Source organism: Peromyscus eremicus, chromosome 1 (assembly GCF_949786415.1).
Source record: "Peromyscus eremicus chromosome 1, PerEre_H2_v1, whole genome shotgun sequence".
Taxonomy (NCBI): domain Eukaryota; kingdom Metazoa; phylum Chordata; class Mammalia; order Rodentia; family Cricetidae; genus Peromyscus; species Peromyscus eremicus.
The window spans coordinates 55,304,573-55,370,417 of record NC_081416.1 but is presented as its reverse complement, the minus strand read 5'-3'; the positions used below and the strand labels follow the sequence as shown (position 1 = coordinate 55,370,417).

The 65,845-nt window shown below is 48.5% G+C and overlaps 4 protein-coding genes, 1 long non-coding RNA gene and 1 other non-coding gene across 7 annotated transcripts; 4 read left to right on the top strand and 2 right to left on the bottom strand.

The window, feature by feature from the left end:
• The first annotated feature begins 27,792 nt into the window (after positions 1-27,792).
• Positions 27,793-35,189, top strand: Slc29a2 (solute carrier family 29 member 2). Its single transcript, XM_059263067.1, has 12 exons — positions 27,793-28,548; positions 28,798-28,879; positions 30,070-30,230; positions 30,390-30,529; positions 31,120-31,254; positions 31,469-31,566; positions 32,105-32,189; positions 32,977-33,119; positions 33,315-33,420; positions 33,504-33,589; positions 34,334-34,533; positions 35,051-35,189. The coding sequence occupies exons 1-12, from the start codon at positions 28,520-28,522 to the stop codon at positions 35,160-35,162; spliced, it is 1,377 nt and encodes a 458-aa protein (XP_059119050.1). The 5' UTR covers positions 27,793-28,519; the 3' UTR covers positions 35,163-35,189.
• Positions 35,190-46,721: 11,532 nt separating this feature from the next.
• On the bottom strand, positions 46,722-46,803 carry Trnas-gcu (transfer RNA serine (anticodon GCU)). The gene has a single exon. It is a non-coding gene; the product is annotated as a tRNA-Ser (tRNA).
• A 398-nt stretch (positions 46,804-47,201) lies between these two features.
• On the top strand, positions 47,202-49,527 carry B4gat1 (beta-1,4-glucuronyltransferase 1). The gene is made up of 2 exons (XM_059263039.1): positions 47,202-48,443; positions 48,676-49,527. The coding sequence occupies exons 1-2, from the start codon at positions 47,388-47,390 to the stop codon at positions 48,865-48,867; spliced, it is 1,248 nt and encodes a 415-aa protein (XP_059119022.1). The 5' UTR covers positions 47,202-47,387; the 3' UTR covers positions 48,868-49,527.
• A 198-nt stretch (positions 49,528-49,725) lies between these two features.
• Brms1 (BRMS1 transcriptional repressor and anoikis regulator) lies at positions 49,726-58,564 on the top strand. 2 transcript variants are annotated; one of them, XM_059263055.1, is made up of 10 exons: positions 49,726-49,885; positions 54,118-54,263; positions 54,439-54,529; positions 54,670-54,797; positions 54,941-55,020; positions 55,100-55,196; positions 55,773-55,865; positions 57,145-57,209; positions 57,675-57,714; positions 58,076-58,564. In XM_059263055.1, exons 2-10 carry the CDS (start codon positions 54,125-54,127, stop codon positions 58,081-58,083), a joined length of 741 nt encoding a protein of 246 aa, XP_059119038.1. In that variant the 5' UTR covers positions 49,726-49,885; positions 54,118-54,124; the 3' UTR covers positions 58,084-58,564. The 2 variants fall into 2 exon arrangements, with proteins under 2 accessions (XP_059119038.1, XP_059119031.1); XM_059263048.1 differs by lacking the exon at positions 49,726-49,885 and adding an exon at positions 50,073-50,826.
• LOC131911099 (uncharacterized) lies at positions 56,911-58,908 on the bottom strand. Its single transcript, XR_009379285.1, has 3 exons — positions 58,554-58,908; positions 57,464-57,543; positions 56,911-56,975 (listed from the first exon to the last, which is right to left on the bottom strand). It is a non-coding gene; the product is annotated as an uncharacterized LOC131911099 (long non-coding RNA).
• An 87-nt stretch (positions 58,909-58,995) lies between these two features.
• Positions 58,996-65,395, top strand: Rin1 (Ras and Rab interactor 1). The gene is made up of 10 exons (XM_059249014.1): positions 58,996-59,551; positions 59,684-59,864; positions 59,961-60,075; positions 60,164-60,236; positions 60,347-60,438; positions 60,566-61,306; positions 61,517-61,822; positions 62,107-62,238; positions 62,358-62,509; positions 63,351-65,395. Exons 1-10 carry the CDS (start codon positions 59,397-59,399, stop codon positions 63,798-63,800), a joined length of 2,397 nt encoding a protein of 798 aa, XP_059104997.1. The 5' UTR covers positions 58,996-59,396; the 3' UTR covers positions 63,801-65,395.
• Positions 65,396-65,845: the final 450 nt, after the last annotated feature.

Here is a 65,845-nt window from a genome sequence, read left to right as displayed (position 1 = left end):
AACTCTGCAAAATAAGACACATCCAGTTGCCAAATTTCATTTCTTTGAGTACTCATAGGACTACTTCCTGCAGGTAGTGGAGTTTGGTTATACAAAGAACAAGTAGGACATTTCCTTATAATTTCGTCAGCTTGTTACCAAGTGACAGAATAATTTTTCTTTAAACCCCTGCTGAAGCATAATTCTAATTAATCTTATCAATTAAAATCAGGAGTCAGACCAGGCGGTGGTGGCACATGCCTTTAATCCCAGCACTCAGGAGGCAGAGCCAGGCAGATCTTTGTGAGTTTGAGGCCAGCCTAGTCTACAGAGCAAGATCCAAGACAGGCACCAAGGTTACACAGAGAAACCCTGTCTTGAAAAAACAAAAACAAAAACAAAAAACAAAAAAAATCAAGAGTCGGATATCAGGGTAAAACCCAGAAAGAGCAGAGAAGCAGGGGAGCAGCCACCAGTGGCTTCTTACCTCTTCCGTTCCTCTGACCAAAAAGGCCGAGAACCTTTCTCCACCCTGCCTTACCACTTCCTGCTTCCTCTCGGTACAGACCTCCAGACCTCTGTGGTTAACTAGTGGCTAATTCTGCCCTCTGACTCCAAGCAAGCTTTGTCAGAACACAAACAAAATATCACACAATATTTCCCCCATTTTGTCTAAATAAAAAGAGAAGGTTTTAACTGGCATAGAAAAACTATATACAGCCAGGCAGTGGTGGCTCACATCTTTAATCCCAGCACTTGGGAAGCAGAGGCAGGCTGATCTCTGTGAGTTCCAGGACATCCTGGTCTACAGAGCAAGTTCCAGGACAGACTCCAAAGCTACACAGAGAAACCTTGTCTCAAAAAACAAAACAAGGGCTGGAGAGATGGCTCAGAGGTTAAGAGCACTGGCTGTTCTTCCAGAGGTCCTGAGTTCAATTCCCAGCAACCACATGGTGGCTCACAACCACCTGTAATGAGATCTGGTGCCCTCTTCTGGCCTGCAAGGACACATGCAGAGAGAAGACTATATCCATAATTAATAAATGAAATCTTTAAAAAAAAAAGTGGAAAAAAAACAAAACAAAAAGAAAGAAAGAAAAACAATATATAATAAGTACAATAACTATATACAAATATATAAGGCAATAATTACATTAATAATGTCTAGTCCATAGCATTTGATGAATTCAGAGAAAAATACTCCATTATCTATCCTATCTTGGTGAGTTGAAATTTGTACCTAATTCACTTTATATCCTAACTTGCATTACCAACCCAAAGCTATCTTTTTATAGCTCCCAACCTTATATACTTGACACCTCTTTTGTGAGTTTCTTTTCTGAATTTGTTAACAAGGAAATTATAACTATAACTATCTAGTCTTCATCTCCATTAGAGACCTGAGAAGGATATATTACCTGAATAAACAGGAAGTGCAGGGCAAACAACTTCCAAAACTAAGAAATGGCAGAAACAGAATGGCCTCTGTACCATTAGGGCATCCATATTTGGCCTGCAGGCTTATAATATCTGACAGACTTTTCTGTGAAGCAGGAATTTTGAAGGACTGTCCTACCTTGTCTTGGCAAGTTTCAGTATTCACTTTCTTTTTTGTCCTGCTTGTCCAATTTGGACAGCATACTGTCAGCAGTTGAGGCAAGGGCACTTTCTTGCCCAGTGGCTAACTTTTGCCACCACAAAAAAAAGTAAACTCCATATGGAGTTCCTTCAATGCCCATCATCTTCAATGCCCAGCATCATTGGTGCTGCCAGGAGCAGACATGTCTCATAAAAACATGTCTCATGTTGTCATTAAAAAAAAACCTTATGGGGAGCTGGAGAGATGGCTCAGAGGTTGAGAGCACTGGCTATTCTTCCAGAGGTCCTGAGTTCAATTCCCAGCAACCACATGGTGGCTCACAACCATCCGTAATGAGATCTGGTGCCCTTTTCTGGCCTGCAGGCATACATGCAGGTAGAACACTATACATAATAAATAAATAAAATCTTTAAAAAAAAAAAGAACCTTATGTTATTAAAATATCTTAAATGCCATATTGTGTAGGTCTGTGAAGTGTTTGAAGACCATCTGTCTATCTAAAATATATCTGTGTTTGACCTTGAAAACATATTTAACATGACTACAAGTTTGATTGTTATAGGTGACTAACTACTAACCTGCATTTCTTTATTATCCTAAATAGTTTGTAATAATAACTTTCAAGGATTAGAAATTTACATTACATTGTTAAATGAGCTGCATAGGTACAATACCTTGAAAAAGAGTAGAAACATAATATACATATGTTCTAACAAAAATACCTTAAATTTGTATCAATATACAAAAATACCTTAAACAAGAGTAGAAACATACAGTATAACAAAAATACTTTAAATTTGTATCAATAAACATTCATATCAATTTAAAATATTTAAAACCACTAGTTGCTTTTTTGGTTTAAAAGTAGATTCAATAATTTACCCTTTTATCCTATTATTTCTACATCCCCATCTTTTTTTTTTTTCAGAACAAAATCTCTGAATCTAATCTCCTTTGCTCAGCCTTTTTCCTGACCATTATCAATAACAACTTGTAACCAACAGCCCTAAATGATGATAAATATCCATAACCCATTGAACAACCAAAAACTACCCACCCCACCTCTTGGGAATATGGGCATTGTGTTCTTAAAATTACTTCTTTTTGTCTGGTGGTAATGGCACCTTTAGAGGACTCTGAAAAAAATGGGATAATGGTCAAGTCCTGGGAGAACTAGCTGTATCATTTGTTGTCCAGTCTCTGTAATGGAAAGTTCAGGGTTTGTCTCAAGTCCTGGCTGGAGTAGTCTATGAGGCTGGACCATCTCAGCTAGCCACCTAAAATTGTCCTGAGCAGTTTGTAGTCCAAACCCAATCTTTGGGTGGTGTTTGTCAGCTTAGTGGCATTACCATAGTCCCAGTGGAATCATGGTTGTGGGGCCCCATTCTCCTTTTGAAGACTTCAAAGGTCACTGTTAGGCCTGGTCATGGTTCACTGCGGAAAACATAAACATTTTAAATGTCATATGCAGCAGATCTCAAAGAGGTTAAAGGACCATAATTTGTTATGTACAGAGTACAAAAACTTAATTCCTATTTACCTGACTGAGATTCAAACCCAAAATCATGTACAGGAAGCTAGATGAAGTCTTTTTCTAGAATTAGTACTCTATATGACCATTAATATCATGACAAAAAGTTTGAAATATATATTAATTTTATACATTTTGAGATAATATTTATACCTTAAGAAAAGTTTTAAAGAGTCAAAATAAAACCAAAGGATTATGAGATTAGTGACAATAGAATAGTCCCTTAATTTTGGTTTTCTTCTGTCCCACATCAGGTGGCTCTTCTGACATGAGACAGAGATTTTGGATTTTCCTTTAACAAGGATGCTTGGGTTTAAAGGAGAGAACCACGCTACAACTCCAAAGCCCACTTTAATTTTTAATTGAATTGGGACTATAAAAAGACCATTTGTGCCGGGCGATGGTGGCGCACGCCTTTAATCCCAGCACTCGGGAGGCAGAGCCAGGCGGATCTCTGTGAGTTCGAGGCCAGCCTGGTCTCCAAAGTGAGATCCAGGACAGGCTCCAAAACTACACAGAGAAACCCTGTCTCAAAAAAAAAAAAAAAAAAAAAAAAAGACCATTTGTATAATGTGTCTGTACAGAATAGCAGAAACAAACATTTGGGAAGATTTATGAAATTTTATCCTGTTGGAGATGTGATATACCAATAGGCCAATTTACTCTTTTTCTTGGGACATTTTCTCTGCATGATTCATCTCTTCAGATGTCTCATTTGTCTGGGGTCTTCAGATTCCTTAGTTAGATGCCTTCATTCTCCTGGAAAGACAAAAACAAAACCCTGCCCCAATCCTAACTTTGGGGAGTCTGGGGCTTGTGGACATTGCTGTAGAGAGGCTGCAACAGGAAAATCCCAGACTTGCTCAGAGGGTTTAGAGAAGAGAGGGAAAACCTAGCTGGTGGTGGGGTGACTCCACCAGGTGCAGCTCCTGTGTGCAGCTCCAGCTGGGATTAAAGGCGTGTGCCACCACCTCCTGGCCATCTAAAACTTTTGTCTTTTTGTTGTTGTGGGGTTTTTTTGTTTTTTTGTTTTGTTTTGTTTTTTTGTTTTTTGAGACAGGGTTTCTCTGTGTAGCTTTGCGCCTTTCCTGGAACTCACTATGAAGCCCAGGCTGGCCTCGAACTCACAGAGATCCGTCTGCCTCTGCCTCCTGAGTGCTGGCATTAAAGGCGTGTGCCACCACTGCCCAGTTTATGTCTTTTTGTAAACTATAAAATTCATGTAAGCTTCAGAGAATCGAAGGAATCATAAGATTTGGATCCACTTCTCACAGGTCAAAAGGACTCCAGATAAGTACAGCCTAAGTTTCTCCACCTGTCTATTCCTGAGGATGGTATTTTTCTTTTTCCTGGTCTTGGGACCCCTTGCCTTCCTCAATTACTAGGATTAATGGGATTGAAATTTCCAAATGTAAAATTTTAAGTTTGTAAACTTTAACTTCTATCCCTAGTCTATATCTGTCTCAGCAGATTTCCACTTGACTGACAGACACATCCAAGCATCAGCTGCTGACTACAACCTTCTCCTTGGACATGCTGAAAGCTGATGTGAACCAGTCCAGCCAATGTGAATGCTCCCTGTCTCTTCAGCTGAGTCAGCAAACCAGGTATTTCTGATGAATGCCCCATTGCCTGAATTCCCTCCTTGCCTTTGACTAGCATTCCAGTCTTCCTGGGCCCTGACAACAACATCCTAGTCTCAGTAGGAAGTAGTTACAGAAGAGAGTGTCACTCCTTGTTCCCAACAGGCTGGAATGTTAGATCAAAAGGAAACTCCCTGACACAGGCCACAGAATAGCTACCTATAGAGCCTATTGGCATATTAGGAAAGGTATCTGTTAAAACCAAGTAGGCCCAGATCTATCAACAGCAAGATTCATTAGCTGAAATAGTTCTATGGGTAATGATCGGTCACTCAACCTGGTCTATGTAAGGTTGTACAGAGGTTATTGTATAACTTCAAGAGAAAATTGTTGTTTCTATACAAACTACTCAGAAATCATTAGAAATAATCTGGCTGTACTAAAAAAAAAAAATTGAAGAAAAGAAAAGGAGACCTGAGATGAAGTAAATAACTGGTCCCCATTCTCATTTCCAGGTTCCTTCTGGATAGTAATTCTAATGTAAGCCATCAGAAGGCCTTTGGCCCTGCTGCTTCTGCTAATTGCTGTTGGCTCTTGCATCATTGATGGCTTAACTAAATGATAATTCCTGTCTGGGTACCATTAAGCTGATGGTTATTAGATCCCAGTATAAACAGGTACCCATCACAGAGTCAAGGATTTGACTCAGGACACAGCTCAGTGGGGGAATGTGAGAGCCAAAGTTACAGTTCAAGTTTTAATTACTATGCCTAACAGATCAATGAAGCAAAAATGTCTCTGATCTGCAAGCCTCTTGCTCAAGGACAGATCCTCAAATGCTGGGGACTATTGTTTATGGGCGATAACAAGCCACATGTTTTTCGCTCCCCTAAACATGTTTGTTTGACCCATCTGCACCAGATGTGCTTGATCACATGTGGGCAGGATGTTTACAGGCAGGAAATATGTCAGGATATACGCTTGCCCAGACTGGATGTAGGCTGGAGGTAAATCAGGATGTATGCTTGCCCCTGATTGGACTTGATGGGAAATGCAATGAACTATGGGTTTTCCTTCTTAAGCTGTTGCAAACCATGACTCAGGGCCATTTTCTAGGAACCTGGGTATGGACCTAGCCAGAGCCCACCCATCTGGCCAGTATTTAATTAAAGCTTGCTTCAAATTTGGCTGTAAACTGTGGTAGTGGCCTTATTCTCCATTGGTGGGATTAACAGTAAAGAGCTCAGAACCCTGACTGGCACCAAGGAAGTGCCCAGTGAACAGCTATTTTTAAGCCCCTAAAAGAAAAACAAAAGTAACAAAGTAACAAACTGTTGGTGTTTGTTTCTGACTCTTTTGGGGGGGCCTGCCACCAGCTCCCAAATAAATCACACACAGGAAGCTTATTCTTACTTACGAGTGCCTGGCCTTGGCTTAGTTTCTAGCCAGCTTTCTTGAACTTAAATTACCCTGTCTACCTTTTGCCTCTGGGATTTTCCTGTTCTCTTGTTCTGTATCTTACTCTTACTCCATGACTGGCTGTGTAGCTGGATGACTGGCCCTTGGAGTCCTCCTCCTTCTCTGGCTCCTTGCTCTTTCCTCTCCCAGATTTCTCCTTCTAATCTCTGCCTGCCAGCCCCTCCTATCCTTTCTCCTGCCGCGCTATTGGCCATTCAGTTCTTCATTAGACCATCAGGTGTTTTAGACAGGCACAGTAACACAGCTTCACAGAGTTAAACAAATGCAACATAAGCAAAAGAAACACACCTTAGCCAGGCGGTGGTGGCGCACGCCTTTAATCCCAGCACTCGGGAGGCAGAGGCAGGCAGATCTCTGTGAGTTCGAGGCCAGCCTAGACTACCAAGTGAGTCCCAGGAAGGGCGCAAAGCTACACAGAGAAACCCTGTCTCGAAAAACAAAAAACAAAAAACAAAAAAAAAAGAAGAAAAAGAAATACACCTTAAAATAACATTCTACAGCAAACTGCCAAGGTTCCACCCACAGCCCTGGGGCTGCCCACCTGCCAGCACATAGCTTTCAAAATATACCTTTAGACACTAGGAGGATAGATGTGTGTCACCCAGCACATCATAAAAATCACAGATGGACAACACCAGGAGGGAACCCCAATCTAAGCTGCAGACTTTGGGTAACACTGACTGACGGAGCAGTGCAAGTTCACCGATCAAAACCAAGGCACCACTATGCACAGGAAGACTGCTGTGGGCAGTGCTCACACTCGGGGTGAGAAGTGTGTGGGGATTCTTTGTATGTTTCCATTCTGTTGTGAACCCCAAGTTCTACAGAAACGGAAAGCTTGGGCTGGGAAGAGGACTCCGTGGTTAAAGCATTTGCTATGCAAACGTGAAGCTGAAGTCGGGGTCCCCAGCACCCACATAAACACTGTGTGGATGTGGCAGCCCACATGTAACTCAAGCCCTCAGAAGGCAGAGAAGGGATCCCTGGGGCAAGCTGGCTAGTGAGACTAGCTAAATTGGTGAGTTCTGGGTTTGACTGAGAGACCCTAACTCAAAGAATAAGGAGAGTTATTGAGAAAGAGTCCTGACTTCAACCTTGAACCTCCACACACACGGGCATATGCATGCATGCATCCCCACACATACATGTACACTCACACATATGTATATGAGAAAAAAAAAAGCAAAGCTTCCTAATTCTGAAAACAAGCTAACTGCTAGGGAAAGAGACCAGTTCTGAGAGAATGAAGGAAATTACACAGGCATGAGGCTTATTTTTATTTTCACAGATTTTTATTTTATGTGTATGAATGTTTTCTCTGCAAAACAGGACGGAAGAAGAAGGCATTGGTCCCACTGGAAGTGGAATCGATGGAAGACTTGAGCTGTCTGCTGCGGATGCCGGAAAAGGAATGAACCTTGATCCTCTGGAAGAGCAGCAGGTGCTCTTTCTTCTTTCTTTTTTTCAAGACAGGGTTTCTCTGTGTAGCCCTGGTTTTCCTGAAACTCCTTCTGTAGACCAGGCTGGCCTCGAACTCAGAGTTCTGCCTGCCTCTGCCTCCTGAGTGCTGGGATTAAAGGCGTGTGCTACAAGTTCTCTACCTCCATCATTCCAGCCCCACAGGCATGGGATTTTTGGAGGAATTGACCAGAGTTCAGTTCTCAGTACCCTCATCAGGCAGTTCACAACCATTCATAACTCCAGTTTCATGGGATCTGTCAGTGTTCTATTACTGTGAAGAGACACCATGACCAAGGCAACTCTTATAAAAGGAAGCATTTAATTGGGGCTCGCTTACAGTTTCAGAGGTTTAGTCCATTGTCATCATGGTGAGAAGCATGGTAGCATGCAGGCAGACATGGTGCTGGAGAAGTAGCTAAAAGTTATACAGTTTGATCCACAGGTAGCAGGAAAAGAAAGACACTGGGCCTGGTTTGGGCTTTTGAAATCTCAAAGCCCACCCCAAGTGACACACTTTCTCCAACAAGGCCACACCTATTCCAACAAGGTCATACCTGCTGTGGGATAGTCTTTCTGTATGCTGTGAATATGTGTTGCTACCATTCGTTAATAAAGAAGCTGCTCTGGCCTATTGTAAGAGAGGTTAGAGCCAGGCAGGGAAATCCAAGCAAAGATACAGGATGAAGAAGGGTGGAGTCAGAGCAGATGCCATTCAACCTCCCAAGGAGTAAGACGCCAGCAGGCCTGTAATGCCATGGCCACATGGCAATATATAGTTTAATAAAAATGGGTTAATTTAAGATGTAATAGCTAGCAATAAACCTGAGCCATAGATGAAACAGTTTGTTATTAATATTAAGCCTCTGTATGTTTTATAAGCTGTTGCAGGCTGGGCGAGACACAGAAAAGTCTTCAGTCTATACACACCTCCTAATCCTTCTCAAGTAGTGCCACATCCTGATGACTAAGAATTCAAATATGCCAGGCGGTGGTGGCACACCCCTTTAATCCCAGCACTCAGAAGGCAGAGCCAAGCGGATCTCTGTGAGTTTGAGGCCAGCCTGGTCTACAGAGTGAGATCCAGGACAGGCACCAAAGCTACACAGAGAAACCCTATCTCAAAATACCAAAAAAAAAAAAAAAAAAAAAAAAAAAAAGAATTCAAATATATGAGCACATGGAGGGGCATTCTTTTTCAAATCACCACAGGATCTGACACCTTCTCTGGTCTCCATAGGCAATGCATACACATGTACACATACATACATGTAGCATGAGTCTTAAAAGTTCTTATTAATAAAATCAAACCCGAGGCCAGTTATTGGGGTCAATGCTGGTAGATCAGAGAGACAGAACAAGCCACAGCTATCTCACCTTGCCAATTCCTCAGCTGGTCCTGTTTCCTCAGACTGGAAGCTTCTGTGTCCTCATCCCAATGGCTCTCAGCTGAACTCTCCTAGAAGCCTGAATGCTTAACCAGCCAAATGCTTAACCAGGCAAATGCTTCACCAGCCTAATGCTCCTAGTTTCTGGTCCTCAACGCCTTATAAACCTTTCTGCTTTCTACCACCACTCCCTGGGATTAAAGGCTGCTTTCTGGAATTAAAGGCGTGAGTCACCATGCCTGGCTGTTTCCAATGTGGCCTTGAACTCACAGAGATCCAGAGGGATTTCTGTCTCTGGAATGCTAGGATTAAAGGCATGTGCTACCACTGCGTAACCTCTATGTTTCATATTGTGGCTTTTCTGTTCTCTGACCCCAGATAAGTTTATTAGGATACACAATATTTTGGGGAACACAATACCATCACATTGTGATGCAAAAAATTTAGAACAACAAGGTAAAATCAGAGGTTTTGTGATCTCCCAAGATCAAATACTTGGTGAGGGATGTTTCGCTGACAGGAATGTACAAGCCACTTATGATGAGCATACAATAGCCCTATGCCGTACAGCAGCTCTAAATGCTTGGGAAAAAATTCCAGAACCTGGAAAACCAACTGAGGTATACACAAAGATATTTCAGGGACCTCACGAACCCTTCACCGATTTTTTACAAAGGCTGAACACAGCTATAACAAAAGCTGTATCAGATAAAGAATTAAGAAAAGTATTAACTGAGTCCTTGGCATTCGACAATGCTAATGCAGAATGCAGAAGAATACTTACACCATTAAAGATCAGATCAGCTCCTTTGGAAGAATGGATTCAGTATACTAATGGTGTTGAGTCTTGTAACTACAGTAATGAGGCTTGGATAGGAGAGACAAATCCCAGAAGTGAAAGGAATATTACTTCTAGGAGTACCCCACGTACAGTTTTTACTTATATGACCTGGTGTACCAGGACAACTGAATAAATCAATGCCTAATGTAAAAACCGATACTGCAATGGATGATAAAACAGCTCTGATAGGTGGATCACAGTTTACAAAGAACACTATAAAACAAATATTTTGGCAGACTTCCGTAAATGAACAAAGACCAAAGCTTAGAATTCGAATTAATGGCCTGGTTCTGGAGGGCCTGGTAGACACAGGTGCAGATGTGACTATAATTACACCAAAATCATGGCATCCGAATTGGCCTCTTCAAGAGGTAGATGTCCAACTTTTAGGGATTGGCACCCTATCTCAGATAAAACAGAGTTCGAGATGGGTTGAATGCATAGGGCCAGAAGGACAGAGAGGAAGGCTGAAGCTATATGTAGCAAATGTAGCAGTAAATCTTTGGGGCCAAGATCTGTTACAACAGTGGAATACCCAGATTAAAATTCCTACACTTTCAGAAAAGGAATACAGACCAATGCATGTTTCTAGGAACAATATCATGACATGCTATAAAAATCAGTCACCAGGGGTTGGGGATTTAGCTCAGTGGTAGAGTGCTTGCCTAGCAAGCGCAAGACCCTGGGTTCAGTCCTCAGCTCTGGAAAAAAAAAAAAAGACAAAACAAAAATCAGTCACCAACCATTCAGGCTGTTCACAAACAGAGCACGACTGCTGTTGAACTCTCAGAAGTACCAACTGCTTTACCTTTAAAATGGCTAACTAATAAACCTGTCTGGGTTGGACAATGGCCTTTGACAAAAGAGAAGCTACAAGCTTTAGAACAGCTGGTTCAAGAGCAGTTAAATGCTCAACACATTGAAGAATCTACCAGCCCTTGGAATTCTCCTGTATTTGTTATTAAAAAAAAGTCTGGTAATTGGAGAATGCTGACAGATCTGAGAGCTATTAATAAAGTAATTCAGCCAATGGGCTCCCTACAGACTGGGATGCCCTTGCCCTCTCTGCTACCTAAAGAATGGCCTATAATAGTTATTGACTTAAAAAACTGTTTCTTTACCATATCCTTACAAGGAAATGATAGAGAAAAATTCGCCTTCACAGTACCTAATTATAACAATTCTCAGCCAGTCAAGAGATATCAATGGGAGGTCCTCCCACAGGGAATGTTAAACAGCCCTACTTTGTGCCAATACTTTGTGCAGAAACCATTGGAGATAATTCGTGTAAAGTTTCCACAATCTATAATTTATCACTATATGGATGATATCCTATTAGCTGATCCAAAGTTAGACACATTAGAAAGCATGTTTGAAGAAGTAAAAAAAGTTTTGCCTCGCTGGGGACTGCAAATTGCTCCTGAAAAAATACAAAGAGGAGATTCTATTAATTACTTAGGATATAAGATAGAGCTACAAAAAATTAGACCACAAAAGGTACAACTAAGGAGAGATCGATTGAAGACTCTTAATGATTTTCAAAAGTTATTAGGAAGCATTTCCAACTTACTGGGTATCATGGGAATACCCAAAGATGGACTACAAAATTTGGCTAATACTCTAGAAGGGAACAAAGAATTAAATAGTCCAAGAGAATTATCAGCCGAAGCTGAGAAGGAATTGTCTCTAGTAGAAAAGACAATTCGAGAAGCACATGTGGATCGTGTGGATCCAGAACTTAAATGCATTCTTGTCATATTCCCCTCCAGACATTCCCCAACAGGTATTTTGATGCAGAGGGAAGATATTATATTGGAATGGATATTCCTACCACGTAAACCAAATAAGAAATTAAAGACTTATATAGAAAAGATCTTTGATTTGATTCAAAAAGGTAAACTAAGACTTCGCCAGTTGACAGGAATGGACCCAGCAGAAATTGTAGTATGCCCGGTCCCGCGGGCCAGGTTATTTGATGAGACTCGAGGAGGCACCTCCTGAAAGATCAATGGGGGCGAGAGAGAAAGGAGACCAGGCGCGTAAAGGAAGACAGAGACATTCTGAGTTGCGTCGAGGTCTCCCTTATTGACTGGGTGTTGAGGCTTATAAACAGGGCTTCAGGCAGGGTGGGGGAACAGGGAAAGCACGGAGAGAAGAATGGAAAATTCCTAAGGGAGGGTGAGGTCGCTTTGGTCCCAGGCCCCTGCAGCTGGTTGATTAGCAGGTATTCCAGGAAGTTGTACAGCCCGTGGTTAGGCCAGGAACTTCCTGCCTTTGTAAGGTTTGATAAAGTAAGGACACCACTGTCCGGAATCGGTCCCCAACAGTTCCCCCTCTTTTCTCAAAAATGGACCAAGTCCATATGATCGGGGTGGTCCGAGAGAGTCCCTGTCTTAGGCTACACAGGGGGCTTCCCACGCTCGGCAGCATGCCGTGTTGAGCCGGTCTCGGGCGACCTCTGTATGCTGTTGTCTCCGGCGTGGGCCCTGTACTATTCCCGTCATTGAGTACCCTCTAGCAGGACCGTGGGGACGTTAGGGCCTTAGGACACTGAATCTGAGTCCTTGATGGGGCTCCTGGCCGGCCTCCTCGGAATCTACTCGGTGATAATGAATTGAGACGTGTCCTGGTAAGGCCGAATCAATCTGATTTTTGATAAACTGAGTCAACCGCTGAAAGGCCCAGGGACCAAAGGTCAAACCACCCATGCTGATTTTCAAACTCCCTCTTTCTTTGAGCCAGCCTTTCCCTTAATTTTTCCATCGATTCCCTGACAATACCAGTATGGTCGGCATAAAAGCAGCATTCTCCCTTCAAGGCTGCACATAATCCCCCCTCCTTTAAAAAATAGTAAATCCAGACCTCTTATGTTTTGTAACACAACCTCAGAGAGCGAGGTTAAAGATTTCTCCAGAGCAGAAATGGATCTTTCTATGGCCTCTAGGTCAGTAGTCATAGCCATTTGTAACTGCATAAGGTGGTTGCTCTGCACGAGAGCAGTAGTTCCTGTACCAATTCCTGCAGTGATGCCCCAATACCTAACAAGAGGGCAATAGTCATAGACACAGGTTCTCGAGTGTATCTGCCTCTCTGCTCAAAGAATTCCATATCAGAGACTAATTGGACCACAACATAAGAGTTTTCCCATTATCAATGGCAAAGCGAGCTTCCCCTTATTTAGTTTTTGCCATCTGCAAGTGTGTCATGGGTTCAGAGGTGGATATTGGAATTCTAGCATCCTCAGTTTAGTGGTACCCAGACATGAATCATCATTTAGTTAAGACATCAGTGATATAAGAGCCAACAGTAATTAGCAGAAGCACAGGGCCAAAAGCCTTGTGATGGCTGACAGAGTTCCTTATCCTCAAGCAACTTGGAACTTTATCTCAGGTTCCCTATGACAAGAAATTCCCTTTTGAGCTAACATTCCAGGGTGGGGGGGAAACAGGGTCGATGTTTTCTCTCTTCTATAATTACTTCCTGCTGACATTGGGACGTTGTTATCAAGGCCCTGGAAAGCCAGAATGTTAGTCAAAGACAAGAGGGAACGTTTTATTGACCAGCTGAAGAGATGGTATGCATATCGGCTGAATTGGTCCATATCAGCTTTCAGCAAGTTCAGGGCTCATAGTCATTTGCAGTAGGTTGTGACCAGCAAATGATGCTTGGATGTATCTGTCAGCCAAGTGGAAACCTGTTGAGACAGATATAAACTAGGAACAGGAGTTAAAACTTATGAACTTATTTGGAACTTTTAGACCCATAGTCTTAGTAATTGTAGTATTATCAATTTGCCCTGAAATCCATAGTGTCTTTTTCATCTAGAGAACCAAATATAGATTGGACTGAAATTTCCTTGGCCCAATGAAAAGCATCTGTAAGTCTATATTTAGAACCTGTTTATCTTTTTTAAAGAGACTTATTAACTTTAATTAATTAATCCATTGATCAATCAATTACTAAGCTGAGAAAGCTATAGCTAGTCCAGTCATCAATGTCATCAAAGATCTGAGAAGGATAAACTTTACCTGAGTGCAGACTTTTAAGTCTATTTAAAAAAACAACATAGACTATTTATTACCCAGACTGTCATCATCCCAGGCTCCTATAGTCTTCATAGTGTTGGCAGGACAGGTGTCAGGACAGCATTGTCCACAATTCAGGTGGCATCTTCTTGTCGTTGTTTCATATCTTCTTTGGAGACCTTGGGAGTCATTGCTAGGAGCTGGGGAGCTCGGAGTCTCTGTTTGCTATAGTAAGCTTTTTATCAAATAATGTAAATGCCATATTCATCAGATCTTTGACAGGTTTTGAGGACCATTATCTATTAAATGTATCTGAGCCAAACAAATCTAGGCCTAATCTTGAAAATATCTCTAAGTTTGGTAACAATAACCAGGCCAATTTGTTCTCCTATAGATATATTAGTCAAATATACCTCTCAGTTTTTTATTTATATAGAACAGTTTATGTTTTAAACTAGTATCTGAATAGCCAGATGACTAGTATTAACTTGTATTTCTTAACACAAAGGACATGCAAACTCAGACATTCAAAACCAAACATACATGTGGCCACATTTTTCATTCATACCTGTAGAGTAGACAGACATTTTTACAACTATGACCCTTTGGAGTCTCAATGTAACAGCAGAATAGCAAGACAAAGAAATCTGAAACATGTTTCATTTTTTTTATATATATATATCTCAAGTCATTTTTTATAAAAACATTATATTTTATCTTAACCAGCAATAATTTGAAACCAAGTCTCTTAAATGATGGCAAGTATTTGTAACCCACTGAACTCAAATGACCAAAACCCATGTAAATTTTTATTTTTCCTGTGGAAACAAAAGCATAATTTTCCCAGTATCTTGAACTGGTAATTTAACATTTCTTTTTAAGCAATATCAGGACAGAGAAGGGTTAACAAGAGAAGTGGCTGGCCGGCAGAAGAGACCTTGAAGTTATCACAGTAAAGGAAGGGAGGGTCAGATTCTCTCTTTAGTGTTCACACAGTTTTTGTCAATTGCAGGCAGTCCCCATTGCCCTGTCCAGAGCTCCCATCTTTGCCCACCTGTACCGAGAGCACGCACCCCCACCCTCGTGAGAGCAGCCAGCTGGCTGCAGTCCTGATAGCAAGAGAGCTACGGAGGGAGGGAGGTGGCCTTTGCTATGCCTCTCTCTCCTCCTCTTCCTCTAGGAAAATAAGGGAGGTTAGCAGACAGAAACAAATAACATTTACACAGACAATCCAAGAACTGGAACATCAGCACTGAGATGATGGCCTCATTCACAGCCAGCAAGCCCCTCCTGCAGTATGCAAGCCCCACCTGGCAGGAGCTACCTGTTTATCTCACTTCAATCGGGGAGTGGGGGTGGGGAACTCAGTTCCCTCTATTGTGGCTCACACATCCTTCCAGTGGGCTAGGCAAAGGTCTAGTAGAGAAGAAGGGAACTGTCCCATAGCGTCCGTCACAGTCAAGTCAACAATGAGAACAATTAATACATTACACACAAGACCAAGGGCACACGAAAAAACTTTGCCCCAACAAAACAACCAACAAAGCTCCAAGAACAATGACAGCCTGATGTGCTCTGGGGGGAGACTCTCCAGGCTCAATCACACCAAAAACAATCCAGAGTCGAGGACCTCTGTCCTTAATCAAACAGACATCAGGGGCTTCCACATCCCTGTCAGTCAGACATGCACCTTTTTTTTGTTTTGTTTTGTTTTGTTCATACATTTTATTATTCTGTGACAGTTCTCTCTCTACATAGCTTCTATTCTGCTCTCATGTCTAGCTCCTTTCTTGACTGATTTCTCTATATTTATCTACCTCTAGGTTCTATCTTAATTCCTTCATATAATTCTGACCCTTCTAGGTTCTCATCTATCTAGTTCTTTCCCCTATCAGCTCCTCTCCCATCTCCTTCTCTTTCATCTGGCTCTTTCTCATCTTTTATCTCATTCCTCTAGTCCTCTCTTTTAGCCCTTCGATCTAGTTCTTTCCCATCTCAGTTTGTTCCTCTCAAGTTCTTACCCATCTAGTTCTTCCATTCTCTTTTTTCTTCTCCTTTCTGTGCCCTGGAAGTCCCGATATATAAAAGGGAGGGTCCAAGCTAAACTATGTAAAGCTATTACTTGACATCCACCTCTCCTAGGCGGTGTCTCCTTGTGGAATTTACCTTAAGTCAGGAGACTTGTATGTGGGTGGTTATCACTGTTAGTCCTCGGAAATTGGGTGACCACCTGGGCGGTGTCTCCTTGTGGAATTTACCTTAAGTCAGGAGACTCGCCTGTGGGTGGTTATCACTGTTAGTCCTCGGAAGTTGGGTGACCACCTGGGTGGTGTCTCCTTGTGTCCTTGAAAATGGCTAGGGGAGATATCTGATTCCAGAGAAAGCCTTTCCTGGGGCTGTTCTCCAAATGCCTGGAATGTGTATGTCTAGAAAGTGATCAGTGCACATTGTTAGCCCTTCTTAGGGAAAAATCAATTGGGAAAACTATGAAGGCACACATGATTTTTATAACAGAATACAGCTGATATATAACAAGCCAAGTAACACCAAAAACTCCTTAGGATTTGGCTTCCTCTGGAGGAATTCCCTGATTCCTCCAGGTAGTGACTTTGCCATAACCAGCTGAGTTTTTATGATATATTCCTACGGCCTGCAGCAGTTCCCCTTTTTTCATTTAGTTAAAAAAAATTTTTTTTTTTTTAAGAGAAGGAGAGAGTAAAGTAACAATGATCACAACAAAACATACAAAAAAACCCACAAAATGGCTCTGACAAATTCCCAGGACAAAATACAAGGTGGCACTTCCTCCCATTGTGGGGGAAGATACCCAAAGATGCTCCTAAACCAAATCGTCACCTCTGAGGTGGCCTTAGGGCTCTGGGACGTCTCCCTTTGCCGCCAGGTTCACTGTCCGGACACGTCTGCCCCAGTGAGAGCCTGCAAAGTACAAATCGATCGACCGGTACAAAACAAAAGTAACATGACAGAGACACAGACAGGACAGAGAGCGCTCTTACTGGTAGATGTCAATAAACCTCTGGACCCTTGGGTGTCAGGCAGGGGGAGTTTGAGAGAAAATCCTCTGCAAGGGCTAGTAAATGTGAAACACGCCCATCTCCCTCTGCTTCCTTTAGAACATCTCTAATCACACCATTAAAAACTAAAAAAGGCATCCGGGACATTTTCCCCATCTCTGATTAATTTGTTAATATCTTTTCCAACCTCGTTCCAAGTCAGAGGGTGAATTCCTGGTCCATTAATCACTAACCAGGGACATTTCTCCTCTGCATATTGGAAGAATTTTATCAAATCCTTTTTCTTAACTCTTATTCCTCTCTCCCTAAGATTACCTTTTCATCTCCTTTAGAAAAACAGCCTCGGGCTGGAGAGATGGCTCAGAGGTTAAGAGCACCGACTGCTCTTCCAGAGGTCCTGAGTTCAATTCCCAGCAACCACATGGTGGCTCACAACCATCTGTAATGAGATCTGGCGCCCTCTTCTGTATACATAATAATAAAAAATAAATCTATAAAAAAAAAAAGAGTGCTTTTTCTCTAAAAAAAAAAAAAAAAAAAAAAAGAAAAACAGCCTCTTTAGATAAATTTTTGCCCATGATCGATGGGACGACATACTTACCTCAAGACTCTCCCGCGTTGCACGAGTGATGCAGTCCGGGCGTCTCTACCCTGATCCTCTCGGGGCCCCTTCCGTTGTCCGTCGTCCGGCAGGTCACCGTGCCTCGAGCCCCACGTTCGGGCGCCACTTGCCCGGTCCCGCGGGCCAGGTTATTTGATGAGACTCGAGGAGGCACCTCCTGAAAGATCAATGGGGGTGAGAGAGAAAGGAGACCAGGCGCGTAAAGGAAGACAGAGACATTCTGAGTTGCGTCGAGGTCTCCCTTATTGACTGGGTGTTGAGGCTTATAAACAGGGCTTCAGGCAGGGTGGGGGAACAGGGAAAGCACGGAGAGAAGAATGGAAAATTCCTAAGGGAGGGTGAGGTCGCTTTGGTCCCAGGCCCCTGCAGCTGGTTGATTAGCAGGTATTCCAGGAAGTTGTACAGCCCGTGGTTAGGCCAGGAACTTCCTGCCTTTGTAAGATTTGATAAAGTAAGGACACCACTGTCCGGAATCGGTCCCCAACAGTAGTACCTTTAACTAATGAAGAAATTTCATCACTATGGAAAGATAATGAATAATGGCAGAGAGCCTGCAGTAACTTTTTGGGAGAGATTAACAACCACTATCCCAAAAGCAAGAGAATAGAATTCATAAAGAAGACCAAATGGGTCCTCCCTCACATTGTACGACAAAAGCCAATTTCTGGAGTCCTCACATTCTATACTGATGCAAATAAATCAGGGAAAGCAGGATATAAATCAGGAGACTTAAGTAAAGTAGTACAAAGTCCATACAGCTCTGTACAAAAGGCAGAACTGTATGCCATTCTTATGGTACTGATGGACTTCACAGAACCCCTCAATATAGTCACTGACTCTCAATATGCATAGAGAGTTGTTTTACATATTGAAACTGCTGAATTTATTCCTGATAATACAGAATTAACTTCATTATTCATACAATTGCAGGAAATCATCAGAAAAAGGGAACATCCTATATATATAAAACATATCAGATCCCATACAAGTCTGCCAGGACCTCTAGCACAAGGTAATGATGAGATTGATCAGTTACTAATAGGTAATGTGCCAGAAGCTTCAGAATTTCATAAGAAATACCATGTAAATAGCAAAGGTTTGAAGAAGGATTTCTCCATCACTTGGCAACAGGCTAAGGATATTGTGAAAAAATGTCCTACTTGTTCCATCTATAACCAAACTCCATTACCTGCAGGGAGCAATCCAAAATGTATACAAAGAAATGAAATTTGGCAGATGGATGTGTTTCATTTTGCAGAATTTTGAAGATTAAAGTATGTACATCATACCATTGACACCTATTCAGGATTTCAATGGGCAACTCCTATGAGTTCTGAAAAGGCTGATTCTGTGATTACACACCTATTAGAAGTTATGGCCATCATGGGAATACCTGTACAAATTAAGACAGACAATGCCCCAGAATATGTATCCAATAAAATGAGACAATTCTTTGCTTATTACAATATAAAGCATGTTACAGGTATACCACACAATCCCACAGGCCAAGCAGTCATAGAAAGATCCAATCGAACTTTAAAGGATATGCTAAATAAACAGCAACAGGTAACAATGACTCCTAGAAATAGATTGCATAGTGCTTTATTAACCTTGAATTTTCTCAATGCTGATGAGAAAGGAACAACAGCTGCGGAGAGACATTGGACGACAGACAAAACTCCTGAGCTAAACCAACTGGTTTATTTCAAGGATGTGCTGACCTCAGAATGGAAACCTGGATATGTTCTACATTGGGGAAGGGGTTTTGCCTTTGTTTCTGCAGGAGAAGAAAAGCTATGGATACCAACAAAATTAATAAAAATTCGATTCGAACAGGAAAAACCCCTTGATGAGGAGAAGTAAAAGATCATCCACCAATGTGACATCTCTACAAGTTGTAAGAAAAATTTAACAATCAAAGGTTGGGGTAGGGTTCTGTTTTTGTCTTTCCAGGATACCCATTCCAGGGAAATACCCATCTTCCAAAAATCATAAGGCCTTGGATATCCGGATGTTTACAGCAGAAAGAAAGAATCTATTGGAACCAATCTACACATGGTAAAATCTCATTGTCTAACATCTATATCTCTATCAATCTAAAAAAGTTGTGGTTCCAATTCAATTATAAGCCAAGCTGGCTTTGGAGATGGAATTGGCTCACTCCTTCTCTAAACCCAAGCACATTGCTAAAAGAAAAGTTTGAGAGATTCTTCAGTCCCATATCAGAAGAGCCCTCTGGTGTGGGACAGAAGGAAACCAATAAAAAGGGACCATTGTCTTCTAGATTCTAATTCTCTCCATGCTTACTCTTGATTTATCAGAATCCTTTCTTACATGCTATGTCCTCTTTAAATCCAAATCTTCCATTTTGATAACAAATAAGTTTTTCTAATAGCAATCTCAGAAGTCTCCAGAAGGAAGATGGGGCCCCAACAACAACTCTACCCAATCCAGAATGATGCCATGGTAATCATCATCATACTACACCTCTTACCAGAATTTCAGACAATCTTACCCATTACTCTAAGACTTGCTGCAGAACCTACAGTTAGTCTAACTGAGATTTAACTATCTGAGCTTTCTCACAGTACCCAACAGAGATAACATCACCCGCTAAATAGCAGGAAGCAATTCTAAGAAAACGACGCCCCTTCTCCCTTAGGTTTCATAATTCTCAGGGTTATGGATGATGGTTATAGGGTTGGGGGTGGAAGAAAATATTAAACTCAGTATTCTAAAAAAAAAAAAAAGAGAGAGAGAGAAAAAAAAGGGAAAAGAAGAAATGTAATGGATAGGTATAAGATATTATGGTAGATTATTGTGTATACTAGTAAACAAATTTAGTAAACTAGCAGCCTTAAATAATTTGCACTCTAATTTGCACTGTTATGGATTCTTAAATGTTGATACAAATGTAAACTATTTTTATATTCCTGTTTAAGATAATTTGTATATTGATACAAATACAGAACTATATTTGTTATAATGTACATATATTTCTACTCTTATTTGAAATATTTGTATATTGATACAAATGTAAATTTATATCTGTCATACTTTATGTATGTTCTACTTCTGTTTAGGATATTCGGCATATTGATATATATTTAAGATTATTGTCATATTGCATATCACACTACATACTCCTACCTCTGTTATAAATATTGATATATATTTAAGATTATTGTCATATTGCATATCACACTATATACTCCTACCTCTGTTATAACATCTTGTGTATTGTCACAATTTTGAAGTCATCGTTCTTGACCATACACTTGCTTATAGACTGTCTACCTTGTTTACGTGAAGCCTTAGTCCTTAGGTTATTTCGGTAGATAAGACTTACAGATTTGCCGGGCGGTGGTGGCGCACGCCTTTAATCCCAGCACTCGGGAGGCAGAGCCAGGCGGATCTCTGTGAGTTCGAGGCCAGCCTGGACTACCAAGTGAGTTCCAGGAAAGGCGCAAAGCTACACAGAGAAACTCTGTCTCGAAAAACCAAAAAAAAAAAAAAAAAAAAAAAAAGACTTACAGATTTATAGTCACCTATGCTTGTCATCTCTATAGTTATGCTAGTTAGGTTATCCAGATTTACAGATACATAGATCAGATGGACAGGTAATCTTCAAACACTTCATAGACCTAGAGAAAATGGCATTTAAATAACTTAGAATTCTGTTGACATGAGACACAATTGCTCCTGGCTGCACCAATTTGATCCCGAGAGAATGTTGGGCTTCTAAGACATTTCCATTTGGAAGTTTGTCTTCTTGGCACAAAATGGCCTACTGGGCAAAGAACTGCCCTTGCCTCGACGGCTGACAGTACAAATGCAATGCTATCCTTTCTGGATAAGCGGGACACAAGGAAAGCGACCACTGTACTCTGCCAAGACAGGGTAAGATGGTCTTTCAGAATTCCTGCTTCGGAAAACGGTCTGTCAGATACTTTAGGCCTTTAGCCAATTTGAATGCACCAACAATGCTGAGAAACATTATGTGACTGTCCAGGCTGCCAGCTGTCTCGGTCTACTCTTGCAAGATTCCCGAAAATTGCTTGCATCCATCTACCATTTCTCAGGTACCATTATATTCCTTCTCAGGTCTTTGATGGGATTGAAGTCTAGCAGTTATAGTTACAACTAAGGAGATAGAACACATTAAGTATTAGATTCAGGTTCTTTAGGATAGGACACCTTTTGGAATGATCTTTGTAACATGCCATTTACCTATGCTCTATACTTTTCTGGATTTTAGTATGTGTTTCTTGCTTGATATTGTTTGCATTGGTTGTAGTTCCATCTTATCTAGGTCATTATCCCTCATTATTCTTGGACAATATTTGATAACCATTCCTTTGTATATAGTCTTGTATTAGGTTAGAACCTTCTTATTTAGACAAAAAGGGGGAGATGTAGTCGGTAGCCATTCCAGCTTTGATCTGGAAGTTCCAACCCCCATTGAGACTTCGGCAACTGTCACGCCTACAAGGCGGGGCCAAGGGAGGCGCCTGGAGACCTGAGATCTGGATGGGTGGCCACTCACTCGGTTCTGGGACCTTGGACGGTGAAGGTGGGCCAAGCAGAGCTCGAGAGAACACCGCTGGACTGCGATACACCTTCCCCAGACCCCGCGACCTACCTATCCCTTAACCTGTAAGTTACGCCATTAAATAAATCTTCTTTTAACTACGTGGAGTGGCCTTAATAATTTCACCAATACATACACACAGGCAAAACATTCATACACATAAAATATAAATAAAATCTTTAAAAAAGAAGGTATTACCAAGTGCAGCCTAGACCTATTCTGATAATCCAAGAAGATCATGAGTTCAAGACTAACCTGGACCACATTGTGAATTCTAGGCCAGCTTGGGCTAGAGTGACATCCTGTCTTTTTTGGGTGTTTGTTTGTTTGTTTTGGGAGTGGTTTTCGAGACAGGGTTTCTTTGTGTATCCTTGGCTGTTCTGGAACTAGCTCTGTAGTCCAGGCTAGACTGAAATTCACAGAGATCCTCCACCTGCCTCTGCTCCCCAAGTGCTGGGATTAAAGATGTATGCCGCCACTGCCCAGTGAGATTCTGTCTTAAAAAAAAAAAAAACCGGGCTGGAGATATGGCTCAGAGGTTAAGAGCACTGACTGCTCTTCCAGAGGTCCTGAGTTCAATTCCCAGCACCCACATGGTGGCTCACAACCATCTGTAATGAGATCTGGTACCCTCTTCTGTATACATAATAAATAAATAAATCTTAAAAAAAAAAAGGGACAACTTTTAAAAAAAAGAAAACATGCAAGCTGGGCAGTGGTGGTGCATGCCTTTAATCCCAGCACTTGTGAGGCGGAGGCAGGTGGATCTCAGTGAGTTTGAGGCCAGCCTGGTCTACAAAGTGAGATCCGGGACAGCCAGGACTGTTACACAGAGAAACTCTGTCTTGAAAAAACCAAAAACAAAAACAAACAAAAAAAAATGCAAAAGAACAAGCAAGCAGAATGTACGACAATGAACTGTAAGGTAAATTAGTTCTTCAGTTAACAATGTGTCACAGGGCTCATTCACTGTCATTGATGAACCTCATTAATGCAGGATTTAAAAAACGGAAGTTGCAGCTGATATGTATAACTCGTCCTATTTGCTCAAGAATTCTGTAAATCTAAAACTGTACTAAATATAAAACCACCTATTTATTATTATTAATATTATTATTATTATTATTGGTTTTTCAAGACAGGGTTTCTCTATGTAGCTTTGGCTGTCCTAGAACTGACTTTATAGACCAGCCTGGCCTTGAACTCACAGAGATCTACCTGCCTCTGCCTCCCCAGTGCTGGGATTAAAGGCGTGCGCCGCCGCCGCCGCCGCCGCCGCCGCCGCCGCCGCCGCCGCCGCCGCCGCCGCCGCCGCCGCCACCACCACTCGGCTCAACTATTTATTTTTAAAAACCCTGCTGATAGTTTTCTGAGCCTGGGCTGTTGTGGGAGCCTGTTCTCAGGTTCCTCGTGGCTTTACTCAGCAGGTCCGCATAGAGAGGATGATTGGGACCACGGGCCTGAGTGCAGGTGTCTGAGATGGTTTGCACTTGGCTGTGCTGGGGGAGGTCTTTTGCTCCACCCCTTGGCATTTCTATAAATGCCTTAAGGCAGAGACAGTCAGGGCCCCTTGGAATAGGTTCCAGGCCCTCTGGAGGCTATCCTTTATTTTCTATGTTTATCTCCACAATCTAAATCCTTCTATCTAATATTTCCTGCCGCTTGAACTCAAGAAAACTCTGGGGAACTGTGGGGTTGGTGGGTAATGCCCCGAAGGCTGTAAGTCCACTTAACATGCTGACACAATGTATTATTTGTAAGGTTTCAGTATACACAGCATTTTCCAGTACCTCAGGCACTAAGTGTCTGCAGAGGGACAGCTGCACTGTCATTTGGCATTTTGCCAAGCCTTGGTCACCATTTCAGAATAGCACATTACTGAAACACACTAGTGGCCCTTAAGAGTCAGCTTTGGGGCCTCTGTTGAGTGTGTGTAACTGTGATTTTATAGAGGGGCTGAGCATGTGACTCTTCCTGTGTTTGAGCACTAATCTATTCCCATAGTTATTATTTTATTACTAAGTTCTTTTCTTTCTTGCCTTCTATAACACCCTTAGGATATCACGGTGCCATCAAAATGCTTCGTGCCTGGGCTTCTTTACACATACAATTTCACCACAGAATAGAAACAAAATATTGGCTGTTAATTACAAGGATCCCCCAGTCTGAGCTGAGAACCTGAAGTGAAATCCAACCCCAGGGAGACTCTGCCTTCTCCTAGCCAAAGGGATCTATTTGTATGTCCCACAGTGCGCCCGCACTCCTGTCCTGGAACAGGCTGTTCTTTCTCTGAAAGGCCTCATCCTCTTCCACCCCAGCCCAAACAAACAAAGTGCACTGCTCCCTAGACCTCCATTCGCCACTTTCGCCTTCGGGACTGTGCCAGGGCTATGTCCCCAACCCCTGTCCCACTATCAAGTAGGAAAACAGCATCTGCAGCAAACCTTAGCCAGCGGGTTAGGGACTCCGGCCCACGTGGGGTGGGCCTGCAAGGCCTCAGGCAAGCGGCTTTTTCGTGAATTCGTGCCCCACAATTTGGATACCCGATGTTGTTCGAATCTTAGATGGTCTTTTAATAAAAAACCCAGAGCCAGATATCAGGGTGAAAGTTGAAAGATCAGAGAAGCAGAGCAGTCAGCCACTAGTTCTTACCTCAATGAAATCCTCAGCCTAAAGAGAGTGAGTTCCTGTTTCCTCACGCCTTGTATACCTTTCTCTGCCCTGCCATATTACTTCCTGGGATTAAAGGCGTGTGTGCTTCCCAAGCAAAGGTATGAGATCTCAAGTGATAGGATTAAAGGTATGTGTCACCGCTGTCTGGCTCTGTCCTCTGATCCTTAGGCAAGTTTATTAGGGTACACAGTATATCACCACAAGTATCAACAATAATTATTAAAATAAGTATGAGTAAAAGGTGCATATGTAACCAGGCGGTGATGGTGCATGCCTTTAATCCCAGCACTCAGGAGGCAGAGGCAGGTGGATCTCTGAGTCCGAGGCCAGCCTGGATTACAGAGCTGGAGTTCCAGGACAGCCAGGACTGTTACATAGAGAAACTCTCCCTCTCTCTCTCTCCTCTCTCCTCCCCCGCCTCCAAAAAAGTAGATATGTAAAATTGCCAGGAGATGCCCTGAGGCCAGTTCTGGGTGCAGAGAGGATTAAGGGGCTTTGAAAACATGTTGGAAACTGAATTCAGACTCTCTCTGCATATTGGAAGGCTCAAAAGAAAGCCAAAGAGTAACTGTCTTTTCCCATGTAATTGAATGCTGTCTCTCTTCTGCCTAAAGTCTCCGGCTAGGGCTATGGATGCAGCTCAGGGGTAAGAGTGTTTGCCTGGCCAGGTGGTGGTGGTGGCGGCAGCGGCGGCGGCAGCGGCGGCGGCGGCGGCACACGCCTCTGATCCCAGCACTCGGGAGGCAGAGCCAGGCTCTCTGTGAGTTAGAGGCCAGCCTGGTCTACAGAGCAAGTTCCAGGAAAGGAACAAAGTTACACAGAAAAACCTGTCTTGGAAAAAAAAAGTGTTTGCCTGACATGCACAGGTTCTGGGTTCAGTTCCTAGCATCACAGAGAGTCAACTGCAGACCACCATGATCCAATCCTTTATTAACCACCTTCAATGAACCAAGCAGGGGCAGAAGCACAGTCTGCCTGATGCATAGGAAAAACCACCTGAAAATAATTTCTTTTTCCTTTTGGTTTTTCTTTTCTTTCTCTTTTTCACTTTTTTTTTTTAAGATTTATTTATTTATTATGTATACAGCATGTATGAGTGCATGCCAGAAGAGGGCACCAGATTGTTGGACCCCAAAGTTTAGGGTCTCAAGTGGGCACCCCAAGAACCCAGACTCCAGTCCAGTTGATGCAACAGCATGAGGAATTTATTGGCTTCTGTACAGATGGGCAAACTCTGCTCCCAAGAGCAAGAGCCGCATCTTACTGCAGCCCCATAAGGGCTTTTAAAGGAAAAACCCACAAAACCCATAAGATTACAATTCCCATACAATTTCATGGCCTGATCACAGGGTGATCACAGAGGGGGTACAGTTACGTAAACCTCAAGGGGGGTATCAGGGCGGGAGTGGAGCTTACACACAGGTCACGGTGATCCTTCCTGGAACACCTGCAACTATCCCAGTCACAGTTGAGCACATCTCTTTTTTTTTTTTTTTTTTTTTTTGGTTTTTCGAGACAGGGTTTCTCTGTGTAGCTTTGCGCCTTTCCTGGAACTCACTTGGTAGTCCAGGCTGGCCTCGAACTCACAGAGATCCGCCTGGCTCTGCCTCCCGAGTGCTGGGATTAAAGGCGTGCGCCACCACCGCCCGGCGAGCACATCTCTTAACAGATTGAGTAGTGGCTGAGTCAGTTTGCCTTGGGAACTAGATTTTTAGTTTCTCATTTCCTGGTGCTTGAAGTTTCTCTCTTCCTGAGGCTTGGGGGTGTAAGCCTGAAGGGCTAGGGCCTTTCACAGATCTCATTACAGATGGTTGTGAGCCACCATGTGGTTGCTGGGAATTGAACTCAGGACCTCTGGAAAAGCAGTCAGTGCTCTTAACCTCTGAGCCATCTCTCCAGCCCACTTTTTCACTTTTTCTGAGACAGGGTTTTTCCATGTAGTTTTGGTGCCTGTCCTGGATCTCGCTCTGTAGACCAAGCTGGCCTTGGACTCCCAGAGATCCGCCTGGCTCTGCCTCCTGAGTGCTGGGATTAAAAGTGTGTGTCACTGCCGGGCGGTGGTGGCGCACGCCTTTAATCCCAGCACTCGGGAGGCAGAGCCAGGCGGATCTCTGTGAGTTCGAGGCCAGCCTGGGCTACCAAGTGAGTTCCAGGAAAGGCGCAAAGCTACACAGAGAAACCCTGTCTCGAAAAAACCAAAAAAAAAAAAAAAAAAAAAAAAGTGTGTGTCACCACCGCCTGGCTTTCTTTTGTTTTTTTGAGGCAGGGTTTCTCTGTGTGGCCTTGGCTGTCCTGGAACTCACAGAGATCTGCCTCTGCCTCCCAAGTGCTGGAATTAAAGGTATGCACCACCACTGCTCAGCTAATAACTATATCCTTTAAAACACATACATACACAGACACACATTACATTTATTCATGGGGGTGGTACAGGTGTGCCACCGTGCTTGTGTGGAGGTCAGAGGGCAATTTGCAGGAGTCACTTCGGTCCTTCCATTACAGGGTCCTCAGGCTTGAACTCAGATTATCAGGCTTGGCAGGAACACCCTTACCCTTCAGAGCTGTCTTGACAGCCCAGATAAATATACTTTTTAAAAATATATATAAATAGGGGCTGGTCTTCCAGGGGTCCTGAGTTCAATCCCAGCAACCACATGGTGGCTCATAACCATCTGTAATGAGATCTGGCGCCCTCTCCTGGCCTGCAGGAATATATGCAGACAGAACACTCTATACATAACTATAAATAAATCTTAAAATTATATATATATATATTCTTAACTTAGGAAAACAGTAAGTCTCACTTCCTCATCCTAGAGAAACCACACCCATGCATAAATTATAAGACTCTAATTTGCAATCTCATCGAAGTTTTCACTGGGTGGGGGTAATAGTGGAAGGTGAATGCACCGTGGCAGCGGAGGGGACTGCTGGGGAGGGAGCTGAGCATCACTTCCTGGGCCTCAGTTCCCTCCAGAGCCTTTGTTCAAGCCCAGCTGGACCCAGGTACTTCAGGAAAAGGGCCCGTCTGTCTTTCATGTCCGTCTGCAAAGACACCTGGCCAACTCCTCGACCTCTGGGGAACCTTCCTCGGAGCATCTCGCCGGGAACCTCTACGACAGTAGGTGACACCAGCTTCTCCCACCTGGCCGGCCAGGCTTGCTCGCTAAGCTGCCGACTGGGTAGCAGCAAGCTCAGAGGGCTCCAGACTTTAAGGGGTGCAAGCGAGGCTTCACCTCGGAGAGTGCCAAGAGGAAGAACCTGCAGCCAGTTCGGCGGTACCCAGCCACCGACGGACCCCCTCCATCTGGCACTGTCCTTGTCACTCTCCCCAGATTCCTGACAGATGCCCACAGAGAGGACCGGAGCCTGTGGGGAGGGGCGGCGGTAAGACCCAGCAGCACAGGTGCAAGCAGCGGGAAAGCGGATCCCAAACCCTAAGCACAGCGGCCTACCGGGCGGAGTCTGCAAAGCCAGCGCTAAGGGGGAGGGGTGCATGGTCCTTTGTCCCCGCCCCGGGGGCGGAGCCGAGGTTCGAGCCTGCAAAGCGTGGTCCTCGCGGTAGCCCAGCCTGGACCCTTACACTCCCTACGGCGCCCCGACCTTGGGATTCCGGAAGACCAGCCCCCGTCGCTGTCCTTCGACCTCACAGCCCCGCATAGGCTCAGGTGCAGCCGCCCCCCACCGGGCCTGGCGCACTGGGCTGCGGCAGCCATGGCGCGGGAAGACTCCCCTCGGGACAGGTGAGGTGGGAACCCCATGTGGTGCGTACCGGGGCACCCGTAGCCATAGGCCTGTGAATTGCCGCCGGTCTGGATGCTTCTAGACTCCAAGACCAACGGGAACTACAATTCCCATCAGCCGATTCCTTTGGCTGCTTGAATGGGAGTGATGGGGGTTGTAGTCCATTCTACCGAGGGGCGGCCTCGGAGTCGGCTAGGGCGGCCCAGGCGTGCGTCCTCGGGGTGACCTTCTGATTAATCCCCCCACAGCTACCACCTAGTCGGGATCAGCTTCTTCATCCTGGGACTGGGCACCCTCCTCCCCTGGAACTTCTTCATTACCGCTATCCCGGTGAGACACGCGGCCAGTGAGCAATCGCATGGCCACAGACGTCCATACCTCCAGCCGCCTTGGACTGCGGTTCCCGAGCCGCTTTCCTCACCACGCCTTCTATGTCTCCCCTGTCAGCGAAGCACCGAGCCTCACAGAAGGAGCCGCCTTCTGGCTAGGCAAACTTTTAGGAATGTCCAGATCTCCGAGGGGCAGGGCCATCTACACAGGGAGTCTAACCAGCAAAGGAGCTACCAGCCCATGTTCTTTGTCGTTATTTCTGGCCAGTCGCTCCAAAAGCGGATTTTCCAATCCTTTAACTTTCTTTGCAATGATATGAATTGCATTTATTCAACTAATATTTAGTGTGCAGCTACTGTGGACCAGGCATTGCATGCATTTTTTTTTTATAGAACAAAAATGTGTAGCTTGCGTTTTCTTTGGGACATGGTTATTCAAACATATTTAGTGGGATAGCTTTCCAGGTGCCTGTGGAGTGCCTGTGTCAGTGCTGACCCTGGATACCCAAAGATGAGTCAGCTACTGAACTTGAGAGCCATAGGGCCAGAGTTATTAATAACGTAACATGACATTCCATTCCAGCCTGAAGCAGAGTGTTAAAGGTTTGCTCGCAGGAGAAATAACTTCTGCTTCATAGAAGAGATTTGTAGATTGGGAACTGAGCAGGCAGAGGATGGGGAGAGGGAATTCAGAGTGCAGGCTAATAAGAGCCTATTTAGAAAAGTGTCTAGAGCCTGGAGCTTAGGGTGGCACAGAAGGAAGACATGAAAGGGAGTCTGGGATCAGATTCGGGAGTCCTAAAATGTGAGATCTGCCTTGCAGGCTGTGGGGAGCTAAACAGAAGAGTGGTGGGATATGTTTGCCAGAGAGGATGTAGTTGCTTAGCACCTAAGCTGGGGCCTAGCACACAGTAGGTGTTTAATAAATACCCATGGGATGATTAAACATAGAGGCTGTTGTGGGTGTGGGAGTGGAGCTGGAGCCAGGACACTGAAGCGGAGATGTGACCCAGACATGTAGCAAGGCCTTGGACTCAGTCCCAGAATTCGGCCATTTAATTCAGTGCATAGCCATCCTGCTCCACTTGTGTGCCAGGTGCTGGGGACAGTGCAAAGCCAGGCCCCAAGACTTCAGCCCGAGTGTGGAAGGGGAAAGTGGTTCCTGACTCTACACTGTCTCCCATCTGGCAGTACTTCCAGGGGCGGTTGGCAGGGGCCAACAGCACAGCTGAGACCCTGAGCACCAACCACACCGGTCCCACAGACAATTACAACTTCAACAACTGGGTGACGCTGCTCTCCCAGCTGCCTCTCCTGCTCTTCACGCTCCTCAACTCCTTCCTGTATCAGTGGTAAGAGCCAGTTGTTGGACCCCAGCCTCCTTGTGGGGACAGCCTTAGCGGCCAGGAGCACCTCCTACTGCCTGTCTTCTCCTGTCCCATGTCCCATGTCTCTGCCCCATGCTCTCTTGCCCTGCCTGGCCATCTGATGTCTTCTGCCCTTCTGAGCAGCATCCCTGAGGCGGTGCGTATTCTGGGCAGCCTGCTGGCCATACTGCTGCTCTTTGCCCTGACGGCAGCATTGGTGAAGGTGGACTTGAGCCCTGGGCTGTTCTTTTCCATCACCATGGCATCCGTCTGGTTCATCAACTGTAAGTACATCTGCCTTTCTGCTCCCCTTCCCCCCCTCCCACTTCTTCCTTGTGCTGGAGCAGCTCAACAGATCTGTGAAGGAAGACAATGCCATTATCATCCAAATCCCCCCAAAAACAAACTGATCCCTGAGAGAGGGAAGTCGCTTGTCTCAGACGCATAGTGACCTAGGAGCAGGCCGTAGTCAGAAGTCCCACAGACCTATGGTTATCTCAAAAGAGAAATAGGCCGGGTGTGGTGGCGTGCATGCCTTTAATCCTAGCACTTGGAAGTCAGAGGCAGGTAGGTCTCTGTGAGTTCAAGACCAGCCTGGTCTACAGAGTGACTTCCTGGCTATCGAAATCTACATAGTGAGACCCTGTCTTAAATAAATAAATAAATAAATAAATAAATAAATAAATAAATAAATAAATAAATAAATAAAAAGAGAGAGAGAGATGGGGGATATTCTAGCAGAGTGCCCTAAATCCCCAGGAAACCCACGCCTGCCTAGCCTGGACCAGAGTTTCCCATGCCCCTAGTGGACACTTCCTCTCAGATGCCTCCAAGGCTGCCTCGGAGTATTGGTTCCTTCTCTGTCTCTCCACAGCCTTCTGTGCAGTGCTTCAAGGTAGCCTCTTCGGGCAGCTGGGCACCATGCCTTCCACCTACAGCACCCTCTTCCTCAGTGGCCAGGGCCTGGCTGGGATCTTCGCGGCCCTTGCTATGCTCATGTCCATGGCCAGTGAGTCCACCTGGTGGCTGGAGGGCTGGGTAGCCTCTACAGTTTGGGGAAGAAGGGATGGGACACAGGAGGAAGAGGCCAGGGTTCTGGGGTGGAGACAGAGGAACAGGGCTCTTGGGCTTTTTACTAAGGGAGAATGACCGGGCAACACTACAGGAAACCATGTGGGACTGTGGCACTTGCATCTCCTCTGCAGCTGAAGTTTCTGTCACAGGTGGTGTGGATGCCCAGACCTCTGCCCTTGGGTACTTCATCACACCCTGTGTGGGCATCCTCCTCTCCATTGTGTGTTACCTTAGCCTGCCTCACCTGGTAAGCCTGACGTTCGGCTAGACACCCCCACCTTAGGGAATTTTGGACAAAGCCCTGGGAGAGTCCCAAGGAGAGAGATGAGACCTCAGTTAATGCTGATCCCCCCAAAGGAGGTGTTGATTGGAGTAAAGTCTTAGGTAGGATTTCTGTTGCTGTGAAGAGACACCATGACCACCGCAACTCTTATAAAGGAAAACATTTAATTGGGGTGGCTTACAGTTTCAAAGGTTTAATCCATTATTATCATGGTGGAACATGGTAGCACACAGGCAGACATGGTGCTGGAGAAGGAGCTGAGAGTTCTACATCTTGATCCGCAGGCATAAAGAAAGTGAACTGGGACACTGGGTATAACTTAAACATAGGAGACCTCAAAGCCCATACCCAGAGTGACACTTCTTCCAGCAAGACCACACTTCCTAATAGTACCACTCCCTTTAGGGGCCATTTTCTTTCAAACCACCACAGGGACCCAGCCTCCCAGCCAAGGGGTTACAGACAGGCCTTGGGTAGGCCTGACGTCCTGATTCTTCTGCAGGAGTTTGCCCGCTACTACCTGTCCAAGAAGCTGTCCCAGGCCCCAGTTCAGGAGCTAGAGACCAAAGCTGAGCTCCTCCAAGCTGGTAAATCCCAGAACCTTGCAGGGGAGGTGGGAGAGAGAGCAAGTCCAAGTAGACTCCTGGGAACTAGTCCCTTCTGTCCCCGTGACAGCCCCATCTCTTTGAGCCTCGTGTGAGCAGAGGCAGGTCACGAGGGGAAGCCATCCCTGCTACCCTGTGGGTCTGCTTCCTCTTGAGCAAAAGGGAGGAGCCGCAGAGAGCATTCTGGATCCACAGTCTCTAGGCTCTACAGCCTTGGGCAGATCAGTGAATTGCTCCCTTTCTTTCTTGTTACTGTTGTTTTTTGGCAACAGGGTCTTTCTGTGTAGGCCATGCTGGCCACAGACTCAGACTGTCTGCCTCTGCTTCCTGGGTGCTGAGACTAAAGACATTTGCCGCCATGCCCAGCTTAGCCTCCATTCCTTCATTGCAAAGAACAATGAGAGAACCCATCCAAAATGCTTAACTCATGGCCTGGCACATGGGCAGGATAGCAAGTCAGAGGCCTAGGTAATAGAGAGTTCTAGGCCAGCCTGGGCTAGAAAAAGATCCTATCTTCAAAAACAAACAAAACAAAAAACATGTAAGTGCTGGGGTGTAATTCAGTGACACGTCTAACGGCCCATGAAACCATGGGCCAATCCCCAACACTGCAATAAATAAACAAATAAATTAGTAAGCAGGCTGGTAATGCCATTAATCCCCTTCTCCTGCACTTTGGCTGAAAGAGACACTTTTTTCACCACTGGGATTTCCTTGTTTTTGGAAATTTGAGCCATGGGCCTGATCCTCAGCCTTCCCTCTCCCCTAGATGAGAAGAATGGGATTCCCATCAGCCCCCAGAAGGCAGACCCAGCTCTGGATCTTGACCTTGAGAAGGAGCCGGAGTCAGAGCTGGATCTGGACGAGCCACAGAAGCCAGGAAAACCTTCTGTCTTTGTTGTTTTCCGGAAGGTTCGTTGTCTTCCGGAAGGTTCAGCTAAGAGATGGCTCCTAACCGTTTTCCCAGGGACATTTTCCCCAGCCCCGGGCTTCAGTGCTTCCCTCCTAATGTCACTGGGTCACAGTGGCTTGGGGGTGCAGTGGGTAGGGCTGTGGCAGCAGGGTTGGGACTACCCTGCCCACTCACACCCTGCCTCCGGCTCCCAGATCTGGCTGACGGCGCTGTGCCTTGTGTTGGTCTTCACAGTCACCCTGTCCGTCTTTCCTGCCATCACAGCCATGGTGACCAGCTCCACCAGCCCCGGGAAGTGGAGTGAGTGTTGGGGTGAAGAGGGGCTTGGGGAGTGAGGGGAAAGGACAGATGGGGATTGGGGTGACTGGCTCGCTCTTCCCTAGGTCAGTTCTTCAACCCCATCTGCTGCTTTCTGCTCTTCAACATCATGGATTGGCTGGGCCGGAGCCTGACTTCCTACTTCCTATGGGTGAGCTTGTCGGGGCTGACCCAGCCAGAGGGTTAGGAAGTACCAGGACCGAAGGGTCCACAGGAACATAGAAAGGTGACCTTCAGTAGTCCCCCTGACCTGACATTGGAACAGCCCCCTCACTGGCAGCAGGTGACTGGCCCCTGGAATGAGTTCCTCCAAAGCAGAAGTCCCACGCCCCCAGCCCCAGCCCGGCACTCTGCTTCGTGAAGATTTTTGTAGCTGCTGAGAAATTGGATGTGATTCTTAGTTAGGGGATTTCTGTCAGCGGGGCATTGTGTCCTTATGTGAAAGCTCCCTGGGAAAGTAACAAATACAGTAGTAGCAGCCTAAGTGGGGACATAACCTAGAGACCCAGCCTCCCACTTGCTTGGAATCCCATCTGGGAGAACGGCCAGTAGGTTCTAGTTGTGGTTAGGTTGGAGAAATGCATGCTGGTGCACCAATACACAATGACTATAGACCTGCCTTACCTTCCTCTGCCTCCCTAGTGCTGGGATTAAAGGCGTGTGCCACCCCCCTCCCCTGGCCTAAATGCTCTTCTTATAAAGAAATGATCAGGGGCTGGAGAGAGAGCCCAATGGCTAAGAGCAATGGCTGCTCTTCCAGAGGACCTGAGCTTAGTTCCCAGCACCATGTGACTTTGCTCACAGTTGCCTATAACTAGCTCCAGGGGCGTCTGCACACGTGTGGCATGCCCCCTGCTAGCTGCAGGGCCCACACTCACCTGAACCTCTGTCACAGCCAGATGAGGACAGCCGGCTGCTGCCCCTGCTGGTGTGCCTGCGCTTCCTGTTTGTGCCACTCTTCATGCTCTGTCACGTGCCCGAGCGTGCCCGGCTGCCCATCATCTTCAGGCAGGACGCCTACTTCATCACATTTATGCTGCTCTTCGCCATTTCCAACGGCTACTTGGTGTCTCTCACCATGTGCCTGGCACCCAGGTCTGGGAAGCAAAGGGTTGGGTGCTGGTATGGGGAGGGCCTACCTAGCTCAGGACGAGTATCTGCAGAGGGAGACCATCATCCCTAGGTAGCTGTCTTCAGACCTCTGTGCCAACCTATGGGACAGGCCTTCACTGTGGCACTCACCCCAGGCTAGGAACTGGGAGGGTTATCTGTCTAGGTGGCCCAGCTATTTTCGACAGGGGCAGTAGAGCTGGGACTCTGAGAAGAGTCAGCATGGCAGGAAGAACCAGCCGGGACACTCTGTTGAGAAATAAAGTGATGGGATCCAGAACCCTATAAAGTTGGACCCTAAAGGTCCAGAGAGATGTTCTTTTTTGTCAACTTTTACAGAGGAGGGAACTGAAGCCCAGAGAAAGACCAGGGTGAAGTGACGGAGGGTGGGGTCAGACCCAGACTAGAACCCGAGTGCAGAGGGACAGCAGAGAGCCCAGAAGCTGTCCCTAAGGTCAGGCCTAGCCTTCTCTATATAAGCTTCTGTTTCTGTGTGTTCTAGGCAGGTGCTGCCACCTGAGAGGGAGGTGGCTGGAGCGCTCATGACCTTCTTCCTGGCCCTAGGACTGTCCTGCGGAGCCTCTCTCTCCTTCCTCTTTAAGGCTTTGCTCTGAGGCCCACCGTGCTCCCCACAGCCCTCCTCATCAGTGCTCCCACAGCCCGCCTCTCAGCGCTGCTGCTGGAGCTGAGACTCTGCCGAGGGAAGGACCTCTGCTATGCTGGGCCCCTTGGTGTGTGGGTGCCAGGAGGGGTCAGAAACGACCTTGGCTCAGAGCCACATTGCATATGGTGAGAAAGAATACACCAGTGGTCATTCGGCTCCTCACCCAGGAGTGAAACGGGACACAGAAGGCTGGACCTCACTGAGACGCACGAAGGAGCATATTGGAAGGCAATAATCAGGAGAAAGGGTGCAGGGCCAGGGCCTTCCCTGCCACCAGAACTTACCTGTTCATCCAACTCCGAGGGAGCAAAGCCACCTGCAGGCCTTGCTGAGGACACCCTGATGGCCTCTACCTCAGCTCAGAGTGGGAACTGGGCCAGCTCCAGAACAGCGCTTCCACCCGCCCACCCCCCAAGGCCCATGGGTAGGGCGTGAGGTGCCATAGAAGTTGAGGGGAAGAGAAAGCTCAAGCGACCAACCCCTGAGCTTCCAACAGTGTTTTTCATAGCCAGTACTCCCTAGAATCCAGATGGGCCTGTCTAACAGAAAGGCAGCTAGGCTGCATGTGTCCTGCACTGCACTTTACAGTTAGCAAAGTTGTTCGACACCCACTCACAGAAACCTCAGTGAGAGCTTTAGAACAAGCTGGGTGGGGATTGTGCCTCCCCGAGGCGTGATGTGACTGGTCAATGGAGAGTGAGGCTACAGCCTCCTCCTTGTAGGTGCTGACCTCCAGCCCACCACTTGCTTCTTTCCTCAGAGGTCTCCAGGCAGGTGCCCTGGGCACTTGCTACCATCTTTTCACCCCGTTTTTCCTCTGACCCTGTTCCTGAGACCAATAAAAACTGTTCGTTTTTATGATGGATTCCCGGACTGTTTGCTTCTAAAGTCCTGACCGCTCTGTTGGCTTCAGTAAACTAGGTGGGGTAGGCGTGGTTGTACCTGCTTGACAGATTGAGGTGGCAGATTCTGAGGCGGGCAGAGGTTTTTGCACTGCTCTTCTGGCTCTCTGGACCTCGTGACAGCTGAGAAGGCCAGATGGGTCTGCACGAAGCTCTGGAGAGATGGCTCAGGGGGTTAGCTGCTCTATATCACCCAGGTTTGATTTCCAGCACTCATGGTAGCTGGGAATGCCGCAACCCCAGTTCCAAGGGATCTGACACCCTCTTGTGGGCTCTGTGGGCACCAGGCACACGTGGTGTACATACATGTATGCAGGCAAACACTCATGCACATAAAGTAAAATAAATCTAAAATGTAGGAAGCCGTGGCTCTGCTCCTGGGCTGAATAGTAAACTGTCGCTATCCCCTCTCCTGAGCCCAGCTCCAGCTCCCCCTTGTATCTGCTTCTTTCCCAGTGTTGCTCATTCCCAGAAATTGTAACCTCAAAGAGGCACTCAGCCTGAGCAGGACTTCAGCACCCTAGCCAGGGTCCCTGATGGATGCAGAAGAGGGCTACTTCATCTTTGTACACATGTACCACCTACTCTGCCCAACAAGGTTTCCTCACTTCCACCTTCCATGAACATTCATGGAGCACATCACATACTGCTGCATGCCGCAGAAATATGAAGTTGGAATTCAGCTAACAATGGCAAAAGCTCTTACCTGGAAGAGCAGTGCTCTTCCAGAGGATAAAGCCAAGACCCAAGAAGTATTGGTGATACTGGCTTTTGAATATTAGCTGTTTCCTGCAGTGAATCTCTTGTGTCCGATTGTAGCTTTCCCATTTGATTCTTTTCCCAAGAACTTCTAACAGTGTGATTGATCATTCATTGGGCACAATTTCCCCTATACACTTTGGGGTATTTGGATAACATCCCCCAACTGTGTGCCTTTCTGTAGTTATCTCCATTAGTAAGTATCTGGCCAGGGCCATCTCCAGACAAAAACATTTTATCTGAGATACTTCTCAAACATCCAAGGACAGACTGCAGATATATAAGCATTCAGACTACCTACTAGTCTCCTGAAATAAGGTAAATATCCACACTGAGACAACTGCCAAGGCTAGGCGGATAGGATATTAAGTACAAAGCTTTGTCCTTGTGCAAATTAAGCTTAAACGCTCCTTTCTCCCATAGCTCATGTCCCCCTTTAACAATTAACTCGGAACAAAAGGGCTTTTGCATACCAGGTACATCAAGCTGTGACACAGGCTATCTAGTACACTTCTCCCGCCCTGCCAGAAAACAGCACAGCCAAGATAAACTGGGATAGATTCAGCTCCAAAGGGAAAAAAGGCAGTTTTATTTTACTCATGACTTATAGCGACATAAAACTCCTAATATTTTACCTAACCACTTCTAAGAATATAGTTTGAGCACATTAATTCCCTTTTTTGATCTATTAACCAATTTTAGCCCTTAGTTGACCCCGCCTTCTTTAATCACTCCCCTTTTGGGTTGTAAATGAAGCTGACAATCCCTGCTCTTTGTGTGGATCTTTTTTTTTTTTTAAAGATTTATTTATTTATTAAGTATACAGTGTTCTGTCTGCATGTATGTCTGCACACCAGAAGAGGGCACGAGATCTCATTACAGATGGTTGTGAGCCGTCATGTGGTTGCTGGGAATTGAATTCAGGACCTCTGGAAGAGCAGTCAGTGCTCTTAACCTCTGAGGCATCTCTCCAGCCCCCTCTTTGTGTGGATCTTATCACCTCTCTTTATGACCCTGAATGCCTCACATTGCATTGTCAAAGTATTACTGTTTGTAAGTGTATATTATACCAGTGCCTCTCAGCACTGGGAGATTTTGAACTTAGAGCAGGATGAAGATGGAAGGAACTTAAACAGGACAAGGAGAGGACAGTAGAGGAAGGGACAGAGAAGAGCTAAGGATGAGAACAGACATGAAGCTGTGTACATGGATTTTGACTTAGAAGAATAAAGTGAATGGTCTAAAGAGCTCAGTGTACTTAGATTCATTCAAATCCTTCAGATTAATTCTTGCCGCTGGTAGCGTCTCTTCTGGAACTCTGGGAAAAGACTATAAAGGGCTGGACCCCTGTAGTCTTTGACAATGTACCTGAGCCAGTGCAGGACACTTGCTTTAGAAGCTACAGGCTCTTGATATCTTAGAGGATGGGAAGGCAAGCTATGACTTTGGAAGCAGAAAAAAGCCACCAGGCAGATCTCAAATAAAGGTTTATTCCTTCGACTATTGTTGGTAGATACCTGCCCTGGTTGGTCTGGAGACTGAAACAGAGGTTCATGACCCAAGGCCATGAGAGAGGGAAAGTAACCATGATACAGCTTGTGAAGGTCTGCAGAAGCATGCGGTACAAGACTCTAGAAGAGGACGCCACTGACCTTACCTGGGAGGTCAGGGTTGGCCTTACCCAAGCTGGACTTTGAGGAATGAACATGAATTTTCTGGGCAATAGGGGAAGAAGAGTGTTCCCCTCAGAGGTGCCAGAGAGTGGAAGACACAAACAATGGGATTTTCTGAAAGGAGCCTAGAGGAGAAGGGGAGAGAAGGGGAGAGGATGAGGTGGGCATAGAGGACAGGACAGGTGAAGACCTGGCTTTATGTAAGTGATCCTTTAGAACTTTGTCCTACAGTTGAAGGACAGCAGTCACAGGGCTTTCTTAGTGGAGTGTCATAGTCAGAGCTGTATGTGGACAGTGACTTGGGACACAGGGACAAGAAGCAGAAAGACCACAGCCAAGTGTCCCTGTAGCTCGGGAACAGAGCAGAGTGTGGCTGTTTCGTATGAGGCTGCTTCATCCCACGGCTAAGTGCTTTAAGGCTGGCCTCGCATCTGTGGCTCAGATCCAAACCTTTGAGTGCTGAGCTTGGAACTTAAGGAGTGTGGCATCTGATGCAGAGAGCAGAGGCAGGCAGGCCTTGGACCCAACCTGGGAAAGTAGCTGAAGTCCCAAGGACTCTTGGCAAAGACCTTCTGACTGAGACTGATAGTCCCAGATCCCAGTTCCTTCAGAGAACTCTCAGCCTGGCAGACTCTCCTGGGACCAGGAAGGTACCCTTCCATCCACTTACAGGCCAGGGGTCTCAGAAAACCCACAGGGGCCACTGTCACCTGGAGGAAGCCACGAGTTGGGCTGAGCCATGGAGGATCAGTCCCAGAAAAGAACACCCACGGTGCAAAGGTCCTGATATCACATCTTGAATGTCCATCTTCCCGCCCAACTTTCCATCAGACCAGGAGAAGGCTGGCTTTAAAAGACATATATTTAAAAAATCTTATGTGTATGAGTGATTTGCCTACATGTATGGCTCTGCATCATGTGTGTGCCTGGTGCCCACAGAAGCCAGGAGAGCATCAGATCCCTTGAAACTGGAGTTACAGGTGGCTGTGAGCTGAGATGTGGGTGCTGGGAACTGAACCTGGGTCCTGTTCAAGAGCAGCCAGTGCTCTTAACCACAGAACCATCTCTCCAGTCCCTATTCTCCCCCTCTGTTTTTGGAGATAAGGGTCTCACTGTGTAACTCTGATTGGAACTCAGAGAGCTGCCTGCTTCTGTCTCCCAAATGCTGGGGCTAAAGTGCACCACACCCAAAGGAAGCCGGCTTTCCATTGGAAACAAATGCTTGAGCGGATGGGTGGCACCTGTCTGTCCCTTTCCTGAGTCTCCTGCTCCTACTACCTCCTTGGCCCTGATACAGGCCCGACGCAATCAGACACTCTCTCATTTGAAACAACCAGTTACCATCAGCAAGCACTTGAAGGTATCAGTGTGGAGAGGGCTGTTATGCCCAGATCGCGGGGACCCCCAACAGACCACCACGGAGACGGAATCCCGTGTGTAAAAGCAAAGAGCCTTTATTTCAAGCTCCAGAGCTTGGTCCCTCTGTCTGTTGGACACAGCAGTGAGAGCAGAGAGCCCTGAGCTCAGGTGGGGGCAGTTTTTATCATAGCAGAGGTTGGGGTGAGGGGGTTTCCAGGGTCCAGGACCCTGCTTGGCTGACAATTGTCTAGGGGTATCTGAAAAACAAAAAATAGGTGTGCTAGATTCAAGGACACCTGGCCACCTTATCTAATGGTTGGAATGTTTGGGATGTCAGGTACTTCCTCACCCCTGAGAGGATCCCTGGGTGATATCAGCTTAAGGCTTTTCCTGGATCTGGGTGTTGCCCTCCAGTAAGCCTGTCACAGGAGCTGTGTCTAGGCCCCTAAGCCTGTCATGGCTGCTGTGTGGTCAAGCTATTTTGGGGCCCCTCCACAGGACTGAGCCAGCTTAATGCGAGGGACACAGACATTTGAAGCTCAGTCTTGACCCTCAAAGTGCTGACTCTTTTTATAAGGAGGCTGAGTAGTACTGGTTAAAACTCTGCTAATGTGAAGCATTTAGCAGTGGGAGAGGTACATGCCTGTAATCCCAGCACTCACAAGATGCAGGCAGGAGGATCAGAAGTTCGAGATCATCTTTGGCCACATAGGGAGTTTGTGGCCAGCATGAACTACATGAGGCCTTGTCTCAAAAAGAAACAAACAGGGCTTGTAGCTAGAGTTTTCCTGCCTGGCCCACAGTCAGGACAAATCTCTCTCACCTGCCAGTCCCACAGCCGCTCAGACCCAGCCAAGTAAACACAGAGACTTATATTGGTTACAAACTGTATGGCCGTGGCAGGTTTCTTGCTAACTGTTCTTACAGCTTAAATTAATCCATTTCTATAAATCTATACCTTGCCACGTGGCTCGTGGCTTACCGGCATCTTCACATACTGTTTGTCATCGTGGCGGCTGGCAGTGTCTCTCTGACTCAGCCTTCCACTTCCCAGCTTTATTCTCCTCCTTGTTCCGCCTACACTTCCTGCCTGGCCACTGGCCAATCAGTGATTTATTTATTGACTAATCAGCAACACATTTGCCATACAGAACATCCCACAGCAAGGGCTGGAGAGAGACAGCTCATGGGTTAAGAGCACTGGCTGCTCTTCCAGAGGACTCAGGTTCCAGTCACAGCACCCACATTATGGCTCGTAACTGTCTGTTAACTTCAGTTCCGGGGGACCTGACACCCTCTTCTGACTTCTACATGTGATGCACAGACATACATGCAGGCACACACACACACAAAATAATAGGTCAAAATGGTTAGAAGGTGGATTTTAAAAACAACAACAACAAATCAAGTCGGTGGTGGTGGGGTGCATGCCTTTAATCCCAGCACTCGGGAGGCAGAGGCAGGTGGATCTCTATGAGTTCGAGGCCATTCTGGTCTACAGAGTGAGTTCCAGGACAGGCTCCAAAGCTACACAGAGAAACCCTGTCTCGAAAAACCAATCAGTCAACCAATCAATCAATCAATATAAAAATAAAACCACAAATGAACAATAATAGCAAAAACAACAGAGAAGTCTTGGACACCTGCAAATTTGTGATCTCCTTCCCTGGCCATCCACCACATCCTCACTTTCTGCTTTGGGTGGTGCTGAAGCCTTGGTCTAGCTAGAGTCACTAGGCCAAGGCTGTGTACGGGTGTTTTGCCCGCATCTATGTCTGTGTACCACATGTGTGCCTGGTGCCCTCAGAAGTCAGAAAAGGGCGTCATGCCAGATCCCCTGGAACTGGAGTAATGGTTGTGACTATCATGTGGGTACTGGAAGTCAAACCTGAGTCCTCTAGAAGAGTAGCCAGTGCTCTTAACTGCTGAGCCATCTCTACAGCCCTTGAGCTGAGTTTTGAGTAATGAGCAGTCACCCATTAGCTAACCAGAGGCCCTATGCTATGGCCTAGTCCAGCTTCCCTGGTGAAAAGAACCAACCAGCTCTTCCTCTTGGGACAATGCAGCCCCATCTGAAGTGTGAGCCTAATTAGTCTTAACAGATGAAAACCCGGAGTCAGATATCAGGGTGAAAGCTGAAAGGTCAGAGAAGCAGAGCAGCCAGCCACAGAAACTTCTTACCTCTACCAGTGCTTAGGCTAAATGGGGAAGATCCTGTCTCTACAAATCCTCAGACTGAATGGGCACGAGATCCTACCTCCATCTGCTTTGTATTTCTGTCTCCACCTCCCTAGTGCTGGGATTAAAGGCACAAGCCACCACCGCTCTGTTTCTCTTTTAGACTGGTTCAATCTCGTGTAGCCCAGGGTGGCCTTGAACTCCTGATCTTCCTGCTTCTTCCTCCCAAGTGCTGGGATTAAAGGTGTGTGCCACCACTGCCTGCCCTCTATGGTTACCTAGTGGCTAGCTCTGCCCTCTGATCTCCAGGAAAGCTTTATTTGTCAGAACACGAACAAAACATCACACAACACCGTTACACGGAGGCGACACCTTGAGGTGATCAGCCTATTACAAGGAATAGGTGAGGGATGTCAGTGCATGACAGAAGAGGGCATTCTCTGTAGTCATAGCTGTTGCCATGATACTGTAGGATAGACCTGGATGGCGCCTGGTTCTTTCTCAGGGTTTCTCAACAAAATCACGGTTGACTGAGGTCACCTGACTGGACTTATATTTCCTTATGCTCTAAAGACTTAGTCAAGCTTCTCCCCTTTCAGCCCTGTTTTACAGAGTCAACTGAAGTTCTCCAGAGCAACGGAAGCTGTGACCAGCAGTGCATTCCTCAGAGGGAAGAGGCTAGAAGGAACCAGGACTGTGTTCAGAAGTGCAGCACAGGGAAGCTATGAAGGTGGCAGAAGCTGGGACTGAGTTGTGGAAACTGTGAGACAGTTGACAGATGAATCTGCAGGTGCTAACTGCCTCTGAGCCCTGATACCGCCATGTTGTTTTGTTTTGTTCTGTTGAAACAAGGTATCTCTATGATGTATATCTGGCTGTCCTGAAAACTCACTCTGTAGACCAGGGTGACCTCAAACTCTCAAGAGATCCCCCTGGCTCTGTCTCCCAAGTGCTGGGATTAAAAGTGTGCGCCACAGACAGCCATGCTTTTTGAAGAAGGCTTTGTGTGACTGAACCCCAGACTGGTCTGCCGTTGTGGACTTCTTGGACCGTGGATGAAGGCACCAAAAGACAAGCAAGGTCGGAAGTAAACTTTAAGAAAACTGTTTTAGGTTGGAGATGATACCTTGGTGGGTAAAGTGCTTACTGGGTAAGCATGAGGTCCTGACTTCAGATCCCTGCACCTGTGATAAAGCCAGGCATGTCAGTGCTTGCCTGTAATCCCAGCACCGAGGAGCACAGATCCCAGGTCCGCCATCTAGCCACGTTGGTGAGCTCCAGGTTCAGTGAGAGATCCTGTCTTGAAAATAATGTGGAGAATGACAGGGAAAAACACCTGAAGTCAATCCCTGGCCTACATGTATATATACACTCGTACGCACACCTGCACACACACACACACACACACACACACACACACACACACACACACACAAACGCCTGCAGATACACACACAGATACACACAAACACACACACATATGCACACACACCTACACACATGCACATACATATACACATGTACATATACTCACATGTACACACACATACCTGCACACATGCCTGCACACACACAGATGCACATATATACACACACATACACAGAGTAGAGACAGAGACAGGTTTTAGCAAGGAGCAATGCTGACTTATGTTTATTTTTTTCAACCTTTTGTTCTGCTTACAGGTTTGAGTTTTTGCTTTCTATGTGGTTGTTGTGTACGTGTGTGAGCGCGGCTATACACATGTCACAGAATGCACATGGAAGTCAGAGGAAAACTTTTGGAAGCAGGTTCTCTCCTTCCACCATGTGGGTTCCAGGAATCAAACTCAGGTCATCAAGCTTGGTGGCAGGTGCCCACACCGTTTTGTGTTTGTTTGTTATGTTTTAAGTTTTAAGGACTTTTGTCAATAAATAATAAAAGAAACAAGTTATTTTTTTTCTGGCAAAAATTTAAGGCAACTAAAAGTGATAGCAAACCTTTGTAGTATTTTACCTGTCCTTGACCCATCCCCTCCTGCGGTTGGTGGGTGGTTGTTTCAGTTTGGGTCTTAAATATTTCCAAGATCATGTGTTGAGTCTTTGGGTTTTTTTTTTTTTTTTTTTTTTTTTTTTGAGACAGGATCTCACAGTGTAGCCCAGGCTACCCCGGAACTCGCCCTGCCTCAGCCTCTGAGTGCTGGGCTTCAAGCCTGTAGTGCTGTCGGAGGTGGTGAAACTGTTGGGAGGAAGTTAGGTCACTGCGGCCATGTCTCCAAAGGGATCTTGGGACTCCAGCCTGCCTTTTCCGCTTCCTTCCTGTCAAACAACAGCATATTTTCCTCATCGCAAGCACCTCTGATGTGTTCCCTGCCACAGGCCCAAAGGGATGGGGCCCAATGACCAAGGAACTTCTGAGACCTTGGGCCAAAATGAACTCTTCCCCGTATGAGATTCACCTCAGGGGTTTGGCTATAGCGACAGAAAATTAGCTCACACAGTGGTGGCCGTGAGGACCCAGGTCACTGGCTCCTAGGAGGGGAAGCAGATCTTGTTCTAAAAGAACTGTCTTTATGTTTTCATTGTCTAGGAACCCACCCAAGGGACTGATGCCAAGCACGGGTCTGTGTTTCCCCTAACTCGGAAATCTCACCAGGGAAAGGGCTCTCGTCAAGGGCAGCTCTCTAAGACACAATGGGGCAGATTAATGCCCCATTCCCGTCTGGTAAACAATAGCTCAAAGTCTGGCAGGAAGAGCTGGAAGGGACTTTGGTGGCAGACTGAAAAACGCCCTCAAATATCCAGGAAAGTAGAAAGCCATGCGCACACGCGGCGAGGTGCCTGTTCAGAAGCAGCCTGAGAAGACCCTAAGCTTTTGCCCCAGCAGGTCGCTAGAGTGGGGAGTGAAGGCTGAGGCAGAGCTGTAAGCAGCTTGGTCACCGCTGAAGACAAGCTTCAACACAGAGTGAGAAGCCATGCTGCCTCTCTGGACAAAAGGTTACCGGTGGGAATGTGGACCATATCTTTCAAACTTTAAAACAGATTTTGAGCCAGACATGGTATGCATGCCTGTAATCCCAGCACTGGAAACACAAAGCAAGAGAATCAATGTGAAGGCAGCCTTGGGTTCCATACTAAGACTGTCTCAGGCCAGACTTGGCGCATACCTTGAATGCTAGCACCCAGGAGGCAGAGGCAGGGGGAATCTCTGTGAGTTGGAAGTCAGCCTGGTCTAGAGTGAGCTCCAGGATTGCCAGGACTACATAGAGAGACCCTGTCTCAATACAAACCAACAAACAAACCACAAAAAGAAAACCTCTATCTCAAAAACACAAACAGTAAAATAATAATAATAATAAAGCAGCCAGATGTGCTGGTACAAACCTATGATCCCAGCACTCCAGGGGTGGTGGCAGGAGGTTCACAAGTTCAAGCCCATCCTGGACTACAATAGCGAGATACTCTTTAAAATAGTAATAAAATAAAACAGGGGTTACCCAGAGTAGAGCTGCAGCCAGAGCCCACTCCACCACATTCTCATCTCATTTCCCTTCACTGTAGCCCCTTCTCAGCACACAGAAGCTACCAGAGGTTTCCTTTGTACACAATATTTATTGTGAAGCTCTATTTTAATAGTATTTATTTTGCAAAGTTTATTATTCTAAGAGTTCTGTTTGTGAAGAAAACGAAGTTAAAAACAGAGACAGGCAAATCTCCAAGTTTTGAGACCAGCCTGGTCTACAGGGTGAGTCCCAGGACAGCCAAAGCTACATACCCTGTCTCGAAAAACAAAACAAAACCCTCACAGTGCACCAAGTCTGATTTCTGAGCACCGTGTCTACAAAACCTGTGCTGAAAGTTCTGAACTGCCCCCCTTTCTCCCGAAGCCTATCTTCAGTGAAAAGGACAGAACCCGTATGTGCAGGGTCCCCTGCCCCAGTGCCCAGCACAGCCTTGGCAGAAAGCTAGCACTCCCGAGTACTATGGCACCAATCTGTGAAATATAGGTCTCCCGAATGTTTGAAACCCTACAGTCTGCGGAAGCCCCCTACCCACCCCAGCCAATGCTCTCACTCAATGCTGTCCCCAGTCTGCCCCAGTGCTCCTTACCAAGACTCACAGTGTTCTGCCCTAAGGAAACAAAAAAAAGTCAAGTATTTATTAAGTATGAGTGATGAAGCAGTTGAAGTGCCCGCCCTTCCCACACACTTCTGCTAAGGATTTCATGGTTCCCTTCATCCACAAACACTAAGTGCCTTCCGTGTACAGTGGCTGGTGTTGGACAAGCCTTCTGCTTCGATGTGTGTTTGGGGACAACTGTGTGTAGATAAGATGTTTCCATCCTGGGGTAAGTGAGAGGAAACAGTAGCGCGGAAAAAGTAGTCATTTAAACAGACACTACACCCCCCGCAGACGTCAGGCCAGGTGTCCGGGTACCAGTCTTGGATGGTAACCACCCCTGTGCTGTCGTTTTTAGGAGAAAGAAAATGGGAGTCTTGACCAATTCCATGGCACGTTCTGAAAGCTGGAAACTGACCAGAAACACGGTCGGTGAGCAAATTCGGTGGAGAACACCGAATCGGACCCTAGATTTCTTCACTTCACTCTTCAGGACAGGCAGGATGTGGAAAATTAAGAAGCCTTCTCCCTATAAAACAGGACCGACGAGGATGGGATTCGAACCCACGCGTGCAAAGCACAATGGATTAGCAGTCCATCGCCTTAACCACTCGGCCACCTCGTCCCACACGCAATACCCCTTTCCACATTCCCATATCTCTCATCTCATGCGCACCTCAAGCACGCTTCCATGCACGTCCCTGTTACCCACCTGGAAAAGTTCGGAGAAAGAAGAAACAGTGTGACAAAGAGGTTTTTTTCAATTTCCTCTCCGAGGGCTTCAGCCGGGAACCGCGCCATCAGTGACTGAGCTGCAGCTGAGCTCTGCACGGGTTCCCCTCCCGGCGGTCCCGCCAGCGCACTGGGGTTTCAGGACGCGCTTGGTCAAGGGGGTCTGCGTCCCGATCCCAAGGGAGAAGTGCGCGTCCAGGGGTCCGCGGCCGCGCGACGTGACCGCGGTTAAGTACGGCGTTTGCAAAGCGCGCGCCGAGCAGCGACCGCTGCAGTAGCTCCTCCTCTCGCACAGAGGGCGAGCTGGCACGCACCTAGACCGCGGCAAGCGGACGGAGGGCGGGGCTGAGCGCTGGGCTCGGCTGGCCTCGGTTGGCCTCGGCTGCGCTCGGCAGGCTGCGGTAAATCTGGGCTTGCGGTGGCTGGCAGAGGCTACGGCCCGGTGGTCCCCGCTTCGCGCCGGGAGCCCCGAGAGCCATGCAAATGTCCTACGCCATCCGATGCGCCTTCTACCAGCTGCTGCTGGCCGCTCTCATGTTGGTGGCAATGCTGCAGCTGCTCTACCTATCGCTGCTCTCGGGACTGCACGGGCAGGAGGAGCAGGAACAGTATTTCGAGTTCTTCCCGCCGTCCCCTCGATCCGTGGACCAGGTAAAGTCTCAACTCCGCACCGCGCTGGCCTCCGGAGGCGTTCTGGATGCCAGCGGCGATTATCGCGTCTACAGGGGTCTACTGAAGACCACCATGGACCCCAACGATGTCATCTTAGCCACGCATGCCAGCGTGGACAACCTGCTGCACCTGTCCGGACTTCTGGAGCGCTGGGAGGGCCCACTGTCCGTATCAGTGTTCGCGGCCACCAGAGAGGAGGCACAGCTGGCCACGGTGCTGGCCTACGCGCTGAGTAGCCACTGCCCTGAGATGCGTGCCAGGGTCGCCATGCACCTCGTGTGCCCCTCGCGTTATGAGGCCGCTGTGCCCGACCCCCGGGAGCCTGGGGAGTTTGCCCTGCTGCGGTCATGCCAGGAGGTCTTTGACAAGCTAGCCAGGGTGGCCCAGCCCGGGATTAATTATGCACTGGGCACCAACATCTCCTACCCCAATAACCTGTTACGGAATCTGGCTCGAGAAGAGGCCAACTATGCCCTGGTGATTGATGTGGACATGGTGCCCAGCGAGGGGCTGTGGAGAGGCCTGAGGGAAATGTTGGATCAAAGTAACCACTGGGATGGCATGGCCCTGGTGGTGCCTGCGTTTGAAATCCGCCGAGCACGCCGGATGCCGATGAACAAGAACGAGCTAGTGAAGCTCTATCAGGTGGGCGAAGTCCGGCCCTTCTATTATGGGCTGTGCACGCCTTGCCATGCGCCCACCAACTACTCCCGCTGGGTCAACCTGCCAGAAGAAAGCTTGCTGAGACCTGCCTACGTGGTGCCCTGGCGGGACCCCTGGGAACCATTTTATGTGGCCGGAGGAAAGGTGCCCACCTTTGATGAGCGCTTTCGGCAGTACGGCTTCAATCGAATCAGCCAGGTGCCTAAAAGGGAGAGGGCAGGTGGGACTGGGGCTGGAGGTGTGTCAGGGATGGGGTGGCCATTGATAGAAACAAGAGGAAAGTGGCAGTGGGATAGTGTAGAATTCCCAAGAGGGGGGATGGAGTGAAGCTTTAGGGATGACTATTTGGGCCCTGGAGATGTCATTAAATTATTGTGATATTCTCTCTCTCTCTCTCTCTCTCTCTCCCTCCCTCCCTCCCTCCCTCTAGGCCTGTGAGCTGCACGTGGCAGGATTTAATTTTGAGGTGCTGAACGAAGGTTTTCTGGTTCATAAGGGCTTCAAAGAAGCATTGAAGTTCCATCCCCAAAAGGAGGCTGAAAACCAGCGCAATAAGATCCTTTACCGCCAGTTCAAACAAGAGTTGAAGGCTAAGTACCCCAACTCTCCCCATCGATGCTGAGTTCTTTCTTCCCCTGGTCTGAGAATTTTCAGCACCTGGCTCCTCAGGCCTGACTGGGGTAAGAAACATCCCTCCACTTTACAGAGGTAGCTGTGGTTTTGAAACACTGGACTTGACTATGGGGTGCTGGGATCAAGTCTTAGCTTTACCACTAACTAGCTGTGTGGCCTTGAACAAATCCTGTTACCTCTCTGAGCCTCCATTACCCCGTCTGTAAAAAGGGAGGTGAAAATACCTACCTCACAGAACTGTTGGCTCAGATGAGAGGCTGTATGTGAAAACATCCTGTAAGCTTCGTACAAATGTGAAGTATTATTAATATTATTACAGTGTTACTATTGTTATTATTATATTGTTATTATTAACAATGTTGGGTGGATAGCAGCAGAGCAAAAAGTATGAATGGAATAAATCTGAGAATCCTGAGTACTTAATAAAATGAGCCTTTTGGAAAGAAAGATGAAAACATAGAATGTAGCGCTCAGACTGGGTAGATTGTAAGCTTCCTGGTTCTCTCAAGCCTTCGCCCTCCGAGCTCCCTAAAGGAGGGAAGGGTCTGTGGGTCCCGGGGGTTAAAGTCTCAGCTCTTGTCCTCCGGTAGGTTGGGCTGTGCATTTGCCTTCGAATGACAGTGTGTAAATAAACGAGTGTTCAGACCCACAGATGGCTCTGTTACTCTCCTGAGTTGAAGGGTTGTGGGCAGGAGCATCATGTTATCGGCAGTGGACCCAAGGGCACAGACCACAAAAGCTAAGGCAGGCTGGAGGCCGGGGAGACTGTGGGCCGGTTGCTATGGAGACCCGCCCGCGGTATCCCGGCATGCCTGGACACCAGAGGTTCAATTGCAAGCTCCGCAACCGGCGCCTCTTGATGACGTACACGGAAGCGTCGGCACCTCCTGGAGAAAGAGGGACCTGCGCAGCTCTTTCCGGGAGGCCAACGGCGGCGGCGTTTACAGCCCGGGTCCGACAGCTCTCGAGGAGTCTCCGACGTGAGGCCGGAGGCCCCAGCCCCTACGGTGCGTATGGTCACGCCTGGCGCTGGGTCTGCTTCCCGGGTCGGAGCCAAAGTAGAGACTTAACCGGTCCGGCTCGCGCGCGCTGCGCGGTTCCCTGGCCTGCGCCGGTGAATCTGAGGGTGGATCGCGGCTGAATGCTCCCGGAGCGCCGCAGAGAAACTGAGTTTGTTCTCTGCGTCTGTAGGTAGGGGTCTGCCTTCCCTGGAGGCTTGCTCTGGAGGTGCTTATACGTCTGTAAAGAAATGTGCACCGCGCTTTACAGTGTGCCTCTTCCACTTCTTACAACCTCCAACAGTGATATATCCCATTTATACCTGGGCTAAGGAGAGACGGTTGTGACTTCGTTTAATGAAGTCAGGATCAGAGTCAGCTGGAAGAAGGAGAGCTTTAAGACTTGACGCTGCGTCTTAGGAAGTACATACAGTTAACAGTGAAGAGCAATTGCCAGCGCGGAGATCTGAGGCCTGAGAAGGGGAACAATCAGGTTGTTTTGGAGACCTGGGTTTTCAGAGCAGGAGGAAATACTGCTAAACTCTCCTGCAGGTCCATTACTATAATTAGTTGACTGAGTGGCCACCACTGTAAGTAGTATTACCAAGAAGAGAAGTAAAAGCCAATTCCTGCACTGCAAAGGTTCATTTTGTTTAATTTGTGTTTAGAAAAATCAGTCATCAAGTGAGCTGGTATTGCACTGGGGGAATAAGACAGTGATGCAGCCCCTGCCCTGGTGAGGCTCCCACATTTGCTGGGTGGATGGACATGAAAATGGGAGAACAGGAAATGGAAACCAAGAAAGCTTCCCGGGTGGAGGGGAGTGTGGTCTACCTCACTGGGAAGACTTACAGAGCAGCAACTGGAGATGTAGGAATAACATGAGCATGAAATAGAAGCCCCCACTTGGCAGAGAAAGCATCTGCATCCAGGATGGCTTCTTCTCTCAGGTGATCTGGCAGAGTCAATCTCTCATGTCTCCTGTATTCTGAAACTCTCTTCCTCCCTGACGTTGAGTTTTTTCAATCTATTTCTATAGAGATTTCTCCCCTGCCTCTTTTGTTGACCTTGGGAGTTACATCATACCCCTTCTCACATTTCTGCTTGAATAGTCACTACACAAAGCCTAAACAACTTGCCATATGTAGATAACTGAGTTCCTGAAGCCTGGGTTTAATGGGAGCTTACATGCCCATGTCACTGGTCCCTTTTCTCATTTCTAGGTCTTTATATTTGCTCTTCACCCTGCCAGGAATGACCCCTTTCTTGTCTGCCCAGCCCTCACCTAGTCTGTCTTCCACTGGAAGCTGTCACTGCTGCAGCAAGCTCCATATCCTGTCTCGACACCTCTCCCATAACACCCTAGTTTTCACTCTCTTCACACCATTATAAAGGTCTGTTTCTTTGTCTTCTCTCCTGGGAACTTGTTGTTTCCTTGAGGCCAAAAACTATGTCTGTCACAGCTGTACTCTAGCACCTGCCACAGCGACTGTTGGTACCTGTAGGTGCTTAGTAAATCTTAGATAAGTAAGGGGGAAAGGGGGAAGGCTTAGCAGTGTTTAATGTTTCTGAAAGGTCACCCAAGGCAAGCACTGAAAAATGCTGGCATTTGCTTCAAGGAAGTGTTGTGTAATTCTGCCGGAGTAGTTTCAGTGTGAGTGCTTGATATCTAAACAGTGGAAGAGTAAGAGGTAAAAGTCAGAACAGCAAGTGTGCACAAGGCCTGGAGAACTATACAAGTTAAGTGAACTGGACCAAGTTCCATATGCATTCATTCATTTACTGATTTACTTATTTGGGGTTTTTTGGCATAGCCTCACCAGCTATTGCCAGCCTGAAACTCACTCTGTGTACCAGGCTGGGCTTGAATTTGTAGTAATCCTCCTGACTGTGCCTCCTGAGTACCATCACACCTGGCTTTGTTTATTTTTTTTTATTTGTATTTGTTTTTCCACAGGACAGAGGATCTAATCCAGGTGTCTCTGTAAGCAGCCACTCTACCACTGAACTATACCCCCAGACATACTGCTTCTGTTTGTTTTTATTTTAAGACAGAGTGTCACTATCTAACCCAGAATGGCCTAGAACTTGCAGACCTCCTGCATCAGCCTCTGGGGGCTAGGGTTACATATGTGTATCACATCAGGCTCTCTCTTTTTTATTTTTTCCTTTCCAGTACTGGGAATTGAGCCTAAAACCTCATGCATGCTAGCAACGTGCTCAGACTTCTCTGCTTTTTCGGTTTTTTGATTCTCTTTTTTGTTGTTGTTGTTGTTGTTGTTTTGTGGGATTTTGTTTGTTTGTTTTTGTTTTGTTTTTTCAAGACAGGGTTTCTCTGTGTATCCCTGGCTGTCCTGGAACTCACTCTGTAGACCAGACTGGCCTTGAACTCAGAGATCCGCCTGCCTCTGCCTCCCAAGTGCTGGGATTAAAGGCTTGCTTTTTCTTAATGGTAGGAAAAACCTGAACACATCTAAACTTCCGCATAGGAAGGTTCTTTTTGTCCAAGTCCTTAAGGAGTCCTGGGGGTTGGGATATTGCTCAGCAGTAGAGTTAAGGCTTAGCGTTTATGAGAACCCAAGTTCAATCCCCAGTCTTTCACCAAAACAAAATAAAAACCTGAGACTGGGTCATTTATAAATGAGAACAGAGATTTTAACTGAGTGTAGTGGTTCAAGCCTGTAATCCTATGACATCAGCTGTTTGGGAAGGTGAGGCTCAAGGAGTTACTGGTTTGAGGCCAGCTGGGGCAACTCAGTGAGACCTATTCTCAAAAAAGGATGGGGTCATAGCTCAGTAGTAAAATGCTGTCTTTCCCAGTGTGCTTAAAAATCTGAGTTTAAGCCAGCAGTGGTGGCCCACAACTTTAATCCCAGCACTCATGAGGCAGAGGAAACGGATATCTGTGAGTTTGAGGCGGAGTTAAAAAAAAAGAGTCTGAGTTTAGTTGGATGGTGGTGGTTCACCCCTTTAGTCTCAGCACTCAGGAGCAGAGGCAGGTGGAGTTCAAGGCCAGCTTGATATATTCAGAGCGAGTTCCAGGATAGCCAGGGCTATACAGAGAAACCCTGATTAAAACAAACAAACAAACAAAAAAGAATTGGAGTTTAATCCCCAGTATCAGAAATTTTTAAAAATGGTGTTGGTGTTCTGGAGAGATGGCTCAGTAATTAAGAGCATTGGCTGGTCTTCCAGTGGCCCAGGTTCCATTCCCAGCCCCCATATTGTGGCTTAGTTACATGTCTGTAACTCCAGTTCTAAGGAACTATGCCTCTTCACAGGCACTGCACACACATGCTGCAAAGACACAGTGCAAAACACTCATGCATCTGAAATAACGACTTCTCAGAGTCCTGGGTCTGGGAGGACCAAGGTTGAGGTGCCCGTGTCTGGCAGGAGCCTTTTTGCTGGAGCAGGTTCATTTCAGAAGGTGGGAGGAAAGACTCATATCTTATCAGCAATCCTCTGCTGATTGGGCGTCGGTACACTGAGGGTGGACCGAATCACCTTACAAAGGTCCCACGTGGGCTAACCACTGGTTCAGCAGGTAAGGCAACTGCCACCAATGTCCAGTGTTGATGGAAGAAGAGAACTGACTCCTACAAGCTGTCCTCTGACCTCCATACATGCTGCATGGTGTGCGTGCATGCGTGCATGCATGGGTGCGTGTGTATTAAATGAATAACAAGAAAACCCTGACAGTCTCATCTCTAAACACCGTTACATTGCAGAGTAAGCAATGTAATATGGGCCAGAACGGAGGAGCCGAAGGTAGGCAGGGAGAGGGAGACAGTGAGGGTGGAAGAAGCAGGTGATGGGATTTGATCTGGAACACAGGAAAGACTACAGAATTGTGCGACAGTACCGGGAAGAAAAGCTGAGGACGTTGCAGGCAGAGCGCTTGCTTACATGGGCAAAGAAATGGGGTAGGAGTGTGAGAACTGGCCATTCTGTGAGGTGAAGGAGATGGACTTAGAGTTCGAGTGCAGTCCATGAAGGGTCTTCTAGGGCCCCGTCAGGAGCTTGAGTCCAGTCCCATCAGCAGTGGGAAACCTTTCCCATTTTTGCTCATTCCCGTGTACCCCAGGATTCTGTCAGGAGCAAATTCCACCAAGTACATGTTCAGTGTGGTGCCAACAGTCAGTTCCCCTTGGTTCACTCAAGGCTTCTGTTTGGTCACCTCCCTGTTTGGCTGCTCTGATGTGGACGAGGTGAGTGACGGCCCATCCTTCCTCTCCCAGAGCCCAGATGCCCATCCAGCCTCCAGGCAAAGAAACAGAAGAGATGGAGGCAGAAGGCGACTCAGCAGCTGAGATGAACGGGGAGGCGGATGAGAGCGAGGAGGAGCGGAGCGGCAGCCAGACTGAGTCAGAGGAGGAGAGCTCAGGTGAGCCCCTGCATGGGTGTCACACGCGCGCGCGCGCGTGCACACACACACACACACACACACACACACACACACACATACACACACACACATACGCACGCACGCACGCACGCACGCACGCACACACACAGCTGCCTGCTCCTGCAGAGCCGGCACTCACTGGCCTCTCCCTCAGAGATGGATGACGAGGACTATGAGCGGCGCCGCAGCGAGTGCGTCAGTGAGATGCTGGACCTGGAAAAGCAGTTCTCAGAGCTGAAAGAGAAGTGAGCCTGGGAGTCTTGGGGCAGGCCTTTGGGCAACTGGGGTACAGTGCCCATGGTGATGTGCAGCAGGAGGGGCTTAAGGGGACCAGTATTTGGCAGGCATCACTGGAGAAGCCAGCGGTACGCCTTCTTGCCTTCAGGTTGTTCAGGGAACGGCTGAGCCAGCTGCGCTTACGACTGGAGGAAGTGGGGGCGGAGAGAGCCCCCGAGTACACAGAGCCTCTTGGAGGGCTGCAGCAGAGTCTAAAGATCCGCATTCAGGTGGCAGGTGTGTAGCTGCCCTCTTCTCCCAGAACCAGCTTTCCGTCCCCTTCCACTCTGTCCCTGCCCTGCCTCTCCCAGTTCCTGTGGATCTCCTTTTGGGGGACATTAGGGCCCCCAGCCAAGCAGATCTCTTCTCTCCCTTTGCAGGAATCTACAAGGGCTTCTGTCTGGATGTGATCAGGAATAAATATGAGTGTGAACTTCAGGGAGCCAAACAGCACCTAGAGGTGAGCCGGCAAGTGGGCCTCTGGGAGGGAGACTGAGGCACAGCAGTGCCCTGGCTGAGTGGCTGTCCCTTCCTCCCAGAGTGAGAAGCTGCTGCTGTATGACACGCTCCTTGGGGAGCTGCAGGAGCGGATCCAGAGGCTGGAGGAGGACCGCCAGAGCCTGGACATCAGCTCTGGTGAGGCGAGGGCCCAGTCCTGTGATGCTCCCCTCCCCGGTCTGCAGCTCAGCTTCCCAGGCTGCATAAGGGGAGTCAAACAGCCTTCTTCTTGGGGTCCCTGTGGGGACTGAATGAGACTTCAGGAAAGGGTCTAGCTCAGTATTCCACATATAGTGGGGACTCAGGCAGAGTGGGTCCCCTGCCTGCCCCCATTCAGAATGGGGCATATTCAGCTGACACATGGATGCATATAAAAAAAAAAAAAAAATAGTCCTTTCCATGATGTTCCATGATGGTGGCATCTGTGTTCACATGGGGTCCAGGAATTACCTTCATCACCTGTCTACTAAGCAAATAGAAAAACTGAGGCTTCACCAAGAAGGGTAGAGTCATCTTCCCAGGCTTGCAGCAGTGTGCAGTCAGAACCCGAGTGATCGATCCCAAGAGGCTGCCAGCCTCAAGCCCGAGGTTGGGGCCACTGCCCCGGTGGTGATGGGGAAGGGAGAGGAGGCCAAGCTGGTCCATGGTGAAGCCACAGGGATGGTGGGAGTTAGCTGGGTCACTGTCCTGACCCTGCCTCTGGTCTCTGGGCAGAGTGGTGGGACGACAAACTGCATCCCAGAGGCAGCTCGAAGGCCTGGGACTCGCTGCCACCCGGCAAGAGGAAGAAGGCACCTCTCGTTTCTGGTATCCTTCCGCTCAAGGTCGCCTGAAACGGGGCAGGACAAGGCAGGCCATGGACTCCGGGAAGTTAGAGGGATTGTGTGGGACAGAGTCAGACTGGAATCATTTATGGTCATTTGGTGTCACATGAAATGTCCAGCTGTCAGGATTTTCTTCTGTGTCCCAGGTCCTCCTGAGCTCAGTGGACCCCAAAGAAACAGAAAACTCAGCTCACTGACTCCTAGCAATTCCCTGAGTAAGGAGCAACCTTTGAAGCCTTTTTGCTTCCCTCAATGTCCTGGTGTAGGCCGCGTGCTGTCTCAAGCCTTGCTCAACCCTCCTGGAGCTATTGCTTGTCTTGGAGGTGGTGTCACGTGAGATGCCATCTCTTGTGAAGTCTCTCCTGATCTCTGTGTCCCTCCCAGCCCCATGCATGTGTTTTCTTCTGTATTGGGCATCCCAGGGGACGGTCTTTGACCCTCCTGTGCTGCAGAACAGAACACTTAGCTGAGGTCTTCCACATCCATGGTGTCAGCCCTGGGACCACCTCAGGATGGAGGTGGGATGGAGACTTTATTGAACCACTATGGGTAAAGGTAGATTTCAGATACAAAGCACAGTGTTATCAGGAGGGAAGAGGCCAGGATCCACCTTTAGGTGAGGAAGGGTCCAGTGAGCCAGTTCCTGACAGAGCCAGACAAAACAGGAGGAGCAAGACCCTCAGGATGGGATGGGCCTTGGCCAGCGGACCTGGAAAAAGCGTGAGAGTGAGTGAGGGAAATGGGTAAGGTCGTGTCCAACACAGCCCGCACACTCACCAGGAACTAGGGTTCTTAAGGCAGGAAGTGGAACTTGGATTACACCCAAGGTCTTGCTGAGTTTAGTGGTGCATACCTTTTTTTTTTTTTTTTTGGTTTTTCGAGACAGGGTTTCTCTGTGTAGCTTTGCGCCTTTCCTGGAACTCACTTGGTAGACCAGGCTGGCCTCGAACTCACAGAGATCCGCCTGGCTCTGCCTCCCGAGTGCTGGGATTAAAGGCGTGCGCCACCACCGCCCGGCAGTGGTGCATACCTTTAATCCCAGCACTCAGGAGGCGGAGACAGGTAGATCTCTGTGAGTTCCAGGCAGCCAGGGCTACAGAGAGAGACCATGTCTCAAAAAATAAAAAAGGCTCTTAGCACCCCGCCACACTATCCATGTGCCACCTTTCCTAAGCGGTGGGTGGGTGGCAGTACCTCCCGTGTCCTCCCGTGGAGCCTTGTGTGGCTCCCGTTGTCCTCCTGCTTCCTTAACCCCTGTGCAGGCCCATACATTGTCTACATGCTGCAGGAGATCGACATCCTGGAAGACTGGACGGCTATCAAAAAGGTAGGTCCAGTGCTGCCCATTTCCTCATCCTGCTGGGCCACACACACACATACACACACACACACTCACACCCACACACACACTCACACCCACACACCCACACACACACTCACGCACACGCACACACACACACCGTGCCAGCTGTGGTATCTGAGGTAACCAGGCAGTTTGCTGCTTGCCTGTCAGCAACATCTGCCTCAGCCCTGGTGCCCCAACTTTGTGTCACCTTATAGTCCTCCTGCCTAAAGACTGACCTGAGGAAAGGTAGTCTTCTCCTTAGCCCTTGTTCCAGGCAGGTTTGAGGGAAGGAGAGGGAAGGCTGCTTGACTGGACCCTGAGAAGAGGGAGCTTGATGTAGAAAGATTTTACACTTCATGCGACTTGACTCAGCAGCTTTACCCTGGGCTGGGGGCTTGTCAGCAAGTTAAAGCCGACTCTAAGAGTCCCTTTCTTCTCCCCACCCAGGCCAGGGCAGCAGTGTCCCCTCAGAAGAGAAAAGCAGATGGTAAGAACCAGGGAGGCGGCCCCCTCAGAATCTGTAGTTTGATCTCACTTGGAGGGTTTTGTGGGAGTTTGGGGAGTAGGAACCAGGTTGGGGAAGCTCTTAGCTGATGGAGCAAGGGCATGTCAAGGTGGAATGGAGGAGCCAGTGGTGGAGTGCTTGCCCAGCATGGGCAAGACCCTGGTCCCAAGCTCAGCACCACAAAAGATAAAGAAGAACTGGAGCCCTCCCGCAGCAAGGTGGGCCAGAGGGCAGGAAGAAGAAACCCTGTGGGTGAGGGGAGAACGACGCTTCCCTGGTGCTCTCAGGAAGTGGTTATCAACTTGGTCAACTTCCTTTCAGTGATTCTCCCATGTGCCCCTAGGCCCCTGACCCTGTGTTTACACTCAGAGGGTCCTTGGAGCAGCTGGTACCACACACGGGACTGACATTTTCTGCAAAGGCAGGGGTTGCCCAGTAGCTCTCCAGTGTTACTGCTGTCCCCTGACCCTCTGCTAACACTGGCCTGGACTCTTCTGCTGTCCTTGGGATCGCCATAGCTGTGGCCCTGAAGCTGACCTGGCCAAGCAAGACTGTTATCTCCAATCCCTGACCACCAGTGTCCCCCAACAAAGAAGATGGGCTTCATCCAAAGCAGCAACCCTCCTGACTTTCAACCCTACCCCCAGCCACTAAGCCAGGAGCTGGGCCCCACTACAACTCCTAAAAAAAAAAAAAAAATTCTGTCGGAGTCTTGCCCATCCTAGCTGCCGCTGGAGATGCAGCCTCCCAGTCTTTCTCAGGGCCATTCCTGGGGTCTGCCTCCAAGATTCCAAAGACTGGAATAAAACTCATCCTGATACCTTGACATGACCGATGTGTGTCTGCTGTTATCTTACAAGGGAATCGAGGCTTTATGGGGGACACCTGAGACAGGCTCCTCTGGGGTCCTTGTAGTTTGGGACATTATGACTTAGAAAAGATCTGGACTCAGAGCTGGAAGCTACACGTGGCACAAGCAAACAGGTGAAGCACATGGCCTTGGGTGGCGAAGGAGCTGCTGCACGTGTGTCGAGGCAGGTCATGTCTGCACCTGCCCCAGTCACTTGGCAGATTAGCAAGGCAGGCTAGCAGGGCCTGTGTGGGAGGCAGCTAGCAGCAGCACCATGTGCCGACGACCTCAGCCACACTCCCCCCTGGTTAGCAGTGAGTGTCAGAACCACCCCCAGAACCTCAGTTAAGCAAAAGGTTTAGTTTCCATGGAGACACAGCATCCTTTCTCCATAGCAACCTGAAATTACAAAACCCAAGTTAGGTTCAGGAATGAGTCATCTGTGACCAGTAGGGGGTGCTCTCCCACAAGGCTGGCCCCCTCCACAGGCAGGAGCAGATGAGCAAGTGACCGCAGACTTCTTAAGGTGACCCAGGGGTGAGGCTTGGGCCTATGGGCACTTGATCTGCCCTGTTTAACTCCTCCCTACCCAGCTGCATAGTGTGAGGAGGCTGTCGGGAGCACTGTATGGAGGTGGTCCTCCCACAGCTGGAGCCCTAATAGTGACCTTAACATGGAGGAGGGACCCTGCCATTCAAGGCTGGGCCCGGAACAGAAGAGGTGGACACTGGCCACATGGAATGGACATACAAGAGTTAACTGGCGGGGTGTGACAGGGTGAACCGCCTTCAGGAAGTGTTACTCACCGCCAGGAATGTGCACGCCTGTGCCTTGGGGGTTGGATTCTCTTCCTGAGTCCCAGGAGAAGCTGAAGGAGCTCCCAGCCATGGAGGACCCTGGGGAGACAGGAGCACACCCTCTGGGAGCTACCAACCTCAACTTTGTTCCTGAGCACCAACAGAAAGAAAAGTTAGTGAAGTTGGGAGGGCAGCCGGGCACAGGGGGGAAGAGGGCAGTGACAGCATGGGGCGGGGGGAGCCCAGAATGGGGGGAGCGGTGCTCACCCCAGACCCCTGCTCAGGTCCGGGTGTCTGCCCCCAGGCCATCTCCAGACCCGCTGTATGACACACCTGATGCCCGCGGGGCCCAGGCAAGTGGGTCCCAACAACCAGCTCGCGCTGTGAGCCTGCGGGAGCGGCTGCTGATCACCCGGCCCGTGTGGTTCCAGTTGCGGGCCAACGCTGCGGCCGCACTGCACGTGCTGAGGACAGAGCCTCCAGGGGTAAGTCTTTGCCCGTCCTGTCCTGGCCGGCCGAGGGTGGGAGAGAAAGGGCCTGGACATGGGAGCACTGAGCCTCCTAGCCTTGCTCTCTTGCAGACCTTCCTGGTACGGAAATCTAACACTCGCCAGTGCCAAGCTCTGTGTGTGCGGCTGCCAGAGGCCAGTGGCCCGTCTTTTGTCTCCAGTCACTATATCCAAGAGAGCCCTGGCGGTGAGGGGGCTGGCCTGGCGGGAAGGGGCTGGAGACAGGCGGGGGAGGGAGGTCCCCAGAGAACAGCCTCACTCCCAATGTCTCTCAGGCGTCTCTTTGGAGGGTTCAGAGCTCATATTCCAGGACCTGGTCCAGCTCATCTGTGCATACTGCCACACCAGGTGAGTCTGCCTGCCAGGCACCTGGTGACCACAGGGCCTGCTCCCTGGTGCCGCCCACCCCTGCGTGGGGAACACCGCTTGCTCCTGACGGCTCCTTGTTCTGACCTTAGGGACATTCTTCTCCTGCCGCTCCGGCTCCCCAGATCCATTCATCAGGCAGCCAGCCACAAGGAGCTGGAGGCCATCTCCCATCTGGGCATGGGTAAGGGTTCCCTGCAGCCCATTGCACAGATGAACTCATAGAGGCGCGGGGGGGGGGGGGGGGGGGGAGGGCAGCCAGGCACCTTCTTGAACCAGCTCTGAGGCCCCCATTGGTTTCTGATTGCTAGAGTTCTGGAGCTCCTCCCTCAACACCAAGGTTCAGCAGAGGCCTTCTGAAGCCCCATCGATACCCAGGCTGAAGGCTCGCTCCCCTCAAGAACTGGATCAGGGCACCGGTGCCGCCCTCTGCTTCTTCAACCCCCTCTTCCCAGGGGATCTGGGCCCCACCAAACGGGAGAAATTCAAGAGGAGTTTGAAAGTGCGTGTGTCCACAGAGACCTCCAGTCCTCTGTCTCCACCTGCTGTGCCGCCTCCTCCAGTTCCAGTACTGCCAGGGCCGTCTTCCAGCCAAACAGAAAGACAGCCCCCTCGGCAGCTGCTGCTGAGGGAGAGCTCCGTGGGGTATCGTGTGCCAGGGAGTGCTTCTGGCCCTAGCCTTCCTCCCCTGCCTTCACTTCAGGAGGTGGACTGCTGCTCCCCCAGTAGCTCAGAGGAGGAAGATTCTGCAGGAAGCCCCACAACCTCCCCATTCCTGGGCCGCCCAAGGCAGCGGCGGCCTCTGCTTCGCTCCATGAGTTCCGCTTTCTGCTCTCTGCTGGCACCGGAGAGGCAGGTTGGCCGGGCAGCCACAATGCTAATGCAAAACCGATACACAGCTGTGGGTCAGCTAGTGCAGGACCTGCTGACCCAGGTTCGGGCTGGTCCCGAGCCCCGGGAGTTGCAGTACATCCGGCAGACCTTAAGCCGGGCCCGGGCCATGCTGAGTGCAGAGCTGGGCCCCGAGAAGCTGCTCTCACCGGAGAGGCTGGGTAAGGCCCCAGCCCTGGCCTCCACGGGTTCAGTCTCCGGCTCTCCATCCTCTCTCATCCACCTCTCTCCTTGCCTAATGATGAGGTGCTGCTTTCCCTGCACCCCACTTCTGCTGCAGTGAATTCCACCCGCCCCCTCCCTACCTCCTTGACCGGGGCTTCTGCTCGTCCAGCCCCCTCCTCCTGACCCTGTCTGCTCTCCCCTGGCAGAGTTGGTCCTGGAGAAGTCCCTGCACCGTTCTGTCCTCAAGCCTCTTCGGCCTATCCTAGCTGCCCGCCTGAGGCGCCGGCTTTCCACAGATGGTTCCCTCGGCCGCCTAGCTGAGGGCTTCCACCTGGCCCGGACCCAGGGCCCTGGAGCCTTGGGGTCCCACCTGCGCCTCTCCTCCCCAGTGGAGACAGAGCAGGTGCGCCAGAGACTGCTTCAGCTGCTTGGCACCTATTCGCCCGTCGCCCAGATCAAGTGGCTCTTGCAGGCCTGCAAGTTGCTCTACACAGCCCTGAAAACCCAGGCGGGTATGACCCTCACCCCCTTCCCCGCTTCGGCTCGTTCTGAGTAGAGGGAGAAGGTCCCAGGACCCCAGAACTGCAAACAGGGCCGAAGGACCCAGCCCTCTGTCTCAGCAGCTCTAAGAAGAGAGTGTCTTTCCTCCCTGTGACCTTCCCTGTGGTTCCTGACAGCCCCGTCCCATCTAGGAGTCTAGCAGGTGGGGGGAGAGGTCACTGACTAGGATGGGACTGGACCCTAGCCCTTGGGCCTCTGCGGAGGCTGGAACGCCCTCCTTCCCACCCCTCCACAGGGGAGAAAGCTGGCGCGGATGAGTTTCTGCCTCTGCTGAGCCTGGTCTTGGCCCAGTGCGACCTTCCTGACCTCCTGTTAGAAGCTGAGTACATGTCGGAGCTGCTGGAGCCTACCCTGCTCACCGGAGAGGGTGAGGGTCCCCTTACTTCCTGTCTGGGTGGAAGTGGGGCTTCTTAGCTGAGGAAGAAGGAAGGAAAGCAGGACGCCCTACCCCAGCCTGAGCTGCATTCTATGTACCCTGTGTCCTAGGTGGCTACTACCTGACCAGCCTCTCAGCCAGCCTGGCCTTGCTGGGTGGCCTGAGCCAGGCCCACACTCTCCCGCTCAGCCCGGCACAGGAGCTCCAGCGCTCTCTGGCCCTCTGGGAACAGCGCCGCCTGCCGGCCACCCACAGCTTCCAGGTAAAGGGCCCTTCCCACATGTCGGCCCCAAACTGGCCTTTGCTCCGAGGGACTCTGACATCACCCAGCACAGTTCCTCTAGCCCTGCATCACCCTACACTAGAAATAGAGGCCCATCTGAGTATCAGAATAACCCTTGTAGGAAATGTGTTCCGTGGGACAGGCACTGGGCTGTGAGCTCCACGGCAGCCTCTCTGAATCTTCAGGGAAACTCTGAAGTAGGGCCGTTGTTTTTTTTCCCCATGTTACAAATGAGGAGGCAGAAACTGACACGGGGCGTGACAGCAACTTCCTGGCCCCTAATACTGACCGAGGCTCTACCTTCCTTGTCCTGCAGCTTCAATCTGTGCTCCCATTCGGGCCTGGCCAGGGTGCCCAGCCTTCAACGTCAACCTTCTCAGTCTGGCTATGAATCCAGACTTTGTAGCCAGGCCCCAGATTTGTCCCAGCTCTATCACTTTTTTCCTGTGCCTTGGTTTTCTAGTCTCTAAAATGGGCACCTGGCTGCCATGAAGATGAGGCACACTGGAACGTTGAGGGTAGTTCTAGGCAATTCGCCCCAGGAACAGTTAGGGAGAGAGCCCTGCACACTGTGGACTCCTCTTGGGCATCTTTTCAGGGTTCTGGAGTTCCCTCTTGGCTGGCCTTCCACCTCTACCACCAGGACAAACACAGTTCTCTCTGCCCCAGTGTCCCCTCGGGGCTCACGAGGCTTCTGTCAGTTCATTCTAGCATGCATGTGTACCACTCCACCCTGTCCTTGCACAGCTTCAGCCTGTCCCTTCGGCTTTGGAGGTGACCGCCCAGCATAGCTGAGGACTTGTTCTTGTCTTCTGCACAGCACCTCCTCCGAGTAGCCTACCAGGACCCCAGCACAGGTTGCACCTCCAAGACCCTGGCTGTGCCCCCGGGGTCTTCGATTGCCTCTCTGAGCCAACTCTGTGCCACCAAGTTCCGAGTGACCCATCCTGATGCATTTGGCCTCTTCCTCTACAAGGACCAAGGCTACCATCGCCTGCCTCCTGAAACCCTGGCCCATAGGCTTCCCGCAACTGGCTACCTTGTCTACCGCCGGGCAGAGAGGCCTGAGACCCAGAGGGCTGCAACAGAGAAGGCAAAGGCAGGCAGTGAGAGGCCAGAGGCAGGAGCATGGGAGGGGGAGAGGGGGGCCCTGAACAGTGAGGGGGAGTCTGAGACAGCTGTTGACCAAGGAGGTGAGGATCGGGCCAGAGGAGGTCATGTGCAGCCAGCAGAGCAAAGGGTAGAGGGAAGCCAGGCTGCAGAAGAGTAGCCAGAAAGAGCCAAGAGGGTTGTCTGGGCCTCCAGGAGCCTCTCAGACGGCTCTTCCCAGCTGCCAGCTTCCTTCACCACCCACACCCAGTTCTCTGTTGTGTCTGCCACCACCTCTGACTGGTCGTCATGAGTCCATCTGCTAGAGAACAGGGGGCTGGCCACATAGACTAGGGCAAAGTTGAGAGAGTTGGGAGACTCCAAGGCCCTGTGTCCAAAGCCCGTGGCCTCTGTTCCTCCCTAGCCCAGAGGGATAAATGTGTCTAGTAAGGGACAAATCCATCTAATAGCCAACTCCAGCATAGCGGGAGGGGGGTCCTGGCTTCTTTTGCCTCTCCTGCTGCCCATGGCACAGACAGGGTTGCTGGAGCTTCGAGTGCCTGAACAGCTCCAATCTCTCTGGTTCCAGGGGTCAGGGAGGCGGCAGGGTGACAGCAAAGGTCCCCAAACACATGGCTCTGCAAAGAGGGGATGTGAGTTCTGTTGTGCAGGGCTCCAGAGTGATCCAGGCCCCAACCGGGATGGCTGGTGGCCAAGACTGGGCAGGCGAAGGGAGGAAAGGAAGAGTGTGAGCAGCCACCAGGCAGGTGGACTCTGTGTCTTCTTCCTCAGTCAGTCCAGAGATGGTTATTGCCCTGGAGGTCAGGTCACAGGAGAGAAAGCGCCTATGTTCCAGCCTTTTTTCAAGACCAGAAAGCTACTGAGGCACCTCAGTATTTCTGGGGAATTGGACCCTGGGAAGTAATGCCTGCTAACAGGAAGTTTCCAGAACAGAGAGAGGGTTCCACAAGCATTGTACTCCTCTTTTCGGGCCCTTACAAAAGCTTGACAATAAGGCACGGCATATAGCTTGTGGACCCCACTGCAGGTAATTCCTAAGAGGTCCTAGCAAACTAGCCCTCAAGGCCAGAGCTGCTGGACCCAGGGGGAAGCCGGCTGCAAATCTGAGCAGAGGAAAATGCCCACGAATAGCCACAAGAGGGCATACACAGTCTAAGAAACTGTAGAGGGTGAAAGCCCCTCCAGGGGGTGGGAGGGGTGAGGAGAAAGAATTTAAGAGCCACAGAGTGTAGGCAGTCACTGGCCTTACAGTCTTACAGCTATTGACAGCCTGGGAAATGCAGGGCAGAGACCACGTGCAGTCGGAGATTGTTAGGAAAGAATCCTTTCCAGACTACCACGGCCAGTCTGAGGTGCCCTCCAGGGCCTCTGAGCACAGGACACCAACTCGTGTCATACACATAACAACAGGGAGGTAGAAGTTGTGGACCCTGACTTTCAGATCCACATCTAGCCAGTGTAGGGCTCCAAACTAGTCACTAGGCCACCACTGTTTTTTCCCACTTCCATGCCCCTCCCCAGTAGGGAAAGTGTGTATGATAAGGGACAAGTCCATCTGGTATCTAACATCTGGCAGAGGGGGAAGGTAGTCCCAGCTCCTTTTGCCTCTCTCCACCCTCCAGAGGCACAGACAGGGTTGCTGGGGCTTCAGGTCCTGAACAACATGGCCCCTTATTCCATGATAAGTCCTCCCTTCCCCTAATGCTTTGTGCAGGGTGGAGCACTCCACAGTGCTCAATAAATGCTATCCACTGACTGAAGCTTGATAACTAGCAGAAAGAGTGGGGTGGGGTGGGGTGGGGTAGGAAGGCTGTTTCTGGGAATGAGACACAGGATGTGTGGTGCTCAGTCCCAGGGGAAGGACCTGGAATGTCTGCAGAGGATGCTCAGAGAACCCCAGGGGCAGGAGACAGAGCTGGTCTCATGGGAACCAGGTCTCTGGGACCTCCATAGGCCCTTTTTGTGTTCAGTTCTAATTCTGGGCTCCTAGAATTCAATGTAGATCCACCTATGGCTTATCCACTTCTGGGTCCTGCCTGCTGTCTGAACTTTTCTTTTTTTAATCTGATTACCCACCAATCAAGGCCTAATCAATATGAGCACAGGTTGGGATCAGTGGAAGACACACCAGGCAGAGCTGGTAGTAATAAGCCAGCCTGAGATTGGTGTCTCCATTTCATAAACAAGGAACCTGGGGCCTTCTTC

What these genes read in the sequence shown, in the direction of transcription:
- Slc29a2 (XM_059263067.1), top strand. Translation starts at nt 28,520, where the DNA reads ATGGCGCGGGAAGACTCCCCTCGGGACAG. An exon ending in CACCAGCCCCGGGAAGTGGA is followed by an intron (nt 33,421 to 33,503) that starts GTGAGTGTTGGG and finishes GCTCTTCCCTAG; the next exon opens with GTCAGTTCTTCAACCCCATC. An exon ending in TGACTTCCTACTTCCTATGG is followed by an intron (nt 33,590 to 34,333) that starts GTGAGCTTGTCG and finishes CCTCTGTCACAG; the next exon opens with CCAGATGAGGACAGCCGGCT.
- B4gat1 (XM_059263039.1), top strand. Translation starts at nt 47,388, where the DNA reads ATGCAAATGTCCTACGCCATCCGATGCGCCTTCTACCAGCTGCTGCTG. An exon ending in GCTTCAATCGAATCAGCCAG is followed by an intron (nt 48,444 to 48,675) that starts GTGCCTAAAAGG and finishes CCCTCCCTCTAG; the next exon opens with GCCTGTGAGCTGCACGTGGC.
- Brms1 (XM_059263048.1), top strand. An exon ending in GATCCGCATTCAGGTGGCAG is followed by an intron (nt 54,798 to 54,940) that starts GTGTGTAGCTGC and finishes CTCCCTTTGCAG; the next exon opens with GAATCTACAAGGGCTTCTGT. An exon ending in GAGCCTGGACATCAGCTCTG is followed by an intron (nt 55,197 to 55,772) that starts GTGAGGCGAGGG and finishes GTCTCTGGGCAG; the next exon opens with AGTGGTGGGACGACAAACTG.
- Rin1 (XM_059249014.1), top strand. Translation starts at nt 59,397, where the DNA reads ATGTGCACGCCTGTGCCTTGGGGGTTGGATTCTCTTCCTGAGTCCCAG. An exon ending in TGAGGACAGAGCCTCCAGGG is followed by an intron (nt 59,865 to 59,960) that starts GTAAGTCTTTGC and finishes GCTCTCTTGCAG; the next exon opens with ACCTTCCTGGTACGGAAATC. An exon ending in AGCCCTGAAAACCCAGGCGG is followed by an intron (nt 61,823 to 62,106) that starts GTATGACCCTCA and finishes ACCCCTCCACAG; the next exon opens with GGGAGAAAGCTGGCGCGGAT.